The 72,089-nt window shown below is 42.8% G+C and overlaps 3 protein-coding genes across 4 annotated transcripts; all 3 read right to left on the reverse strand.

Annotated features, from left to right (window-relative positions):
* Nucleotides 1-720: 720 nt before the first annotated feature.
* Nucleotides 721-16,120, reverse strand: LOC120066436 (eukaryotic translation initiation factor 3 subunit J-A-like). 2 transcript variants are annotated; one of them, XM_039017799.1, is made up of 8 exons: nt 16,076-16,120; nt 15,860-15,957; nt 9,215-9,269; nt 9,016-9,110; nt 8,377-8,488; nt 5,446-5,607; nt 5,236-5,309; nt 721-2,423 (listed from the first exon to the last, which is right to left on the reverse strand). In XM_039017799.1, the coding sequence occupies exons 1-8, from the start codon at nt 16,116-16,118 to the stop codon at nt 2,289-2,291; spliced, it is 774 nt and encodes a 257-aa protein (XP_038873727.1). In that variant the 5' UTR covers nt 16,119-16,120; the 3' UTR covers nt 721-2,288. The 2 variants fall into 2 exon arrangements, with proteins under 2 accessions (XP_038873727.1, XP_038873728.1); XM_039017800.1 differs by lacking the exon at nt 721-2,423 and adding an exon at nt 2,456-5,003.
* Nucleotides 16,121-20,284: 4,164 nt separating this feature from the next.
* Nucleotides 20,285-39,208, reverse strand: LOC120066438 (CTD small phosphatase-like protein 2-A). Its single transcript, XM_039017801.1, has 13 exons — nt 39,064-39,208; nt 32,060-32,280; nt 28,121-28,253; nt 27,666-27,812; nt 27,033-27,272; nt 26,676-26,769; nt 26,231-26,342; nt 24,972-25,058; nt 23,586-23,648; nt 23,188-23,267; nt 22,806-22,932; nt 22,469-22,564; nt 20,285-21,379 (listed from the first exon to the last, which is right to left on the reverse strand). The coding sequence occupies exons 2-13, from the start codon at nt 32,258-32,260 to the stop codon at nt 21,314-21,316; spliced, it is 1,446 nt and encodes a 481-aa protein (XP_038873729.1). The 5' UTR covers nt 32,261-32,280; nt 39,064-39,208; the 3' UTR covers nt 20,285-21,313.
* Nucleotides 39,209-40,986: 1,778 nt separating this feature from the next.
* LOC120066765 (sulfide:quinone oxidoreductase, mitochondrial-like) lies at nt 40,987-52,453 on the reverse strand. The gene is made up of 10 exons (XM_039018233.1): nt 52,346-52,453; nt 48,542-48,784; nt 46,456-46,626; nt 46,077-46,130; nt 45,446-45,646; nt 44,975-45,184; nt 44,414-44,597; nt 41,841-41,908; nt 41,530-41,708; nt 40,987-41,268 (listed from the first exon to the last, which is right to left on the reverse strand). The coding sequence occupies exons 2-10, from the start codon at nt 48,764-48,766 to the stop codon at nt 41,211-41,213; spliced, it is 1,350 nt and encodes a 449-aa protein (XP_038874161.1). The 5' UTR covers nt 48,767-48,784; nt 52,346-52,453; the 3' UTR covers nt 40,987-41,210.
* Nucleotides 52,454-72,089: the final 19,636 nt, after the last annotated feature.

Below are 72,089 nucleotides of genomic sequence, written 5' to 3' on the forward strand. Positions count from 1 at the left end.
CAGGCCGAAATAGTGATCAAGTATGGTGATTTGCTCTGTTAAATCTACCCTTCAGAATGACTTCGATAGCAACAGTGAATCTATTTAGCTTTTAAGTGGAGACCTTTTGACAATCTTTCTCACGACAGCACATTGGTAATAGTCAGTGACAAATAGCATAGCTAAGCTGGGCTAAGTTTTTCTAAAACTCTGAATGGGTGACCAATGGGAGACCAATGGGGAGCTGTAATTAGATCAACCCTCCAGTAGGAGGTGCTGCCAAGCCTATTTTCTTTCTTCTGATAGTGGATATAACGTTGATGATCTGACATTGTTTTAAAGGAACATGTACAACCTGCATTGCAAGGTTTGTCTACGTTCAAATTACCACGATGACATAATATGGTGGTAATATTGTGGTTGAAATTTCACCCTCAAAACAAGTTAAGACTTTTTTTAAAATCCAATGTATTTTCCACATCGATTCCATGTCACAATATGTTGACAAAAACATTGATTCAACTCGTCTGATGAAGGAGATTAATTCCCCCAATAGAGACTGTTTGTTGAAGGTAGTTATTTATTTTGACGTAAGGTAAGTTGGTAACTCGTTCACCACTCTTCCCGTTATGCTCTGGGCACAATTAACAGATCAACCCATAAATAACATTAAAATACTTCATATTTGTTAAGCCAAAATGATCCAAATTCTAAAATGCATTCCAAAAAATATATATATAATAATTTTAAACAATGATTTTATTAAATTAGGTGGATAAAAAAAAAACTATTCTTTAATAATATGTTTCTATTTCCATTTCCAATCCTGAAAATGTGTTGTGAAAAAAAATAAAACGTGTGATATTATCCCAGTACAACCTTCTTTCCTAATACATTTGGTCTGTTTCTCACCTCACTTGATACAAGCCGTGCAAAGTTATGCCAAGGAGACCTAGAATGATTGTTGCTTCAACTCAGTGGAAGTGATTATACTGGGTTCTCAGCGTAGCAGTGCTGCTCTAGGATCAGTTGAGCCTTTTCTGATCATAATGAATAAGAAGGTGGGCACCTGATCCTAGATCAGCATATCTACTCAGACGCTTTGTGAACACAGGCCCAGGATGAAATGGTCAGCGCCGTGTTTTCTAATTGACACGGAGTACCCTACGGCTATTCGTTGAAATGCTACATAACAGATTATTTTCAGCGCCATCATTTCTCCATTAAAATACACTAACAGTTAAGACTATGGTTACATCATATTCATTTCAGCAGTATATGGGCCTATGTTCACACATTGACCTGTGTGGCTTCAATACTTCCTAGCCTTAAATTACTTTATAGTAACATGTTGTATTATTTTCCTAGAAAATTAAAATAATGTAGGGGGGGAAGGATGTTCAGGGCAATATTACCCTCCTTCCAACTAGAAGTAATCAATCTTTAACTATTCTATAAAACACAGAATTTAGGAATTCACCGCCAAAAAATATTTGAAGACTATGTAACCATGCAAACCGAGTCCTGGATGTATCTAACATGTTTATCTCAATGTTGCTTTTCTCAACTAAACTCCTTGACTTATTTGGACATTTTCTCCTGAAATATACTATATGATGTCAAGGATCAATATATTCCCAAGTGTAATATGCGATGAGCACCGAACTGACATTTGGAGAACTATATTCGTTACATAACAATGTAGTATTATATTTCCGAATGCCAATAGCCATCCTTTTGAATAAAAATAATATTTAATTTATGTTTGAGAAAAATAGTAATAATCTGATTCGCATGGAACACAAAATGTATTTTCCTTCATCAAACAGTAACAATTAATTTTGTTGACAGATCATTTCTTTTAAAAAGATAAAATTAAATTCATTCTAGGATTGGGAGAGAAAAAAAAATAACTTTGCCTTCTGTGTTTTTGCATCTCATTATGGGAGGTGAAACATTTTGGTATCCAGAACACAGTCTTATTGGTCAGTCGGTTTTCGAGGAATCGTTGAAGGAATTTCTAACGTGGAGAAACAACCCTGTTGAAATCAGACGTTTCTCGTCAAACCATTCAACACTTCTTTCAGAATCAAGTTTCTGTGCGGCTGGCGGTGGGCGACATAAGGGTGGTTTTCATTGGATGGCTCTAGGCAGTAGAATAGGTCATAGGTCATGCTTTGAGGGGGCTGGGTGGAGCAGAGCGGAGGGGGAATGGGGACAGCCTACTAAATGCCACCCTATCCCCTATATAAGGGTTCTACATAGGGAACAGGGTGTCGTTTGAGACACAGCACTCGGTTGATGTCACGTCACATGAAGTCCTCGTAGTCTTGTACGTAACCTCCATCGAACTCGCCGTAGTCCGCTAGGTCATCCTTCATCTTGGACTTCATCCCTCCGGCAGGAACCACGCCTTTCTTTTTCTTCTTTCCTTTATTCAGCTGCTGTTGGAAACAAAGAGGGATGATTAGTATTGTCCTTTATTCAGCTGCTGTTGGAAACAAAGAGGGATGATTAGTATTGTCCTTTATTCAGCTGCTGTTGGAAACAAAGAGGGATGATTAGTATTGTCCTTTATTCAGCTGCTGTTGGAAACAAAGAGGGATGATTAGTATTGTCCTTTATTCAACTGCTGTTGGAAACAAAGAGGGATGATTAGTATTGTCCTTTATTCAGCTGCTGTTGGAAACAAAGAGGGATGATTAGTATTGTCCTTTATTCAACTGCTGTTGGAAACAAAGAGGGATGATTAGTATTGTCCTTTATTCAGCTGCTGTTGGAAACAAAGAGGGATGATTAGTATTGTCCTTTATTCAGCTGCTGTTGGAAACAAAGAGGGATGATTAGTATTGTCCTTTATTCAACTGCTGTTGGAAACAAAGAGGGATGATTAGTATTGTCCTTTATTCAGCTGCTGTTGGAAACAAAGAGGGATGATTAGTATTGTCCTTTATTCAACTGCTGTTGGAAACAAAGAGGGATGATTAGTATTGTCCTTTATTCAGCTGCTGTTGGAAACAAAGAGGGATGATTAGTATTGTCCTTTATTCAGCTGCTGTTGGAAACAAAGAGGGATGATTAGTATTGTCCTTTATTCAGCTGCTGTTGGAAACAAAGAGGGATGATTAGTATTGTCCTTTATTCAACTGCTGTTGGAAACAAAGAGGGATGATTAGTATTGTCCTTTATTCAGCTGCTGTTGGAAACAAAGAGGGATGATTAGTATTGTCCTTTATTCAGCTGCTGTTGGAAACAAAGAGGGATGATTAGTATTGTCCTTTATTCAGCTGCTGTTGGAAACAAAGAGGGATGATTAGTATTGTCCTTTATTCAGCTGCTGTTGGAAACAAAGAGGGATGATTAGTATTGTCCTTTATTCAGCTGCTGTTGGAAACAAAGAGGGATAATTAGTATTGTCCTTTATACAGCTGCTGTTGGAAACAAAGAGGGATGATTAGTATTGTCCTTTATTCAGCTGCTGGTGGAAACAAAGAGGGATGATTAGTATTGTCCTTTATTCAGCTGCTGTTGGAAACAAAGAGGGATGATTAGTATTGTCCTTTATTCAGCTGTTGTTGGAAACAAAGAGGGGATGATTAGTATTGTCCTTTATTCAGCTGCTGGTGGAAACAAAGAGGGATGATTAGTATTGTCCTTTATTCAGCTGCTGTTGGAAACAAAGAGGGATGATTAGTATTGACCTTTATTCAGCTGCTGTTGGAAACAAAGAGGGATGATTAGTATTGTCCTTTATTCAGCTGCTGGTGGAAACAAAGAGGGATAATTAGTATTGTCCTTTATTCAGCTGCTGTTGGAAACAAAGAGGGATGATTAGTATTGTCCTTTATTCAGCTGCTGGTGGAAACAAAGAGGGATGATTAGTATTGTCCTTTATTCAGCTGCTGGTGGAAACAAAGAGGGATGATTAGTATTGTCCTTTATTCAGCTGCTGGTGGAAACAGAGGGATGATTAGTATTGTCCTTTATTCAGCTGCTGTTGGAAACAAAGAGGGATGATTAGTATTGTCCTTTATTCAGCTGCTGTTGGAAACAAAGAGGGATGATTAGTATTGTCCTTTATTCAGCTGCTGGTGGAAACAAAGAGGGATGATTAGTATTGTCCTTTATTCAGCTGCTGGTGGAAACAGAGGGATGATTAGTATTGTCCTTTATTCAGCTGCTGTTGGAAACAAAGAGGGATGATTAGTATTGTCCTTTATTCAGCTGCTGTTGGAAACAAAGAGGGATGATTAGTATTGTCCTTTATTCAGCTGCTGGTGGAAACAAAGAGGGATGATTAGTATTGTCCTTTATTCAGCTGCTGGTGGAAACAGAGGGATGATTAGTATTGTCCTTTATTCAGCTGCTGTTGGAAACAAAGAGGGATGATTAGTATTGTCCTTTATTCAGCTGCTGGTGGAAACAAAGAGGGATGATTAGTATTGTCCTTTATTCAGCTGCTGTTGGAAACAAAGAGGGATGATTAGTATTGTCCTTTATTCAGCTGTTGTTGGAAACAAAGAGGGATGATTAGTATTGTCCTTTATTCAGCTGCTGTTGGAAACAAAGAGGGATGATTAGTATTGTCCTTTATTCAGCTGCTGTTGGAAACAAAGAGGGATGATTAGTATTGTCCTTTATTCAGCTGCTGTTGGAAACAAAGAGGGATGATTAGTATTGTCCTTTATTCAGCTGCTGTTGGAAACAAAGAGGGATGATTAGTATTGTCCTTTATTCAGCTGCTGTTGGAAACAAAGAGGGATGATTCGTATTGTCCTTTATTCAGCTGCTGTTGGAAACAAAGAGGGATGATTCGTATTGTCCTTTATTCAGCTGCTGTTGGAAACAAAGAGGGATGATTAGTATTGTCCTTTATTCAGCTGCTGTTGGAAACAAAGAGGGATGATTAGTATTGTCCTTTATTCAGCTGCTGTTGGAAACAAAGAGGGATGATTCGTATTGTCCTTTATTCAGCTGCTGTTGGAAACAAAGAGGGATGATTAGTATTGACCTTTATTCAGCTGCTGTTGGAAATAAAGAGGATTAGTATTGTCTTAATTTATTTTTATTTTTTGTTGTTGCGTAATTTCCATTAGGGCACGCAACTCCAGGTAGTACTGTTCCAGTCTGTTTTCTTCCGTTTGATGCCTAATGAACATGACCCGGACAAGACTGAATAGCAGTCTAAGTAGACCATGTGTACTGGTGATAAATGTCAATACTTGTCGGTCATTTAAATAAAATGAAAAAACAAACCTTTTCCTGTTTCTGTTTTTCACTTAGTAAGACTGTGAGGGAGTTGCTGACTTTTTTCAAGTCCTCCACCTCCACTGTAACATAAGAGGTGCACAGTTAAAACATTATTTCATACAATACAGGGACATAACAGGCCCCACTGACCGTTGAGATGCATGGCCAATAACATTGGTTACTTTTCAAACGGTATATTATTAAATCAATACTTACGTGAGAGACAGAGGTCTCGAAACAAGGACTCTAGGAAGCCGGAATAGTGTATGGAACTCTCAAAAGGTGATATCTTGTCTTTTAACAACTTTTCAAACGCTGTGAACTCATCTTTAGAAGACGGGCTTATAGCATCAATTCCTTTGACGTTGTTGACGACACCTGATTTGAGAAGGAAAAATGATTGGAGCACCATGATATGAAGCTTTCCACAGGTAACTGGTGTTGACAATGTCTAAAACTCTTGATTCTTAAACCAGACATTTTGCAATATAAATCTCAGATTCTCTGTAAAGCTTTCTATTTATCTGTAATACGTGTAGACTGTCAGCCTTAAATATTTATCATTCAACATACACTACACGACCAAAATGATGTGGATACCTGCTCGTTGAACATCTCATTCCAAAATCATGGGCATTAATATGGAGTTGGTCCCCCCTTTGCTGCTATAACAGCCTCCACTCTTCTGGGAAGGCATTAATATGGAGTTGGTCCCCCCTTTGCTGCTATAACAGCCTCCACTTTTCTGGGAAGGCATTAATATGGAGTTGGTCCCCCCTTTGCTGCTATAACAGCCTCCACTCTTCTGGGAAGGCTTTCCACTAGATGTTGGAACATTGCTGTGGGGGACTTCCATTCAGCCGCAAGAGCATTAGTGAGGTCGGGCACTGATGTTGGGCGATAAGGCCTGGCTCGCAGTCAGCGTTCCAATTTATCCCAAAGGTGTTCGATGGGATTGAGGTCAGGTCTCTGTACAGGCAGTTAAGTTCTTCCACACTGATCGACAAACCATTTCTGTATGGACCTCGCTTTGTGCACGGGGGTAGTCATGCTGAAACAGGAAAGAGCCTTCCCCAAACTGTTTCCACAAATTTGAAAGCACAGAATCATCTAGAAAGTCATTGTATGCTGTAGTGTTGAGATTTCCCTTCACTGGAACTAAGGGGCCCGAACTATGAAAAACAGCCCCAGACCATTATTCTTCCTCCACCAAACTTTACAGTTGGCACTATGCAGTCGGGCAGGTAGCGTTCTCCTGGCATCCGCCAAACCCAGATTATTTTTGTTGGCCTGCCAGATGGTGAAGTGTGATTCAACACTTCAGAGAATTCGTTTCCACTTCTCCAGAGTTCAACAGTGGCGAGCTTTACCCCACTCCAGCCGACACTTGGCATTATGCATGGTGATCTTAGGCTTGTGTGCGGCTGCTCGGCCATGGAAACCCATTTCATGAAGCTCCCGACTAACAGTTCTTGTGCTGACGTTGCTCCCAGAGGAAGTTTGGAACTCGGTAGTGGAGTGTTGCAACCAAGGATGTTCCTGTGACTACCTCATGAAGCTGGTTGAGAGAATGCCAAGACTGTGCAAAGCTGTCATCAAGGCAAAGGGTGGCTACTTTGAAGAATCTAAAATATATTGATTTGTTTAACACTTTTTTGGTTACTACACGATTCCATATGTGTTATTTCATAGTTTTGATGTCTTCACTAGTATTCTACAATGTAGAAAATATATTTTTTTTAAATGAAGAAAAACCCTTGAATGAGTAGGTGTCCAAACTTTTGACTGGTACTTTATTTGTGGCTCTATGCATAAGCAAATTGAACTACCGTAATTTCTGGACTATTAAGCGCACCTGAATATAAGCCGCACCCACTGAATTAAAAAAAAATAATGTATTTTGTACATAAATAAGCCGCAGGTGCCTACCGGTACATTGAAACAAATGAACTTTACACAGCCTTTAAACGAAACACGGCTTGTAACAAAAATAAATAGGCTTTTTAAACGAAACACGGCTTGTAACAAAATTTTTAAAAAATAGCAGTAAACAGTAGCCTACCAAGAAAGTCATTGGTCACTATCTTCCTCCTGTGCACTAAAACCACTGAAGTCATCTCCTTCGGTGTCGGAGTTGAATAGCCTCAGAATTGTTTCATCCGATGTTGGATCGTTTTCATTGTCGCTCTCGTCACTTTCATCCGGAGGCAAATTCCCCGCTGAGCTCATGCTGCCCTCTTCAATACGCAGCAGTCCAGCCTTTCGAAACCCGTTGATGATAGTGGATTTTTGTTTTGTTTTGACAATGCTCCACGCTGTCAGGACCCACTGGCAGACTTGACCATAAATTGCTCTTCGCATGCGGCCCGTTTTAGTGAAGGATTTCTCCCCACTTGTCATCCAAGCCTCATTTTCTAGTTCGGGCCATCTGCTTTTCTTTCCTCTGAAAGCTTTTGTTGTCTTTTTGCACTGAGTCAGTTGCTCATGCTGCTGTTTCCAACGTCTTATCATCGACTCATTAAGGCCAAGCTCCCGTGCAGCAGCTCTATTTCCTTTTCCAACAGCCAGATCGATCGCCTTCAACTTGAAAGCTGCATCATATGCATTTCTCCGTGTCTTTGCCATGATGAGGTTGACAAAATGACTACCGTAATCAGAATGATGGGAAGTTTGAGCGCGCTCGATTTACGTCACATTATGTGACGGTGCTCAGTTTTTTGGCGGCATGAATCTTGTGAAAGCGGGAAAAATCCATAAATTAGCCACGTCATTGTATAAGCCGCAAGGTTCAAAGCGTGGGAAAAAGTAGCGGCTTATAGTCCGGAAATTACCCTGGTCCCGTGTGGCTCAGTTGGTAGAGCATGGCGCTTGCAACGCCAGGGTTGTGGGTTCAATTCCCACGGGGGGACCAGGGTTCAATTCCCACGGGGGGACCAGGATGAATATGTATGAACTTTCCAATTTGTAAGTCGCTCTGGATAAGAGCGTCTGCTAAATGACTTAAATGTAAATGTAAAAATGTAATTACGGTATGTACTTATTTTCTTACTGACCATAAGCAAGAGTTCCTTTTTCTGTACATTGAGTCATTTAGCAGACGCTCTTATTCAGAGACTTACACCTCCTCCTGTAATACAGGTCTCTTACCGAAAGCCTCCTGAGCCAATAGAAGATCAGCTTCCTCCTGTAGCTTCTTCACTCTGAGTTTCTCTGCTAGCTCATCCTCCGGTGAGAGTTCTGTTTCCTGTGATTCCTCTAACTAACAAACAAACAAAGAAATACACTTTCAGATGCAGCAGCCAATGACTTGTTATTCATGGACACTGTGTGAAACCCTTTAGGGCTGATTTAGAGGCTTAATCTGGGTCTGGAAAACCAGATGAAATACAGTACAGTTAGTTTCCTAATATGGGCCCAAATCAAAATGTAAAGTCTCTTCTAGAGATTTAAAATTAAACTTTAAAATTTGATAAATACAACTCCAATAATCAGGGAAATTGGCTGAAAGCAAAAAGGTCAAGTTTCGGCTGAATTTTAATAAGCAAACTAGTAGTCACTGTTGCAGTAGCTGGGTTGGTTATGGTGACGAACACCTACCTTAAAAAACACCTACTTAAATTTTTTTTTTTTTAATGACTTTAAAAAACATCTACCTCAAACACCTACTTTAAAAACACCTACTTTATAAACACCTACATTATAAACACCTACTTTATAAACACCTACTTTATAAACACCTACTTTATAAACACCTACTTTATAAACACCTACTTTGAAAACACTTACCCGCTTTCTCAGCTCTTCTTGTTTTTTCATTTGTAAACTTTCCTTTTCTTTGATTTTTTCAGCTAATTTCTTCTTCTCAGAAAGTTTGGTCTCTGCTACAAAGACAAAATGGGAAGAAAAATAAATAACTGTTGAGCTTCTATTCAATTAACATAGTCAGATCTCACTGGTTCAATTCATGCGGTTTAAAAAAAAATACCTGCTTTTTTCTCTTCTGCTTTTTTACATTCCTCCTCGTCATCATCCCAGTTGTCCTGCAAAACAGGAAACGGGAGAAAATAAGGTTAGGATGGAGGCTTCAGAATGTGGCATCCATTCATGTGTTTTTAGCTCACTAGTTACCACTAGGGCCATATCACACACTGTATTCATTCGTTGTCCATCGTTGAATTCCACTAGCTAGGCCTGTCTGATATGACAGCTGGCATTATCTAGCTCCACCATTGGTAATGCTGTCCTTCCAAGTCCCATTTGGGACAAATACTGATGTTATCACCGGGTGTTATTTGTTTTAAGATGTTATTTGTTTACTAATGTGATCACTAGTAAACAAAAGTCAACGTGCCTAATAAACATCCCATATGATAGCTAAGTTGATAGAATAGCTAGCTAATGGGGCTAGTAGTACAATGCCTTTAATGTTTTGCTGCAAGGTGGATCCAGCAAACGGTGGATACAAGCATGAAATTTGGTACAAATATTTCTCAGGCGATATGAAAACATCCCAGTTGGGGTACCTTTTTCAAACTTAACCAGGAAGCAAGTTATTGCAAAAAAAAAATCAAAATGGCTGCCATAATAGCTGGTATTTGACCATGAAATGTTATGCAACAGATAAAAGCATGACATTTGTTAAACATTCTTCAGATGATATGAAATACATCTTAGAAGGGGTACTCATTGCAAACTTAAATTAGGAAGCGGAATTCAAAATGGCTGCCAATGTAGATGGTAATGAAGCCGCAGTCGTGTTTCAAAATAGCTTAAGTAAAATGTTCATAACATAAAATTAAGTAATAATACAAAATGTATTCCTTAAAGCGGCAATCTGCAATGGAAACAATAACAATCCCCGCCCTTGTTTTGGTAAAAAAGTGGGATCGGGCCGGAGAAATTAATTACTTAAATGTATAGAGCTATGGATGCAAGGACTGATCAATCCTGAAATCAACCTGTGGAAGCCTGACAAAGCTCTCAGATGGTGTTGATGTCCTGGTCGGTTTTACCCATTCCAAAAAAGCAAACCACAGATCTATCGTTGGATAATCCTTGGTAAGATGGAACATCCCAGCGAGGAGGACAATGACGTCTGTATCCACTGTTTGAATTATAAATGGTAGGTGAACTAGGGATGTGACAAATGGAAAACATTTAAACTCCACATAAAAAATAAATCCTGTTTAGAATAAGAAAAACTAAAAATTCCATGTGAATTCACAATGCAACTGCTACCAACAATGGTTTGGGCCTCACGGTGTGTCCTGTTCAGATGGTTAAGCATTGCACCTGTTCTACCACTACTGACCTGTATTACCATTACTGACCTGTACTACTGACCTGTACTACCACTACTGACCTGTACTACCACTACTGACCTGTACTACCACTACTGACCTGTACTACCATTACTGACCTGTACTACTGACCTGTACTACTGACCTGTACTACTGACCTGTACTACCATTACTGACCTGTACTACTGACCTGTACTACCATTACTGACCTGTACTACCATTACTGACCTGTACTACCACTACTGACCTGTACTACCATTACTGACCTGTACTACCACTACTGACCTGTACTACCACTACTGACCTGTACTACCACTACTGACCTGTACTACCACTACTGACCTGTACTACTGACCTGTACTACCACTACTGACCTGTACTACCACTACTGACCTGTACTACCACTACTGACCTGTACTACTGACCTGTACTATTGACCTGTACTACCATTACTGACCTGTACTACCACTACTGACCTGTACTACCACTACTGACCTGTACTACCACTACTGACCTGTACTACCACTACTGACCTGTACTACCACTACTGACCTGTACTATTGACCTGTACTACCACTACTGACCTGTACTACCATTACTGACCTGTACTACCACTACTGACCTGTACTACCACTACTGACCTGTACTACCACTACTGACCTGTACTACCACTACTGACCTGTACTACCATTACTGACCTGTACTACTGACCTGTACTACCATTACTGACCTGTACTACCACTACTGACCTGTACTACCACTACTGACCTGTACTACCACTACTGACCTGTACTACCACTACTGACCTGTACTACCATTACTGACCTGTACTACCATTACTGACCTGTACTACCATTACTGACCTGTACTACCACTACTGACCTGTACTACTGACCTGTACTACCACTACTGACCTGTACTACTGACCTGTACTACCACTACTGACCTGTACTACCACTACTGACCTGTACTACCACTACTGACCTGTACTACCACTACTGACCTGTACTACTGACCTGTACTACCACTACTGACCTGTACTACCACTACTGACCTGTACTACCACTACTGACCTGTACTACCACTACTGACCTGTACTACCACTACTGACCTGTACTACTGACCTGTACTATTGACCTGTACTACCATTACTGACCTGTACTACCATTACTGACCTGTACTACCACTACTGACCTGTACTACCACTACTGACCTGTACTACTGACCTGTACTACCACTACTGACCTGTACTACCACTACTGACCTGTACTACCACTACTGACCTGTACTACTGACCTGTACTACCACTACTGACCTGTACTACCATTACTGACCTGTACTACTGACCTGTACTACCACTACTGACCTGTACTACCACTACTGACCTGTACTACTGACCTGTACTACCATTACTGACCTGTACTACCACTACTGACCTGTACTACCACTACTGACCTGTACTACTGACCTGTACTATCACTACTGACCTGTACTACCACTACTGACCTGTACTACTGACCTGTACTACCACTACTGACCTGTACTACCACTACTGACCTGTACTACCACTACTGACCTGTACTACCACTACTGACCTGTACTACCACTACTGACCTGTACTACTGACCTGTACTACTGACCTGTACTACCATTACTGACCTGTACTACCATTACTGACCTGTACTACTGACCTGTACTACTGACCTGTACTACCACTACTGACCTGTACTACTGACCTGTACTACCATTACTGACCTGTACTACTGACCTGTACTACCATTACTGACCTGTACTACCACTACTGACCTGTACTACCACTACTGACCTGTACTACTGACCTGTACTACCACTACTGACCTGTACTACCATTACTGACCTGTACTACTGACCTGTACTACCACTACTGACCTGTACTACTGACCTGTACTACCACTACTGACCTGTATTACCATTACTGACCTGTACTACCACTACTGACCTGTATTACCATTATAATACCTCAATTCCACTGTGCAAAGCTTGCATTTCCTTCTCAAAGTATCTCTGCCATTTTTCCAACTCTTAAAGGAAACTCCACCCAAAAGCAAGATGCATCATACCGGCTGTACTTACGTGTTTTGAAAGTTAAATTTCAAATCAAATGTATTTATATAGCCCTTCGTACATCAGCTGATATCTCAAAGTGCTGTACAGAAACCCAGCCTAAAACCCCAAACAGCAAGCAATGCAGGTGTAGAAGCACGGTGGCTAGGAAAAACTCCCTAGAAAGGCCAAAACCTAGGAAGAAACCTAGAGAGGAACCAGGCTATGAGGGGTGGCCAGTCCTCTTCTATCGATCTGACACCACACTTCAAAAAGCAAGTCCTGCAGGCTCTAGTTTTGTCTTATCTTGATTATTATCCAGTTGTGTGGTCGAATGCTGCAAGGAAAGACCTAGTTAAGCTGCAGCTGGCCCAGAACAGAGCGACACGTCTTGCTCTTCAGTGTAACCAGAGGGCTAATATATGCATGTCAGTCTAACTTGGCTAAGAGTTAAGGAGAGACTGACTGCATCACTTCTTTTTATAAGAAACATTGTGTTAAATTCCAAATTGTTTGTCTAGACAACTTACACACAGCTCTGACACGCACACTTACCCCACCAGACATGCCACCAGGGGTCTTTTCACAGTCTTTTTTTTTTGTTGTCTTTATCAAATTAACCAGTTTCATTTTAAATCACTAGAAGATACTTTCATTTTGATTTGGGTCCATATTAGGAAACTAACTGTACTGTAATTCATTGTGAATTCACATGGATTTTTTTATTTTATTTTTCCAAATAGGCAAGTCAGTTAAGAACTAATTCTTATTTACAATGAAGGCCTATTTAGAATTGAAGGCACACGTAATCAGCATGGCTACCACAGCATTCTGCAGCGATACGCCATCCCATCTGGTTTGCGCTTAGTGGATCTATAATTTGTTTTTCAACAGGAAAATGACCCGAAACACCTCCAGGCTGTGTAAGGGCTATTTGACCAAGAAGGAGAGTGATAGAGTGTTGCATCAGATGACCTGGCCTCCACAATCACCCAACCTCAACCCAATTAAGATGGCATGGGATGAGTTGGACCACAGAGTGAATGAAAAGCCGCCAACAAGTACTCAGCACATGTGGGAACTCCTTCAAAACTGTTGGAAAAGCATTCCAGGCGGAGCTAGATTGAGAGAATGACAAGAGTGTGTAAAGCTGTCATCGAGTCAAAGGGTGGCTACTTTGAAGAATCTAAAATATATTTTGATTTGTGTATAACACTTTATTTGGTTATTACATGATTCCATATGTGTTATTTCATAGTTGTGATGTCTTCACCATTATTCTACAATGTAGAAAATAGTAAAAGTACATTTAAAAAAACTTAAGTGGAGTAGGTGTGTCCAAACTGTTGACTGGTACTGTATAGCAACAACAAAGAAAATCTACAGTCATATGACAGGGTATCTAAACCCAGAAACTCAACATTACAAGACTTCGGGGAAAGCTTGTGAAATAGACCAAACACACCATACCGGGGTATGAGAAGAAGTCAATGAGAGAAGATAAATTATTCCTTTAGTTGTTAATTATCTTGATTTGAGCCAATGTCTTCAAGTGACTGAACTGTTATTTCTCCAACCTTGTGAAACTGACACGCTTTCATTTTTCTTCTTCTATAAAAAAAAATGTTTTTAAACTTCATAAAAACGAAGGAGTGCCTTTGATTTGACGGCCTGTACATGTGCAGTTCGGTGCGAGATGACCGTTAGAAACATGTCATTGGGTCTACGCTTGAGTTCAGCTAGCCAACGGCTCCATAGCATGGCCTACAAATGTGATCAGGGATTTCTATTGGAGAAGCAGTTTGAGCCTGTCTTCGGGTTGGTACACTGCACCGCCCGCAATCGCAAGGCTCTCCAGAGGGTGGCGCGGTCTGCCCAACGCATCACCGGGGGCACACTGCAGGCCCTCCAGGACACCCTACACCACCCGATGGCACAGGAAGGCCAAAGAGATCATCAAGGACGTCAACCACCCGAGCTACGGACTGTTCACCCCGCTAGGTCAGTACAGGTGCATCAAAGCTGGGACCGAGAGACTGAAAAACAACTTCTATCTCAAGGCCATCAGACTGTTAAATAGTCACCACTAGCCGGACAGTACACTGCCCTGAACTTAGTCACGGTCACTTATCGGCTACCACCCTGTTACTCAACCCTGCACCTTAGAGGCTGCTGCTCTATATACATATAATTACTGGTCACTTTAATAAATGGAACACTAGTCACTTTAATGCTTACATACTGTTTTACTCATCTCATATGTATATACTGTATTCTATTCTACTGTATTTTAGTCAATGCCACTCCGACATTGCTCGTCCTAATATTTATATATCTCCATTCCATTATTTTACTTTAGATTGTGTGTATTGTTAGATACTACTGCACTATCGGAGCTAGGAACACAAGCATTTCGCTACAGTCGCAATAACATCTGCTAAATGTGTGTATGTGACCAATAACATTTGATTTGGTAATAACACCTTTCCAAAATCAGATTGAGTATAGACGGTCATATTGGATTATGTTACAAAAAAATAGGGGTGCCATGCCCCAATTGTTGTCTACACCTAATATCAAGTAATACATCCCAAAGAGCAGATCTACCGAATTTGACGCTTTAATACGCTCATTAGTGGCAAGGCCCCGCATTATTGCAGCTTTCACATGCTGGGAAACTCTTGAAATGTCCAACTTGCTGACTCGTTTAACGTGGCACGTGTATAACTACAACCAGTTAGCAAGTTGGGAATGTCAGTTTCCTAGTTCCGACTATCACATGAACGCAGCATAAAGGGCCGGGTCTGACCCCCCCCCCCCCATCAAAGTTGCTCATCTCTAGCTAGCTAACACCCAATGAGATATATATATATATATAAAAAGCTAACAACTGTCATCCTATGGTGGCTAGCTAACGCTGTGTGACCACTAGCTAAACATCACCGTTGGTTAGCGGGTCGAATGCAGTGGACACTTGATCGAGCCTGTCCCCCTGAGTCCCGACTTGTCACCGCTAGACTGGGGACCACTCGGCTAACTTTAGCTAGCTAGCTAACACTGTTGACATCATCTGGATTCTGGGTGATCTAACGTTAGCTAGCTAGGATGCAAAGAGATGACCTCGAAATCAACTAGGGTTCAGGTCATATTCAGAGTAAAATACACGTTCTCGATAAATTATCTAGTGTTGTTTTGGTTGTCATCTCGTCAACTGTGATGTTAGCCAGCTAATTAAGTTAGCTGGCTACCTTGATATTGTCATCCTCGTCCTCGCCTTCCCATTTGTCCGCCACAACAGCCTTCTTTGTTCCGATAACCAGCTCGTCCGGATCGAAAGTGTCAGCATCTAAGACCAACAATACACACATTTTACAAACTTAAACTATCATCTCTGATACGTGTAATTGTCAACGATTAGGTATAACTTGAATAATACGCCATTCCACACACAGGTGGATTCTTACCCCATGAATCTCCCTCCGCCATCTTGCCTGTGTGTCTGATCATAATGAATTCCGTGTGTGTACAATCGGTAACTGGCTCTTTGGTTCCGAGAGAAAATGACGTACATATAGGTCTGTGCTGTCAAGTGTATATTCCCATTATTCTTGTCTGTCCACTCATTGCTGCTCCCTATTTAGTGACAACATAGAATTAGATCAAGGCAAAAAATACTGTCAGTTACACAAGTACAGAATATCTAAAATTATGAAAAATAAAAATGAATATCTTTCTTAATTTCACTGAATATAAGGTGATGTCATAGTTATTTTTGTGACTGGGTCACTAAAATAGACTATTGTGGGGTGCGGCTTCAACAGTCAATTATATTGGTGTACCCGATCTACACTGAACAAAAATATAAACGCAACATGTAAAGTGTTGGTACCATGTTTCATGAGCTGAAATAAAAGATCCCAGAAATCTTCCATAAGCACAAAAGCTTATTTCTCTCAAATTTTGTGCACACATTTATTTACATATTGTGACAATCTCTGAAACTCACTTAGATAATAACTTTAATGATACAGTGGTAGCAATACAAGGTTATAACATTTACAGAAAAGACAGAAATGCTAGTGGTGGAGGTGTGGCTGTTTTATATTCAGAACCATATTTCTGTAAAGATTAGAGAGGATCTCATGTTAAATACTGTTGAAGTAATATGGCTACAGGTTCATCTGCCTCACCTAAAGCCCATTCTGGTGGGAAGCTGCTATAGACCACCAAGTGCTAACCGTCAGTATCTGGATAACATGTGTGAAATGCTTGATAATGTATGTGATATCAACAGAAAGGTCTATTTTCTGGGTGATTTAAATATTGACTGGCTTTCATCAGGCTACCCACTCAAGAGAAAGCTTCAAACTGTAACTAGTGCCTGCAACCTGGTTCAGGTTATCAATCAACCTATCAGGGTAGCTACAAACAGCACAGGAATCTAATTGTCAACATGCATTGATCACATCTTTACTAAAGCTGCAGAAAACTGCTTTAAAGCAGTATCAAAATCCATCGGATGTAGTGATCGCAATATAGAAGCCATATCTAGGAAAACCAAAGTTCCAAAGGCTGGGCCTAATATAGTGTATAAGAGGTCATACAAGAAGTTTTGTAGTGATTCCTAAGTTGATGTAAAGAATATCTGCTGGTCTGTGGTGTGTAATGAGGAGCAACCAGACGCTGCATTTGACACATTTATGAAATTGCTTATTCCAGTTACTAATAAGCATGCTCCCATTAAGAAAATGACTGTAGGCACTGTTAAATCCCCATGGATTGATGTGGAATTGAAAAATGATATGGTTGAGAGAGATGAGGCAAAATAAATGGCAAATAGGTCTGGCTGCACAACCGATTGGCAAAAGCAACCGCCAATTGAGAATTCAGGTGACTAAACTGAATTTAAAAAAGAAGAAACCACACTATGAAACAAAGATAAATGACAAAGAATGATAGTAAAAAGCTTTGGAGCACCTTAAATTAAATTTTGGGCAAAAAGGCAAACTCAGCTCCATCATTCATTGAATCAGATGGCTCAGTCATCACAAAACCCATTGATATGGCCAACTTCTTTAATGATTTTTTCATTGGTAAGATTAGAAAATTTAGGCATAACATGCAAACAACCAACGCTGACACTACAAATCCAAGTATATGTGACCAAATTATGAAAGACAAACATTGTAATTTTGAATTCCGAACGGTAAGTGTGGAAGAGGTGAAAACATTATTGTTGTCTAACTAAAAGCATTGTATTTGGGACAAATATTTCACTAAACCTCAACTAAATCTAGTAATGAATAATGTGAAAATTGAGCAAGTTGAGGAGACTAAACTTCTTGGAGTAACCCTGGATTATAAACTGCCATGGTCAAAACATATTGATACCACAGTAGCTAAGACAGGGAGAAGTCTGTCCATAATAAAGTGTTGCTCTGCCTTCTTAACAACACTATCAACAAGGCAGGACCTACAGGCCCTAGTTTTGTCGCACCTGAACTACTGTTCAGTCGTGTGATCAGGTGCCACAAAGAGGGACGTAGGAAAATTACAATTGGCTCAGAACAGGGCAGCACGGCTGGCCCTTGGATGTACACAGAGAGCTAACATTAATAATATGTATGTACATCTCTCCTGGCTTAAAGTGGAGGAGAGATTGACTTCATCACTACTTGTATTTATGAGAGGTATTGACATGTTGAATGCACCAAGCTGTCTGAACTGCTGGCGCACAGCTCGGACACCCATGAATTCCCCACAAGACATGCCACCAGAGGTCTCTTCACAGTCCGCAAAGACAGAATAGACTTTGGGAAGCTCACAGTACTACATCGAGCCATGACTACATGGAACTCTATTCCACATCAAGTAACTGATGCAAGCAGTAAAATTAGATTTAAAAAACAGATTCAAAAACATCTTATGGAACAGTACAATAATAAATGCAATACAAATACCGGGCAGATGACAACGAACATAATTGCATTTTATCGATGGCAATTTGAATGCGGACAGATAACGTGACGAGTTCCTGAGGCCCATTGTTGTTCGATTCATCCACCGCCATCGTGTTTCAGTATGATAATGTTCGGCCCCAAGTCGCAAGGAAGCTGAAAATGTCCCAGTTCTTCCATTGCCTGCACTCAACAGACATGTCACCTGTTTGAGATGCTCTGGATCGACGGCGTGTTCCAGTTCCCGCCAATATCCAGCAATTTTGTACAGCCACTGACGGAGTGGGACAACAGTCCACATGCGGCAATCAACAGCCTGATCAACACGATGTGAAGGAGATGCCACGCTGCATGAGGCAAATGATCACACCAGATACTGACTGGTTTTCTGATTGAAGGCCCTACCTTTTTATTAATGGTATCTGTGACCAACAGACCCATATCTGTATTCCCAGTCATGTGAAATCCATAGATTAGGGCCTAATGAATGTATTTAAATTGACTGATTTCCTTATATTAACTGTCAATCAGTAAAATCTTTGAAATTGTTGCATGTTGCATTTATTTTTGGTTAGTGTAGTTTATCATTCCTTTTATGGTCAAAAAGTGTCAAAAACACATTCAAAGTGTACATTCTTTACCATTGAATATAGATGTAAGATAGCATGCTTTGTAGTTTGTGGGTTCAGTTTAGCATTTCCGGATGACATGCCAAGTTCATTTAATTTAAATGGTGTGTGTGTGAGACTAGTCACTCTGGATAAGAGCATTGTGATAAATAAATGTATACTGTCATGCCTACCTGGCGTATACGTTACACACGCATTAATGTAGCTCAATTTATGCAGTTCAGTAAAAATCCCAAATCACACATTTTTTATTAATTGTATAAAAATGTATTTATGATCAAGAAAACCATGAAGTAACACTGAGTACAACAGGAGCGACCGTCCAGGACGGTCAATGACAACACGGAGTCTTTTTTATTTATTTCTTTAAAAATGGGCCAGACTGAGTGACTCCTACATAAAAGATAGTTCACACACAAGACTAAGAACAGCATTGAAAACAAGATTTAAAGTTAAAACAAAATGTTGGCCATTTTGCTGGTGCTACAATTTCAAAATTGTACAGGCATTAACAATTTAGAGGTGATAACTTGTGTACAAAATTGACAAGATTTTACATAGATGCTAAAGTTTTTTTTGTTTTTTGTTTTAAACAAAAAGTGCAGGAGCTCTGAAGCCTTCCTCCCTTCCCATCACCACCCAGAAACAGAGCAGCTAAGTGTCATTTCAACATCTTTCAGGGGTGAAATCTCAAATATACATGATCTAAATTAATATCCAGGCCATCTTTACAGCTTGTTGAAGGGTCTTCCAAGTTAAAACACTATAATACATTTACATAACCTTAAAAAAACCATCATGATTTCATAAACATTTCCTCCCAAAGATATATTTTTTAAAAACCTGTCACAGAGACCACATAACAGCAGTTAATGGGACTAAAAAGCAGACTAGAAAATAAAGCACCCTATTCCCTTTGTAGTGCACTACTTTTGACCAGTGGCCATAGGGTAGTAGTGCACTACTTTTGACCAGTGGCCATAGGGTAGTAGTGCACTACTTTTGACCAGTGGCCATAGGGTAGTAGTGCACTACTTTTGACCAGTGGCCATAGGGTAGTAGTGCACTACTTTTGACCAGTGGCCATAGGGTAGTAGTGCACTACTTTTGACCAGTGGCCATAGGGCTCTGCTCAAAAGGAGGGCACTATATACAGTAGGGAATAAGGTGCCATTTGGGATACATGAATTGCAGGAAGACAACAGCAGCTGTGTAGCATCAACTTCAAAACAACAAAAACATCTTTTTTTTTTTAAAGGTAAAAACATTTTTTTTTTTACTAAAATAGTAAAATAAAGTCAGCTAAAAGAAAATCAGAAGCACAAAAAAAAAGTTTTTAAAAACCATGAAAAAAAAGAAGAAAAGATATATACATGTCATATATACATGTAATTACGTGTGTATATTATACAGGTTTGACTGCCCGTCCCTGTTAAAATTAGTCTTGAGCAGTCAGGTCCTCACACAATCAGATACCGCATGACATTCAGTTCCGTCAGTCCAAAACTGAAGCTGCAGATGAGAAAACATCTCACAGAAAGTCGCCAGGATCGTGTTCATTAGGCACCAAACCCAAGAAAACGTTCCTGAAATGGAGGATGTTCTACCTGGAGTTGTCCAATGAGAAAGCACATTTTCGTTCGCCGTTGCTAAAATGTTTTGTAACATTCGCACCCTAATGAACACAACCCTGCTATTGAGCATAGACTTGAGGTCTGTCCAGACAGATGCCTTTCGTAATACAAGGGGACTGCTATACTCTGGGGGGGGGGGGGTACAGTTTAGTTGGAATATAACAGTTTAGTTTGAGTATACAAAACATATACATAGCTTCAAAATATTTGTTTTGTGGTTGTTTAGTACAAATTTCCCTCTGTAAAATGTTATTTTGTTGTTGTTTTTTTGTTGAACAAATTCTCATTGGTATGCTGTAGACAGATATCCACTTGAACAACATCCTCAGAATCAGTTGAAGTTGATTCTCGTCATCTCAAAACGTGTTGAACGGAAGGCATCCCTCTCAGTGTGCTGGGGAGGTTTAGCCCGTAGAATCAGAATGAATAATGTATACATTCTACTTCTATGGGTTAGCCTGCTGGGTTCAGCCAATCACAGATCAGTCAGGAGGAAGTAGGTCGTGAAGACGAAACTGCTGTCTGACGTAAGGCCTTACGTCCTCATTCTGTGGAGGAGAGAGAGAACAGTAAACAAAGACAAAATGACTGAGGTGACTTGAAAAAGCAGAAGACAGGTATGTCTCTATAGCATTAAAAATTTTTACAGGCTCCCCAGAGACCCATCCTACAGGCTCCCCAGAGACCCATCCTACAGGCTCTACAGAAACTCCTCCTACAGGCTCTCCAGAGACCCATCCTACAGGCTCTACAGAGACCCATCCTACAGGCTCCACAGAGACCCACCCTACAGGCTCTACAGAGACCCATCCTACAGGCTCTACAGAAACTCCTCCTACAGGCTCTCCAGAGACCCATCCTACAGGCTCCACAGAGACCCACCCTACAGGCTCTACAGAAACTCCTCCTACAGGCTCTCCAGAGACCCATCCTACAGGCTCCCCAGAGACCCATCCTACAGGCTCTACAGAAACTCCTCCTACAGGCTCTCCAGAGACCCATCCTACAGGCTCTACAGAAACTCCTCCTACAGGCTCTCCAGAGACCCATCCTACAGGCTCTACAGAAACTCCTCCTACAGGCTCTCCAGAGACCCATCCTACAGGCTCTACAGAGACCCATCCTACAGGCTCCACAGAGACCCACCCTACAGGCTCTACAGAAACTCCTCCTACAGGCTCTCCAGAGACCCATCCTACAGGCTCCCCAGAGACCCATCCTACAGGCTCTACAGAAACTCCTCCTACAGGCTCTCCAGAGACCCATCCTACAGGCTCTACAGAAACTCCTCCTACAGGCTCTCCAGAGACCCCTCCTACAGGCTCTACAGAGACCCATCCTACAGGCTCCACAGAGACCCACCCTACAGGCTCCCCAGAGACCCATTACAGAGACCCATCCTACAGGCTCTCCAGCGACCCATCCTACAGGCTCTCCAGCGACCCATCCTACAGGCTCTCCAGCGACCCATCCTACAGGCTCTCCAGCGACCCATCCTACAGGCTCTCCAGAGACCCATCCTACAGGCTCTCCAGAGACCCATCCCACTCTAAATTCACTCCTCTAAAACGTTTTAGAGTGAATATATAAAGGTAGGAGGTTGAGTTTGGACACATGTTTTCAGAATGACTACATACCATCTCCACCAGCTTCTCTAAGAAAGGAACCAGCTTGAGGAGCTCGTTATCATTCCTGTCCATGAACCAGCTCTCGATGGGAATCCCATTGGAAAGCTATGATTGAGAACAAAAGGAGGTTTTTGAATTGCGATATCATACTAAAATGTGATTATGAGAGACTTTGCAGACACTTTTATCCAACAACTTACTGTGTATATACACAAACATATATATATATATATATATATATATATACACACACACACATATACACACATACATATATACATAGTGTGTGTGCGATTCCTGTGGGATATATGAAGTAGCTGTACTGTGAAAGGTATGACCGGCGTACCTGATAGGCGAAGGCTTGAGGTGAATTATCTATTATTACGGTCTTAGAAAGATCTCTTCCAAGAATGTTTAAGTCCTTGATGTAGTTTCCTTGAACACATACGCAGTGCTCACGGAACAACCGATGTCTGTAGGAGAGGCAGAGAAAAATATAAATAAACCAACGATTAAAAGTTTAGTGTAGCCCGGTTAATTGGAAATTAGCACAACCTTTCTCTCTACCACTGTGTTCCCGAAATGGCACCTTATTCCCTTACATTAGGGCTCCGATCTAAAAAGTAGTGCACTACGTAGGGTTCCGTTTGGGACGTAAATCCATGGTGCAACTTAGCACTGGTCGGTTGTAATCATTCAATAAGCGATAAGTTTGTTCCTTTACTGACCTGACCAACTGTTTCTTGGGGTCCAGGATGTTGAGCAGCTTGTCTGCATACACCTTCTTAGAGGCAGTGAACAGAATGATCTGTGAACGAATAGAAGAAGGAAACTGAAATTAAAAACACCAGCATAACACTTATGATCTAAAATGGGATTTCCCGATTCTCTGTCCCAGTGAAGTCTACAGAGATCAGTGGTCCCGTGTGGTTCAGTTGGTAGAGGATGGTACTTGTAACGCCAGGGTTGTGGGTTCGATTCCCACAAGGGACCAGTACGAAAATGTATGCACTACTCACTACTGTAAAAAGGAATCACTCTGAATAAGAGAGTCTGCTAAATGACTAACATGGAAACGTAAATCTGGTGTGGTGTTACCTTTATAAAAAGACACGTAGAACCTCACCTCGTAAATTTGAGACATGCGCTCCAGGAACTCTCTGAAAAACGGCCTCAACCGCACATACACCTGCAGAGAAGAGGAAAATAACACGAATGGAAACATATCCAAGTCAAGAGAGCAACTCCTCTTTTACTGACTACGGATACACGCGCACACAATAAATGCATATATTGTGGATAGTCAGATTAATATAACAGTTTGATTAAAAACATTTACATGTCTTGCAAGAAGAACGATTTCTCTAATAATTCTGTTAAAATGAACACGTCTGAAAAAAAAAAAAATCAGGGCTACCTGATGGCACTCTGATAAATTGTACGTCAAAATAAAACGTTCCATCACAGCGACCATGTTTATTTTTTGGGACGCAGCATATTTGATTCTGAGTTTCGGACATATAAAAGTTCTGTGAAAACAATTTCCAAGACGTATTCATTCAGTTGATTCCGAACGGACTTCACCTCGCGCTATAGAGCGAGGCTCTCGGCTGGTGCTAGCACAAGTACAGATCAAATACACCGCTGGAACGCCGATTGTCCTAATAATTCAAAAAAAGGTTGCTCCAGGGACAAAATGCAGTCAAAAAAAAAAAATAATCCTCGTATGCTTACTTTGATTTTACGCCCGATTAAGAAAAACAAAGGTGTTTACATGACTGTTGTATCATCTGCCTACTGTCATAAACAGTTTAATATCTAATTATTCCTGTGCATGTAAACATACTCACTGAAAAGAGACATTTTCCATGACAAGCACATTTTTCTAAATGTCTTTTCTTGAGTCTTCATGTCTTCACACAAGAGCAAATCCATGGGAAAAGACTTTGGATATTCTCTTCCAATGAGGTTTGAGAAGAAAGTGAGGACAACAAGGAATCAAGAAAAAGACGTATTGAGAAAGAGCCCTTTTCTCAATCACCTTGATGATTACTAACTTCTGAACTTGAAATGGCCTTAAATCACGTCACTGAGGGAAAGAGAGAAATATAGATACTTCCCATTCTGTCAGAACATGTCAAGACATCCTATGGAAAGAAAGGGGCCGCAGTCTGGTTCAAGTCAACGAGACAGCCCGTGAGTTGGGGAGGAGTGAGGTATTTGGGCCCGAGGTCAGGTCAGATAAAGTGACAAAGAACAGGCGTCACTGAATTCTGCCTAGCAACAGAGATGTATTGGCTGTCCAGATGTGTAAAGATGAGACTCGGCATAGGAGGAAGGTTTAAATATATGAGCTAGGGTAAATATGTCTTACGTCGTATGCAGCGGTGTGTGACCCAGTGTGTGGATGAACTGGGTTTGAGCTTCACTAGTTCGGTCCGGTGAGTTTTAGTCTGTGAGAACCTAACAAAATAAAAAAACGTGTGTGTTTCTCACAGCCCGTCGTACCCACCTGATAGATGACGTCTTGGAACAGCACAGGAAAGGTGAGGGCTGCGTCGTCCAACTCATTCAGACTACAGTGCACCAACGTTTCGTCCTGATCAATACACAAAACACCTTCTGGTTTAGTGGTTGTTTTTTTAACTTTAGTTGAATGTTTCTGATTTGTACGTCGATCTGGACGAGAGAACGTTTAGAGCTAAATAAATTAAACACATTTTAGAACATTCTGTAGATATCGTAGACTCAAAATGCATCTTGGGTCTGGACATTCAGGACGACTACAGGTAACCCCCCAAAATAATAAAATAAATCTGTTGATGGCACTCGGTTGTTCAGGAACATATGGGACTGTAATCTCACCAGATCTAGAACCGGGGAGAACATATGGGACCGTAATCTCACCAGATCTAGAACCAGGGAGAACATATGGGACCGTAATCTCACCAGATCTAGAACCAGGGAGAACATATGGGACCGTACTCTCACCAGATCTAGAACCAGGGAGAACATATGGGACCGTACTCTCACCAGATCTAGAACCAGGGAGAACATATGGGACCGTAATCTCACCAGATCTAGAACCGGGGAGAACATATGGGACCGTAATCTCACCAGATCTAGAACCAGGGAGAACATATGGGACCGTAATCTCACCAGATCTAGAACCAGGGAGAACATATGGGACCGTAATCTCACCAGATCTAGAACCAGGGAGAACATATGGGACCGTAATCTCACCAGATCTAGAACCAGGGAGAACATATGGGACCGTAATCTCACCAGATCTAGAACCAGGGAGAACATATGGGACCGTAATCTCACCAGATCTAGAACCGGGGAGAACATATGGGACCGTAAACTCACTAGAACCGGGGAGAACATATGGGACCGTAATCTCACCAAATCTAGAACCAGGGAGAACATATGGGACCGTAATCTCACCAGATCTAGAACCGGGGAGAACATATGGGACCGTAATCTCACCAGATCTAAAACCAGGGAGAACATATGGGACCGTAATCTCACCAGATCTAGAACCAGGGAGAACATATGGGACTGTTGTCTCACTAGAACCAGGGAGAACATATGGGACTGTTGTCTCACTAGAACCAGGGAGAACATATGGGACTGTAAACTCTCCAGATCTAGAACCGGGGAGAACACATGGGACTGTAAACTCTCCAGGTCTAGAACCGGGGAGAACATATGGGACTGTCATCTCACCAGATCTAGAACCGGGGAGAACATATGGGACCGTAATCTCACCAGATCTAGAACCAGGGAGAACTCTGGTGTGCTGCGTGTTTTAAGGGGCAGTGCTGGTTTCCTGGCTATCTGCTCCTCTGTCAACGGAGGCACGTGCTTGATGAAGAAGTACCTGAAAACAGAGCAGGCACAGATATCTTAGTTGGTCCAAGTCGTTGGTCCTTGCGCACTATTACCAAGTAACTAAATCAAATCAAATGTTATTTGTCACATACACATGGTTAGCAGATGTTAATGTGAGTGTAGCGAAATGCTTGTAGGTTAGATGGTGTGATAAGACAGATGGGGTTTGTCTGTTTAAAATGGAATAAAAATGTTTCCTTTTTTAATTAAAAAAAAAAACTTCAAATTGCTAAGCTCTTTCTACTACCTATTATTTAAAGAGAGAGGCACTTATATTGTGTTTGGTTGGTGATTTTGATAAAATAAACTAAGCAGTACTCACGGATCAAAGACTTCCCAGTCTTCCTCGTAGGTGCCCTCTGCAGGGGCAGTGGGAGGGGCGTGGGGGTAACAGCTGACTGGAATGCACCCCGGAGCTAAATCAGGGAGAACGGCACATTCAAACATTTAGGATCTAATCTTTTTTTTTAAATAAATACAGAAATTCACATTTTATTTACTCACATTTACTTTCCCCCCCAGCGAATTCATCATGATATAAAACACAGCAAGTTAAAAAAAATCAAAAATATTCCATATCACGTCAAAAAGAATAATAAATCACACAATCTACAAGTCTCACTCGCAAGTTTTAAATGGACCCATAGCATAACCTAGGAGCAACCAACGTCATGGTTACCTGTTAGAGGGGGCATATCTGTAACCATCTCCCCTTCTTCGACGGGTGGTTCTGGGGTAGCCAGAGGAGCCTGTTGTGGTGGCGGTACTGATGGAGCTGGGGCAACAGAGGACAGGACGATGCCCTCTGTAGATGCGGGGGTACTGGTGGGTATCTCCTCCACCACCGTCTCCTTCTCCAGCTGCTTCATGATCTCCTCAGCCTCTGACCCCTGCCCAGGGGAGCCAGACTCAGGAGTGGCTGGACACAGAAGGGAACACAGGAGAGAAATTGAGCAAATCTCTCTCTCAAAAAAAAAAGTGTTTTCCTTGAATCTTATTTTGCCATGTGTGAGTCTCCGATATTTTTTTTGTCCTCCATTCGTGGCGTCCTCTCCTCTCCTTCTCAAAATGACAGAGGGAAGAGAAGAGCCCATTGGACAAGATCTCCTCGGATCTTCTGTCCAATGCTCTCCTCGCTTCTCTCTGACGTCTTGATAGGGAGGCGAGAGAAGAGGACGCGACAAATCAAGGAAAATACATTTCAGAATCAACAAGATTTTAACAAGGTTAAATAACCGATTTTCTTTAGGATAGTTAAAAAAAAAAATTTAAATGACTAAAATTATAAAACACTTGAGGCAGATTGTGTTACCTGTCTTGGTAGCAGGAGAGAAGAAGTTGAAGACGGGAGAGAAGATGGTCCCCAGGAGAGTGGTGCGAGGTGGACTGCTCGCTACCTCCACAGGGACCTCCAGTTTACCGTTGGGCTTCAGGGGCTTGCTGTTCAACGTCATTGGTTCTGAGAGAAAAGTAGTGACATATTTCAAACTGTTATTTCAACTGACACTACTTAAGACTGACATGATATTAAATAAATAAATAAAAATGAGCCCTACTGCGACATCTACGGTAAAATAAGACATTCTGAATACATAAATATTCCTAATTGACTTGCTGCAACGATTCCAATAAAGCAGATGTGGGTGTGGCTACAGTTTGACATCATCAAGCAGAACTATCAATGACGTCCCCTATTCCTCCACACTCTTATTATCATAATGTAGTTGACAGATTACCACCGTGTCACGTCTGGACTCTCTAACTCACCGGGTTTGTTAGCACCTCTCCTGCAGCCCCTGGCGATGGCTCTGGTTGGTGGGTGAGGAGAAGACGTGATCAGGTTGCTGTTGTCCACTTTACAATCAATACGACTCCTCTTCGCTGGGATGTCCTGCTCTACCTGGGAGAGAAGAAGAGAGGGAGGGATGAGCTGGGATGTCCTGCTCTACCTGGGAGAGAAGAAGAGAGGGAGGGATGAGCTGGGATGTCCTGCTCTACCTGGGAGAGAAGAAGAGAGGGAGGGATGAGATGGGATGTCCTGCTCTACCTGGGAGAGAAGAAGAGAGGCAGGGATGAGCTGGGATGTCCTGCTCTACCTGGGAGAGAAGGAGAGGGAGGGATGAGCTGGGATGTCCTGCTCTACCTGGGAGAGAAGAAGAGAGGGAGGGATGAGATGGGATGTCCTGCTCTACCTGGGAGAGAAGAAGAGAGGGAGGGATGAGATGGGATGTCCTGCTCTACCTGGGAGAGAAGACGAGAGGGAGGGATGAGCTGGGATGTCCTGCTCTACCTGGGAGAGAAGAAGAGAGGGAGGGATGAGCTGGGATGTCCTGCTCTACCTGGGAGAGAAGAAGAGAGTGAGGGATGAGCTGGGATGTCCTGCTCTACCTGGGAGAGAAGAAGAGAGGGAGGGATGAGCTGGGATGTCCTGCTCTACCTGGGAGAGAAGAAGAGAGGGAGGGATGAGCTGGGATGTCCTGCTCTACCTGGGAGAGAAGAAGAGAGGGATGAGATGGGATGTCCTGCTCTACCTGGGAGAGAAGAAGAGAGGGATGAGATGGGATGTCCTGCTCTACCTGGGAGAGAAGAAGAGAGGTAGGGGATGAGATGGGATGTCCTGCTCTACCTGGGAGAGAAGAAGAGAGGTAGGGGATGAGATGGGATGTCCTGCTCTACCTGGGAGAGAAGATGAGAGGGAGGGATGAGCTGGGATGTCCTGCTCTACCTGGGAGAGAAGAAGAGAGGGAGGGATGAGCTGGGATGTCCTGCTCTACCTGGGAGAGAAGAAGAGAGGGAGGGATGAGCTGGGATGTCCTGCTCTACCTGGGAGAGAAGAAGAGAGGGATGAGATGGGATGTCCTGCTCTACCTGGGAGAGAAGAAGAGAGGGAGGGATGAGCTGGGATGTCCTGCTCTACCTGGGAGAGAAGAAGAGAGGGATGAGATGGGCTGTCCTGCTCTACCTGGGAGAGAAGAAGAGAGGGATGAGATGGGATGTCCTGCTCTACCTGGGAGAGAAGAAGAGAGGTAGGGGATGAGATGGGATGTCCTGCTCTACCTGGGAGAGAATAAGAGAGGGAGGGATGAGATTGGATGCCCTGCTCTACCTGGGAGAGAAGAAGAAGAATGGTAGAGATTCATCTCATGTGAAATGTTATGATTTCATGTAAGAGAAAAATATTTTATAAAATTTGTGAAAAATCCAGTGTGGTCTTAACGGGAATCGAGTGTTCCATTTAAGCCCAAGGGTGTTCACAATAAGCCCACCTCTTAAATAATATACATTAATTTCCTAATGTTGAAAATCTACAATCTGACATATTTTATGTACAACTTAAGTCTTCCTAAAGCCTGTCTGAAGAGTTCCAAATCTCCCTCTACGGTCTTCCTAAAGCCTGTCTGAAGAGTTTAAAATATTTTTTTTACCCAAAGATGGACATGGGTTTAAATGGGAAACACTTCCCCTAAAAAAAAGTAAAAGGTGTTCCAGCCAGAAGCCAGAAGCAGCAGAGAAACAGGGCTCCCCGGCAAAGCCAGAAGCAGCAGAGAAACAGGGCTCCCCGGCAAAGCCAGAAGCAGCAGAGAAACAGGGCTCCCCGGCAAAGCCAGAAGCAGCAGAGAAACAGGGACCCCGGCAAAGCCAGAAGCAGCAGAGAAACAGGGCTCCCCGGCAAAGCTACAATTATATATTTATCGCCATGTCCTGCTTTAGAATTGTGAATGAGAGTACTCAGCAGATTGCCACCATTAGCAGGTCTATATCGGCGGCAGGTAGCCTAGTGGTTAGAGTGGAGGGGCGGCAGGTAGCCCAGTGGTTAGAGTGGAGGGGCGGCAGGTAGCCCAGTGGTTAGAGTGGAGGGGCGGCAGGTAGCCCAGTGGTTAGAGTGGAGGGGCGGCAGGTAGCCCAGTGGTTAGAGTGGAGGGGCGGCAGGTAGCCCAGTGGTTAGAGTGGAGGGGCGGCAGGTAGCCCAGTGGTTAGAGTGGAGGGGCGGCAGGTAGCCCAGTGGTTAGAGTGGAGGGGCGGCAGGTAGCCCAGTGGTTAGAGTGGAGGGGCGGCAGGTAGCCCAGTGGTTAGAGTGGAGGGGCGGCAGGTAGCCCAGTGGTTAGAGTGGAGGGGCGGCAGGTAGCCCAGTGGTTAGAGTGGAGGGGCGGCAGGTAGCCCAGTGGTTAGTGTGTAGGGGCGGCAGGTAGCCCAGTGGTTAGAGTGGAGGGGCGGCAGGTAGCCCAGTGGTTAGAGTGTAGGGGCGGCAGGTAGCCCAGTGGTTAGAGTGGAGGGGCGGCAGGGTAGCCTAGTGGTTAGAGTGTAGGGGCGGCAGGTAGTCTAGTGGTTAGAGTGGAGGGGCGGCTGGTAGCCTAGTGGCTAGAGTGGAGGGGCGGCAGGTAGCCTAGTGGTTAGAGTGGAGGGGCGGCAGGTAGCCTAGTGGTTAGAGTGGAGGGGCGGCAGGTAGCCTAGTGGTTAGAGTGGAGGGGCGGCAGGTAGCCCAGTGGTTAGAGTGGAGGGGCGGCAGGTAGCCCAGTGGTTAGAGTGGAGGGGCGGCAGGTAGCCCAGTGGTTAGAGTGGAGGGGCGGCAGGGTAGCCTAGTGGTTAGAGTGTAGGGGCGGCAGGTAGTCTAGTGGTTAGAGTGGAGGGGCAGCTGGTAGCCTAGTGGCTAGAGTGGAGGGGCGGCAGGTAGCCTAGTGGTTAGAGTGGAGGGGCGGCAGGTAGCCTAGTGGTTAGAGTGGAGGGGCGGCAGGTAGCCTAGTGGTTAGAGTGGAGGGGCGGCAGGTAGCCTAGTGGTTAGAGTGTAGGGACGGCAGGTAGCCTAGCGGTTAGAGTGGAGGGGCGGCAGGTAGCCTAGCGGTTAGAGTGGAGGGGCGGCAGGTAGCCTAGTGGTTAGAGTGGAGGGGCGGCAGGTAGCCTAGTGGTTAGTGTTGGACTTGTAACCGAAAGGTTGCAAGATCAAATCCCCAGAGCTGACAAGGTAAAAATATGTCCTTCTGCCCCTGAACAAGGCAGTTAACACACTGTTCCTAGGCCGTCATCAAAAATAGGAATTTGTTCTTAACTGACTTGCCTAGTTAAATAAAGGTAAAATAAAAATCTTTATTTAAATCACTCCCTACCCAAGGGCCTCCCGGGTGGCGCAGTGGTCTAGGGCACTGCATCGCAGTGCTAGCTGCGCCACCAGAGTCTCTGGGTTCGCGCCCAGGCTCTGTCGCAGCCGGCCGCGACCGGGAGGTCCGTGGGGCGACGCACAATTGGCATAGCGTCGTCCGGGTTAGGGAGGGTTTGGCCGGTAGGGATATCCTTGTCTCATCGCGCTCCAGCGACTCCTGTGGCGGGCCGGGCGCAGTGCGCGCTAACCAAGGGGGCCAGGTACACGGTGTTTCCTCCGACACATTGGTGCGGCTGGCTTCCGGGTTGGAGGCGCGTTGTGTTAAGAAGCAGTGCGGCTTGGTTGGGTTGTGCTTCGGAGGACGCATGGCTTTCGACCTTCGTCTCTCCCGAGCCCGTACGGGAGTTGTAGCGATGAGACAAGATAGTAATTACTAGCGATTGGGTACCACGAAAATTGGGGAGAAAATGGGATAAAATTTTAAGAAAATAAAAAGATTTTTTTTTTTTTTTTTTTTAAATTACTCCCTACCCCTTCCCCTTGGCCCAAACACTGATGTTTGTAGAGGGGTAGGGTGTACTGGGCCAGTTATATGAAGATGGCTCACCCACCTTGACAGCATTTCCCCTGATGAACTTCTTGATGGTGGAGAACAGGCCAGTCTCATTCTTCTGCATCCTGAGGCCTCTCCTGGGCGGGGGCTCCACCTCGCAGTGTTTTCTCTTGGCCTGAGCTGGGCGGGGTTCTGAGGCTGGACGGCCGGGGCTGGGTTTGGGCTGCTGAGAAGCCTTCCGTACTCTCAGCCTCATCATCCTACACGTTACATGGAAGACTGGTGTGGCAGCACGGCAAGCAGGCAGGGCAATATATATATATTACAGGTACAACACAAAGAGAGAACACAGGAAACCAGTGAGATGCCATGTAGCTCCACTAATAAATATATATATATGTAAACGTCTGAGACGTTGGAGTCATTAAAACTCATTTTTCAACCACTCCACAAATGTCTTGTTCACAAACTAGTTTTGGCAAGTCGGTTAGGACATCTACTTTGTGCATGACACAAGTACTTTTTCCAACAATTGTTTACAGACAGATTATTTCACTGTATCACAATTCCAGTGGGTCAGAAGTTTACATACACTAAGTTGACTGTGCCTTTAAACAGCTTCTGATAGGCTAATTGACATCATTTGAGTCAATTGGAGGTGTACCTGTGGATGTATTTCAAGGCCTACCTTCAACCACAGTGCCTCTTTGCTTGACATCATGGGAAAAATCAAGAAATCAGCCAAGACCTCAGAAAGAAAATTCTAGACCTCCACAAGTCTGGTTCATCCTTGGGAGCAATTTCCAAATGCCTGAAGGTACCATGTTCATCTGTACAAACAATAGTACGCAAGTATTAACACCATGGGACCACGCAGCCGTCATACCGCTCAGGAGGGAGACTCGTTCTGTCTCCCAGAGATGAACGTACTTTGATGCGAAAAGTGCAAATAAATCCCAGAACAACAGCAAAGGACCTTGTGAAGATGCTGGAGGAAACAGGTACAAAAGTATCTATATCCACAGTAAAACGGGTCCTATATTGACATAACCTGAAAGGCCGCTCAGCGAGGAAGAAGCCACTGCTCCAAAACCGCCATAAAAAAGCCAGACTACGGTTTGCAACTGCACATGAGGACAAAGATTGTGCTTTTTGGAGAAATGTCCTCTGGTCTGATGAAACAAAAACAGAACTGTTTGGACATAATGACCATCGTTATGTTTGGAGGAAAAAGGGGGAGGCTTGCAAGCCGAAGAACACCATCCCAACCGTGAAGCACGGGGGTGGCAGCGTCATGTTGTGGGGGTGCTTTGCTGCAGGAGGGACTGGTGCACTTCTCAAAATAGATGGCATCATGAGGCAGGAAAATTATGTGGATATATTGAAGCAACATCTCAAAACATCAGTCAGGAAGTTAAAGCTTGGTCGCAAATGGGTCTTCCAAATGGAAGCATACTTCCAAAGTTGTGGCAAAATGGCTTAAGGACAACAAAGTCAAGGTATTGGAGTGGCCATCACAAAGCCCTGACCTCAATCCCATTGAAAATTTGTGGGCAGAACTGAAAAAGCATGTGCGAGCAAGGAGGCCTATACAAACCTGACTCAGTTACACCAGCTCTGTCAGGAGGAATGGGCCAAAATTCACCCAACTTATTGTGGGAAGCGTGTGGAAGGTTACCCAAAACATTTGACCCAAGTTAAACAATTTAAAGGCAATGCTACCAAATACTAATTGAGTGTATGTAAACTTCTGACCCACTGGGAATGTGATGAAGGAAATAAAAGCTGAAATAAATAATTCTCTACTAATATTCTGACATTTCACATTCTTAAAATAAAGTGGTGATCCTAACTAACCTAAGACAGGGAATTTTTACTAGGATTAAATGTCAGGAATTGTGAAAAACTGAGTTTAAATGTATTTGGCTAAGGTGTATGTAAACTTCCGACTTCAACTGTATGTATGTATATATACACACACACACATACATACACACAAAAGTATGTGGACACCCCTTCAAATTAGTGGATTCGGCTATTTCAGCCACAGGTGTATAAAATCGAGCACACAGCCATGCAATCTCCATAGACAAACAGTGGCAGTAGAACTGCCATTACTGAAGAGCTCAGTGACCGTCATTCATTGGATGACACCTTTTTAACCAGTCAGTTTGTCCAATTTCTGCCCTGCTAGAGCTGCCCCCGGTCAACTGTAAGAGCTGTTATTGGAAATGTCTAAGAGCATCAACGGCTCAGCCGCAAAGCGGTATGGCCACACAAGCTCACAGAACGGGTCTGTGATGAAGAGCGTAAAAATCGTCTGTCTTCGGTTGCAACACTCACTACCGAGTTCCAAACTGCCTCTGGAAGCAACGTCAGCACAGTGACTGTCCGTCAGAAGCTTCATGAAATCGGTTTCCATGGCCGAGCAGCCGCACACAAGCCTAAGAGCACCATGCACAATTACACCCGTCGGCTGGAGTGGGGTAAAGCTTGCCACTAATGGACTCTGGAACAGTGTTTACACGTTCTCTGGAGTGATAAATCACCATTTCAGTATCTGCCAGTATGACGGACAAATCTGGGCTTGACAGATGCCAGGGGATGCCTCAATGACATTCTAATCAGTTCTGCGCTTCCAACTTTGTGGCATCAGTTTGGGAAGGCCCAAAACGAGAAATGGTTTGTCGAGATCGGTGTGGAAGAACTTGAATGGCCTGAACAGAGCCCTGACCTCAACCCCATCGAACACCTTTGGGATGAATTAGAACGCCAACTGCGAGCCAGGCCTAATTGCACAACATCAGTGCCCGAGCTCACTAATACGCCCGTGGCTGAAAGGACGCAAGTCCCCGGAGCAAATGTTCAAACATCTAGCAGAATGCCTTCCCAAAAGAGTGGAGGTTGTTTCGCAGCAAAGAGGGAACCAACTCCATATTAATGCCCATGATTTTGGAATGAGATGTTCAACGAGCAAGTGTCCACATACTTTTGATCATGCAGTATATATCTCAGAGCCACAATACAGGAAACCAGTGAGGTGCTATGTAGCTACAGTGTCTTGGGAAAATATTCAGACCCCTTGACTTTTTCCACTTTGTTACGTTACAGCCGTATTCTAAAGTGAATTAAATAAAAACAATTCCTCAGCAATCTAAACACACAATGCCACATAATGATCAAGCGAAAACCGGTTTTTAGAAACTCTTGCAAATGTATAAAAAACAGAATACCTTATTTACATAAATATTCAGACCCTTTGCTATGAGACTCAAAATTGAGCTCAGGTGCATCCTGTTTCCATTGATCATCCTTGAGATGTTTTTACAACTTGATTTGGAAAGGCACACCTGTCTATATAAGGTCCCACATTTAAAAGTGCATGTCAGAGCAAAAACCAAGCTACGAGGTTGAAGGAATTGTCTGTAGAGCTCCGAGACAGGATTGTGTCGAAGCAGGGACTGGGAGACAAGCAAGGATAGAGGGAAAGACGAACGGAGCAAAGTACAGAAAGATCCTTTATGAAAACCGGCTCCAGAGCACTCAGGACCTCAGACTGGGGCGAAGGTTCACCTTCCAACAGGACAACGACCCTAAGCACAGCTAAGACAACGCAGGAGAGGCTTCGTGACAAGTCTCTGAATGTCCTTGAGTGGCCGACCCAGAGCCCGGACTAAAACCCGGTCAAACATTGCTGGAGAAACTACCCAAATACTGGTGTGCCAAGCTTGTAGGGTCAGATCCAAGTAAGACTTGATGCTGTAATCGCTGCCAAAGGCACATCAACAAAGTACAGAGTAAAGCGTCTGAATATTTATGTAAATGTAATATTTCACAGGAAACCAGTGAGGTGCCATGTAGCTCTCAGAGCTTCACAGCCACAATTGATTTTTTTCATAATAAAAAAATAAATAGCCCTAACAATACTTGACATTTATATCCCAAAAAGTATTATATCTACAAATGAGTAGAGAGGTGCTTGTTTCAACCTGATTGGCTGAAAGCGATAAACAACATCCGAGATCAGCATTTAGCCACTAGCATGGTGGTGGAAAGTTTCATAAGGAAAGTAAACTTTTTCCCCACCTTATCGCCATTATTGTTTGTACCATGTTTTGTGCTGCTACCATGTCGTGTTGCTGTCTTTGGTCTCTTGTCGTGATGCGTGTTTTGTCCTGTTTATTTATATATAAAATGTAATCCCAGCCCCCATCCCCGCAGGAGGCCTTCTGCTAGGTCTTCATTGTAAATAAGATTTTGTTCTTAACTGACTTGCCTAGTTAAATAAAAGGTCAAGTTGAGGAGGAAATCAAAGACTATGCAGCCTGATGGAGAATGTTTTTGGTAGTGGCCGAACCGATTAATCGGAATGGCCGATTTGTTATGAAAACTTGAAATCGGCCCTAATTATCGGTAATCTGCATTTTTGGATGCCGATTATGGCCGATTATATTGCAATCCGCAAGGAGACTGCGTGGCAGGCTGACCACTTGTTACGCGAGTGCAGGCAGCAAGGAGCCATGGTAAGTTGCTAGCTAGCATTAAACTTATCTTATAAAAAAACAATCAATCTTAACATAATCACTAGTTAACTACACATGGTTGATGATATTACTAGTTTAACTAGCTTGTCCTGCGTCTCATATAATCAATGCGGTGCCTGAAATTGTCACTTCTCTTGCGTTCAGTGTAAGCAAAGTCAGGGTATATGCAGCAGTTTGGGTCCCCTGGCTCATTGCAAACTGTGTGAAGACCATTTCTTCCTATAAAAAAAAGACCGTAATTATTTTGCCAGAATTTTACATAATTATGACATAACATTGAAGGTTGTGCAATGTAACAGCAATATTTAGACTTAGGGTTGCCAACCGTTTGATAAAATACGGAACGGCTCTGTATTTCACTGAAAGAATAAAAGTTTTGTTTTCAAAATGATAGTTTTTGGATTTGACCATATTAATGACCCAAGGCTCGTATTTCTGTGTGTTTATTATATTATAATTAAGTCTATGATTTGATATTTGATAGAGCAGTCTGACTGAGCGGCGGTAGGCAGCAGAATGCTCGTAAGCATTCATTCAAACTGCACTTCCCTCCGTTTGCCAGCAGCTTTTCGCAATGCTTGAAGCACAGCGCTGTTTATGACTTCAAGCCTATCAACTCCCGAGATTAGGCTGGCAATACTAAAGTGCCTATAAGAACATCCAATAGTCAAAGGTCTATGAAATACAAATGGTAGAGAGAGAAATAGTCCTATAATTCCTACAACCTAAAACTTCTTACCTGGGAATATTGAATACTTATGTTAAAAGCAACCACCAGCTTTCACATGTTCTCATGTTCTGAGCAAGGAACTTAAACGTTTTCTTTTTTTACATGGCACATATTGCACTTTTACTTTCTTCTCCAACAGTGTTTTAGCATTATTTAAACCAAATTGAACATGTTTCATTATTTATTTGAGACTAAATATATTTTATTTATGTATTATATTAAGTTAAAATAAAATTGTTCATTCAGTATTGTTGTAATTGTCATTATTACAAATATATATAAAAATCGGCATCGGCTTTTTTTGGGTCCTCCAATAAATCGATATTGAAAAAGCATAATCGGTCCTCTAAACCTCTAGTTTTTGGTACGAACCGGTCCATGAGGGATACTAATGTATCGAATGTGCCGGCCTCATAGACGGTAAGATGATACGGCTCAATATCGCCATCTGTTGGCCCTTGGACAACATCACTGGCGGCTGTTGCCCTCTGTGTGAAGGCATTAGCTGCTTTGACTAGACGCCTACTTCTAGAACTTCTCTTAAACCAATTTAGGTAAGGTTTAAAAATAGATTTTATCTAACTTTATGCCTAACCTTAAATTAAGACAAAAGCAAATGTTTATTTTCATAAATATTTTTTCCAGTTATAGCCAATTGAGTTTGTGGCTGTGGTAACTAGTGAAAACCGATGTGTAGAACAACTTCCATTATGTTACATGTCAAACTCATTCAACGGACTGCCGCTCCTCTCTTGTACTTGATTGATGAATTAAGGTCACTACATAGCAAGGAACTTCCCTCACTTGGTTGTCTAGGGCAACCTGTGGAATCAGTTTGACACCCCTACATTATGTGGATACTGAAAAATATGAATTGCTATTATGATCATTTAAAAATTCTGATTTAAATTCAGCTCGTTAATAGACATAGATAACTACCCATCGTGCACAAAAAAAAACCTATAGAGTGGGATCTAATATACTACAGTACCTATGGAGTGATGATCCATTTTATGAACAGTACTAACTGGGAAAAGTGGGCGGTGTTCGTTCTGCTAACTTGGTTAGGTAGCTGAAGTTGTTGGCTAACTTGGCTACCTAGCTGCTATTAGTGGGAGAGGCCTCACTAGCTACCTAACTTAGTAAGAATACAAAGATAATTCCCTGACACACACCAGAAGTAATTTTGACGTTAACTAGCCAAATATATTTGTTTTATCTAGCATTTGCTAGTAAAAGTACAAGACAGTAAACAGCACAGAAGCATGAGCCTTGTATTAGCTAGCTAGTTGTGTTATGTAACCGCTAGCTAGCTAACTAATGATTTAATTACGGCCGTTATAAACGATCTAGTTAGCTGTTCACGATATAACTAGATAGTACATAGTTAGCCAAATAAATATGGACTAGATAACAATAACAAAAGTAACAGAGAATAGCTGTCTGGCTATCGAACTAACGTTAGCTAACTACGTTACGTTACAGAGCTAGTTAGCTAAAGTTAGCCAGCTAACATTAGCGAGCTAGCTATGTTGATTTCACGATTGCCACCAAACAAGGAACATGGAAAGAGGCCGTTAACCTATGAAATAAAACAAATGGCTAGTAACTATTATTGCAAAACATGTCGCTAGTTAATTCCTTTGATAACCAGTTAGCTGGCTGATAACTAACATTAGCTACACCAAGTTGGCCATCTAGCTAGCTAGCTCACAGCTAACTAGCGATATGGCAGTCGTTTGAATCAAAAACATGTTGACACAGCCATAACCAATTAACGTTACTTACCAATGGTCCAAGAAACTCGTAACTAAACTCGCTGCTGGCCTGTCCACTGGTAGCCGCAACTGTGCGGCCACCGAGAGAGCGGTCTGGCTGTCAGCTGTGTTTAGGACCACATACCACCGACGGGCTCTGTGGACGCCATTTCCCGCCTCATCACAAACACAGTGGATGCATTCGATTTAACTACACTGAATATAGCGCTACTAGTGTGATGTCTAGGAATGTGGATTACATTGCCAGAAGACGCCGACCCTACAATTACCCTTGTTTACACAAAACTGCACTGGGGTCAGAACGTTATATTCAAACACCATGGAGCCAGCACTGAGATATCAGAAAACATGCCTCAATGCAGGGATGGAATATGACACTGTACTCCACATTTTACCTTTATCCACATGGCATATCCCATCCCTACATTGAGGTATGTTTTCCGACCCATATCTCGCTCCAGCTCAATGGTGTCTTAACGTAACCATGATTAGTACCACAGTGCAGTTCAGTGTAAACAAGCGTAATGGTAGGTTAGATATCTTCTGCCAAGTGGATTACAGTACATGCAATGAATTTACAGTGTACCACCACTGAAAAAAACAGCTGAAAGCAACCACTGAATAACATCATAGGTATGCAGTAAAAAATGTCATTTTTTTCTCACATCTGTTTCAATACGGAGCACATGTGGCTGCACTGGAGTAAAACGAGTGCACCCACTGTAATTAGAAACCTACGTCATCACAATCCCTGGATAATTCATACATTTGACCTATACAAGTGCACATAAGGTGTATCCAAAACAGTCCAGCAGTTTTCAAAAAAAGGTTTTGGAAAGCAAAGTCTGATCACATTCTTCCTTAGTCATAGGCTGCATCTACACAGGTAGCCCAATTCAAATATTTTTTTCACTAATTGGTATTTTGACTAATCAAATCAGCTCTGAAAAAAATATCTAATTTGAAATATCTCATGCGATTGGTCAAAAGACCAATTAGTGGAAAAATATCAGATTTTGGCTGACTGTGTAAACGCAGCCATATGCTTCTTTCATAACCAAGTAGTAGGAGGTGGGAATTTACCAGTTGGATACATTCATGTGCTTTGAACTCGTTGAAAAACGCTGATGAGCTAATGGCCAACAAGCTGCGTAAACAAAACTAAAACTTAAGCTATCATGCTTGTAAACAAATTAGTGTTAAACCCCCCCCCCCCCCAAAAAAAATGTTTTTAATAAATAATGTTTTGTTGTTGGATTGCTGTTATATAGGTCATTTCCTTAGTAGGTGAGGTCAGAGGTCAGCATGTGGGAGAAGTGGGTTACTCAGGATAATAGACGAGTTTCGCACTAGTAATTACCAGTTGGAAGGCCGTTCAAGAGGATTGTTCCCTGTCGTAATGTGGTAAATTCCCACTTGGTTAGGAACGCAGCATTAGTCTACTAAGCAGAGTACTAGTATGTGTGGATGTCTTGTATGGTATGGTCATTGTAAGCAGAGAAGGCTGTTATAGTACAGTATTTGTCCAACAACAAGGGGTAGTCATAGGTTACCAGCAAAATAGAACACTGGAAGAAATGCAAGGACAAACTATGACATATTTGTTATTTATTAAAATTACACATCTTTATAATATAGCACATATTCTTTATGAAATGACAGGACTGAAACCATATCACGACCAAGACTTGGCATCTATAAGGTCTTATTTATGCATACATTTAAGCAATGAGATGAGATAAATATATATATATTAGATACACACACAAAACGACGCAACGTGGAGTGCCTGAACACAGCCCTTAGCCGTGGTATATTGCCCATATACCACAAACCCCCGAGGTGCCTCATTGCTATTATAAACTGGTTACAAACATAATTAGAGCACTAAAAATAAATGTTTTGTCATACCCGTGGTATACGGTCTGATATACCATGGCTTTCAGCCAATCAGCATTCAGGGCTCGAACCACCCAGTTTATAATGAACGATATAGTATGTCATGGAATGCTGCAATATTACTTTTGTCATCGATTTACTTTGAGATTTCAATTGATTGTCAATGACTTGTTTAATTGTATTATAAAATGATCATGGTTATTGTAATGATTACTCGTGTAGCAGTCTGGAACAGCACATCTTAATAGGTTATAACTTCTATTTCATCCCAAGGTGCATGATTTTCCTGATTGGTCCTGGTCCACCCCAGAATCCCCTTTGGGAAAAAGATCAGATTTACGTTTAAGACTAATATTCCCCACCAAAAACATCCATTTAGACTTTCTTTCCTGCCACTTTAATCTACATACAGGGTTGTGTTTATTAGGGCACACAACAGAAAACATTTGAAAACGTTTTTGCAACAGAAAATGAAAATAAGGGTGTCTTATTGGTTAAATGCTCCATGTTTCAGTCAGTTTTTCCATTTTGGTGCCTAATGAACACAACCCAGGAATTCTCTTTGACAGCTACTTACTTGAGAAGACCATGCCAATACAGAGGAGGCATCACGTCAGCTTTCATGTGGTACATGGTCCATCTCTCCTTGCTTTGGTCAATGGGGAATGTCTCCAATGGCTGACCACTATAGTCAAACTCAGCCAGAATGACTGTACTGTAACTCGTCACCAAAGGGCAGGAAGTGTAGCCGTCGTACTGTAAACACAAGTATTTTAGCACTGTGTTATCTTGTAGATTATGAAAAAACTAAATACACAACGTATTTGTAATAAAAAATTTAAAAAAGAGGTTAGGTTTAGTTTAATTCGTGTTAGTTAGGTAACGTACCTTTGTATCTGGCTTTTCATTCTTCAAGACTTTTGAAATAGTTCTGTCCAGAATACTAGACTGGGCAGCTGGAAATAAAATACACCATGTTATCTTTCCCATGCTCAATAGAAAATATACTACATGTAGCCAGGTCCATAATTATTGGCACCCTTGATAAAAAATAGTCAACAAAAAAAACGGTATAATATAAATAATTCAAATACTGAGCTATATTGTTTGCTTAAAACAATTGGGAAATTATATTATTTTATACCAATACAATTGTTCAGAGAAGTAGTACAAAAAATCTGAGGAAGATTGGGGTCAAAATGATTGGGACCTCTGTTTTCAAAACAGGCAAATTCAATGAAACGTGTCAGTGTTTATGCAGAATCTTTTTTTTATAAAACAGGGGAGGGTTCTAGAGTAAAACAGGGGAGGGAGGGTTCTAGAGTAAAACAGGGGAGGGAGGGTTCTAGAGTAAAACAGGGGAGGGTTCTGGAGTAAGACAGGGGAGGGGGGGTTCTAGGTTAAAACAGGGGAGGGTTCTGGAGTAAAACAGGGGAGGGTGCTGGAGTAAAACAGGGGAGGGTTCTGGAGTAAAACAGGGGAGGGTTCTGGAGTAAAACAGGGGAGGGTTCTGGAGTAAAACAGGGGAGGGTTCTGGAGTAAAACAGGGGAGGGTTCTAGAGTAAAACAGGGGAGGGTTCTAGAGTAAGACAGGGGAGGGGGGGTTCTAGGTTAAAACAGGGGAGGGTTCTGGAGTAAAACAGGGGAGGGTGCTGGAGTAAAACAGGGGAGGGTTCTGGAGTAAAACAGGGGAGGGTTCTGGAGTAAAACAGGGGAGGGTTCTGGAGTAAAACAGGGGAGGGAGGGTTCTGGAGTAAAACAGGGGAGGGAGGGTTCTGGAGTAAAACAGGGGAGGGTTCTGGAGTAAAACAGGGGAGGGTTCTAGAGTAAAACAGGGGAGGGTTCTGGAGTAAAACAGGGGAGGGTTCTGGAGTAAAACAGGGGAGGGTTCTGGAGTAAAACAGGGGAGGGTTCAGGAGTAAAACAGAGGAGGGTTCTAGAGTAAAACAGGGGAGGGTTCTGGAGTAAAACAGGGGAGGGTTCTGGAGTAAAACACGGGTGGGTTCTGGAGTAAAACACGGGTGGGTTCTGGAGTAAAACAGGGGAGGGAGGGTTCTAGAGTAAAACAGGGGAGGGAGGGTTCTAGAGTAAAACACGGGAGGGTTCTGGAGTAAAACAGGGGAGGGTTCTGGAGTAAAACAGGGGAGGGTTCTGGAGTAAAACAGAGGAGGGTTCTAGAGTAAAACAGGGGAGGGTTCTGGAGTAAAACAGGGGAGGGTTCTGGAGTAAAACAGGGGAGGGTTCTGGAGTAAAACAGGGGAGGGTGCTGGAGTAAAACAGGGGAGGGTTCTAGAGTAAAACAGGGGAGGGTTCTAGAGTAAAACAGGGGAGGGTGCTGGAGTAAAACAGGGGAGGGTTCTAGAGTAAAACAGAGGAGGGTTCTAGAGTAAAACAGGGGAGGGTTCTGGAGTAAAACAGAGGAGGGTTCTAGAGTAAAACAGGGGAGGGTGCTGGAGTAAAACAGGGGAGGGTGCTGGAGTAAAACAGGGGAGGGTTCTAGAGTAAAACAGGGGAGGGTTCTGGAGTAAAACAGAGGAGGGTTCTGGAGTAAAACAGAGGAGGGTTCTGGAGTAAAACAGGGGAGGGTTCTAGAGTAAAACAGGGGAGGGTTCTAGAGTAAAACAGGGGAGGGTTCTGGAGTAAAACAGGGGAGGGTTCTGGAGTAAAACAGGGGAGGGTTCTGGAGTAAAACAGGGGAGGGTTCTGGAGTAAAACAGGGGAGGGTTCTGGAGTAAAACAGGGGAGGGTTCTGGAGTAAAACAGGGGAGGGTTCTGGAGTAAAACAGGGGAGGGTTCTAGAGTAAAACAGGGGAGGGTTCTAGAGTAAAACAGGGGAGGGTTCTAGAGTAAAACAGGGGAGGGTTCTAGAGTAAAACAGGGGAGGGTTCTAGAGTAAAACAGGGGAGGGTTCTGGAGTAAAACAGGGGAGGGTTCTGGAGTAAAACAGGGGAGGGTTCTAGAGTAAAACAGGGGAGGGTTCTGGAGTAAAACAGGGGAGGGTTCTAGAGTAAAACAGGGGAGGGTTCTGGAGTAAAACAGGGGAGGGTTCTGGAGTAAAACAGGGGAGGGAGGGTTCTAGAGTAAAACAGGGGAGGGTTCTGGAGTAAAACAATTTTAAACCCTATCTTTTTTTAGATGTATTTTATGTATAACTTGTTAAACAAAATCTCTTTCTCTGAGCAATTGTATTGGTATAAAATAATAGAATTCCCCAACTGTTTAAAGCAAACAATATAGCTCAGTATTTGAATTATTTCTTTTATACAGTCTTTTTCACTCATCTTTATCAAGGGTGCCAATAATTATGGGCCTGACTGTAGGTACAGGTTTTCAACCTGGCAAGTGGGCAGGCAAATACCTTTTTTTTTTTTTTAGTTTTGCAAGAGTCGTTTCCCCCTAACTTGGTGTTTTGTTGTGTTCTTTTTTTGTAGTGGGAAAATAGAAGAACTGAAATCACATACCCACCGCAGCAGCTGTTTTGGCTGTGGGCAGGTTGGTGCAGTCTCCGATCCCAAACACGTTGGGATACTCGTTATGTTGAAGGGTCTCTTTGTTGACGTCCAGCCAGCCACCCTCATCAGCCAATGAGGATCCTTTAACCACCGGGTTGGGTCCCATTGGAGGAGTGACATGAAGCATCTCATACTGACAGAAAGAAAAAAAAAGATTGATTCATTGACTGAAAATGAGCAAAAAACAAATGAAATTATACAACTATGACTGTCTTGTTGTTGCCCAGTGAATGTTCCGATATGAATCATTCTGGATTGTTTGTTTCTTAGCATCAAGCTTCTATGTCATCTTAGATAATCTATTGCAGATGTGTAAACAAACCCCTCTGAACTACCATTCTGTGTTCTCCATTTGTACATCATAGCTGCCTGGAACTTAGCCTGGTCCCAGATATGTCTGTGTTGTCTTGCCAACTCCTACGGTCTTTGTGACACATGATAATGACCATAGGCATAGGAGTTGGCAACATAACACAAAATAGATCTGGGGCCAGGCTACCTGGAACTTACCTCAAACACTTCAGTTTCTCCAGGATTGTCAAGGTTTTCAAACACGGCCTCCTGCTTGTTGGCCCGGACCTCGATGAGGTTGTGTCTGAGATTCACCTGGATGTCGCGATTCTTCACTATCTCCCACAATGCATCTGCATATTTCTTGATGCCAAACAGCACTGGCAGTGACGTGTTGTACATGACGTTGGCAGTTGCTCTTTTTCCTGTCTTCGAGAGGGATCAGATCAGAATAACCTTTTATGCTGGGTTGTGTTCAGTAGGTATGAAATGGAAGAAAATACTTTGAACGGAGTGAAACAGGAAGATATTATTTGAACACGTCAAATAAGAAACACTTCCGTTACAAAAATGTTTTGGTAAAATGTCCACTAACACGACCCAGATAATTTGACAAAAAATGGAGATTCATCATAATACTTGTTAATAAAGCTTTATCTGATGCATTTTGTATCATTAGTATTACAATACCTTTCTGAGATAAGCATCGGTCAGGTACATGATCTTCTGTGGTGCTCCTGCACACTTCACCGGAGTGTTGGGGAAAGAGAATATAGCATTTCCCTCTTTGAAGTTCTGTAGTGCACTCCAAGTCTTCTCCACGGTTTGCACAGAGTAGTTTGAACCAATCTTAAATTTCACCCAATCATCAATCTCAGGCAGGCCTTTGATCTAGAAAGTCATTGTAAGAAGACCAAAAGATTGTATCATTGGCAGAGACTGACGCATACAATTGTAACAACCTCGATATATCATAAATAAAAGAATGTCCACAACAGAGGAACGAATTCTCTAATTGAACGGTTTATTAAAACAGAAATCACACAGGCTACTGTTTCGCCATAGCCTACGCCAAATAACTAACCGATAACAACTAACTGATAACAACTAACTGATAAATGTGCCTTGACAACAACAGAACATCAGAACACAGGCAACAGAACATCAGAACACAGGCAACAGAACATCAGAACACAGGCAACAGAACATCAGAACATAGACACATGTAACTGTCCAAACTTGTTGCTACACAATTATACAGTAAGTCAGTATGTTGAAACAATATTGAGGAAGTGAAACTAACAATCTATGGTATTATCACCTTTTCATAGTGTAGTTGTAGACCTAGAGCCACTATCAGATACTGGTAGGAGATCTGTTACAGGGAAGACAATACAATTCAGTCAGTTGTAGGGCGGAAAATGATTGTACGCCCACTTCCTTGGATAGGACATGTAAAGCTGAAATTGACTTCATTGACATTTGGTTAGTTGCATATCAAGACCCGTTTCATATTAAGAGGATCTTTTATAGCATCTGATGTTGCCAGGAAAGGTGGGAAAAATAGATTATGACAACGCTCGACTGACCCTTTTTGCCTTGCTCACGTTAATACCAAGCCCAATAATGACTGTTTGATCAAGTCAATCAACATGTATTAAATCAAATTAACGATATGAAAGTAAAACAGCCCTTCCTACCTCCATGCCATTGTCTGTGCGCACAGTGTTTGTGTCTGGGTCGATCTCCTGTACATTGGATTTCACCCACTTGACCCCAGGAGGTATGACACTGGCTGTAGGGCGACCAGAGGAGGCCACACTTTTAGCCCCAGCTCCAACCAATGTCCAGATGGGCTGATAGTAATGCATCTATAAAACACAGGGAAGAATGCTGCTCACTAATGTTGTCCCATGCACTAGACTACATGTTCATCCCAAACGGCACCCTTATTCCCTATATAATGCACTATGGGCTCTGGTCTAGTAGTGGACTACAGTGCCTTCAGAAAGTATTCACACCATGGACGACTTTTTCCACATTTTTGTTGTGTTACAGCCTTAATTTAAAATTGATTAAATTTAGATTTTTTTTTGTCACTAGCCTACACTTAATATCCCATAATGTCAAAGTGTAATTGTGTTTAGAATTATTATTAATTTTTTTACAAATTCATAAAAAAATGAAAAGCTTAAATGTCTTGAGTCAATAAGTATTCAACCCCTTTGTTAGGGTAAGCCTAAATAAGTTCAGGAGAAAAACTTTGCTTAACAAGTTACATGGAATAGTGTTCAATATGATTTTTGAATGACTACCTCATCTCTGTACCCCACACACACACAATTATCAGTAAGGTCGAGCAGTGCATTTGAAACACAAAGACCAGGGAGGTTTTCCAATTCCTCACAAAGAAGGGAACCTATTGTTAGATGGTGAAAATAAAATAAATAGCAGACATTGAATATCCCTTTGACCATGGTGAAGTTATTAATTACACTTTGGCAGGTGTATCAATACACCCAGTCACTACAAAGATACAGGCGTCCTTCCTAACTCAGTTGCCGGAGAGGAAGGAAACCGCTCAGGGATTTCACCATAAGGCCAATGGAGACTTTAAAACAGTTACAGAGTTTAATAGCTGTGATAGGAGAAAACAGAGGATGGATCAACAACATTGTAGTTACTCCTCAATACTAATCTAAATGACAGAGTGAAAAGAAGGAAGCCTATACAGAATATAAAAATTCCAAAACATGCATCCTGTTTGCAACAAGGCACTAAAGTAAAACTGCAAAAAATGTGACAAAGCAATTGACTTTTTGTCCTGAATACAAATTGTTATGTTTGGGGCAAATCCAATACAACACATTACTGAGAACCATTCTCCATATTTTCAAGCGTAGTGGTGGCTGCACCATGTTATGGGTATGCTTGTAATCATTAAGGACTGGGGAGTTTTTTAGGATAAAAAAGAAACAGAATGGAGCTAAGCATTGGCAAAATCCTAAAGGAAAACCTGGTTCAGTCTGCTTTCCACCAGACACTGGGAGAATAATTCACCTTCCAGCAGAACAATAACCTAATTTTACAAGGCCAAATCTACTCTGGAGTTGCTTGCCAAGAAGACAGTGAATGTTCCTGAGTGGCCGTATTACAGTTTTGACTTAAATCTACGGCAAGACCCGAAAATGGTTGTCTAGCAATGAGAACCAATTTGACAGATCTTAAAGAATTTTTAAAAGAATAATGGACAAATGTTGCACAATCCAGGTGTGGAAAGCTCTTAGAGACTTACCCAGAAAGACTTGCAGCTGTAATCTAAAAAGTATTGACTCAAGGATGTGAATACTTATGTAAATGAATACTGTATTCCATTCTCAAATAAATAAATTGTGTGTAGATGGGTAAGAATTATTATTTTTTTAAATCTATTTTGAATAAATGCTGTATTAACAAAATGTGGAATAAGTCAAGGGGTATGAATACTTTCTGAAGGCACATTGGATTGACTGTAGGCCTCTCTGATTCAGAGGGGTTGGGTTAAATGCGGTAGACACATTTCAGTTGAAGGCATTCAGTTGTACAACTGACTAGGTATCCCCCTTTCCTTTCATACAGACTGGGGAGTATTACAGTACAGTACCGTCCCCCCCTTTCCCTGTTCAACTGACTAGGTATCCCCCCCTTTCCCTATACAACTGACTAGGTATCCCCCTTTCCCTTTCCCTAGCACCGATGCTATAGTGAATAGGGTACCCTTTAGTAGTCAACAACTGTCTTTAATACCTCACTGGGTTCCACTACGGCCACGTTTTCCGCCCCTAGCTTCCTCTTCATCCGAGCACTCATTGCGATGCCCCCAGTTCCTCCTCCCAGCACTAGGACCTTGTAATGCTCTTTGGAGGAGGCATTGCTGCTGCTGGTGTGGAGACGACAGATGCCAATACCAGCAGTCCTATGGCACTGCCTCCACAGGGCTGGCTGCCGATGCATGACTGTCACTGTAGCCATGTATTCCCTTCTGTATCTCTAGAATGTATTAAAAGTCAGAATTCAGTTACAATGATTACATAGGCTTAAAGGGACAGATTATTGACAGGCAGTGTAGTCAAATGAATGAACAGCAGAAGGCGCATGTCTGCAAACATAAAAACAAGCCCCTTTAAAATAAAAAGTGTTTACTTTATTTAGTAAATATGTTCTTAACTCTATTTTCTGAACTGCATTGTTGGTTACGGGCTCGTAAGTAAGAACTTCACCTTAAGGTCGTATTCGGTGCAAGTGACAAATGCTGTTTTATTTTATTCGATAGTAGGCTTTCCTAGTAAGTTAAATGATGTTAAAAAATACTTTTCTGGGCGTTAAAATCAGGTAAATTTTCCAGATGTTGAAAATACGTATTTTCTGGACCTTGAATATACGTATTTTCCAGACGTTAAAAATAGGTACATTTTCGGGTTCTGAATGAAAGTTAAAAAGAGCTCATTAGAGACATTGGCCAAATGTCACCTGCCACATACATTCTTAATGAAGTAAACATTATAACACAATAATTATTTGTTTATCCAGTTAATATAGGGAAGAGGAGCCAAATGAAGACTACAACATATAATATGTATTATTGCTCCCATCGGGCACATGCTCTTATGCAAGCTTCTTCAAAAGCTTTACAACTGGCAGCCATGATGTTCAGAATATACCAACAGACCAGTTAAACTACAATAACATTGACTGTAAGTCGCTCTGGATGAGATAGTCTGAAGAATGACCAAAATGTAAATGTATACTACCGTTCAAAAGTTTGGGGGTCACTTAGAAATGTCCTTGTTTTTGAAAGAAAAGCACATTTTTTGTCCATTAAAATAACATCAAATTGATCAGAAATACAGTGTAGACATTGTTAATGTTGTAAATGACTATTGTAGCTGGAAACGGCTGATTTTTAATGGAATATCTACATAGGCGTACAGAGGCCATTTATCAGCAACCATCACTCCTGTGTTCCTATGGCACGTTGTGTTAGCTAATCCAAGTTTATAATTTTAAAAGGCTAATTGATCATTAGAAAACCCTTCTTGCAATTATGTTAGCACAGCTGAAAACTATTGTTCTGATTAAAGAAGCAATAAAACTGGCCTTCTTTAGACTAGGTGAGTATCTGGAGCATCAGCATTTGTGGGTTCGATTACAGGCTCAAAATGGACAGAAACAAATAACTTTCTTCTGAAACTTGTCAGTCTTCTTGTTCTGAGAAATGAAGGCTATTCCATGAGAGAAATTGCCAAGAAACTGAAGATCTCGTACAACGCTGTGTACTACTCCATTCACAGAACAACGCAAACTGGCTCTAACCAGAATAGAAAGAGGGGTGGGAGTGTAACGGATGTGAAATGGCTAGCTAGTTAGCGGGTACGCGCTAGTAGCGTTTCAATCAGTTACGTCACTTGCTCTGAAACCTAGATGTAGTGTTTCCCCTTGCTCTGCAAGGGCCGCGGCTTTTGTGGAGCGATGGGTAACGACGCTTCGTGGGTGACTGTTGTTGATGTGTGCAGAGGGTCCCTGGTTCGCGCCGGTGTCGGGGCGAGGGGACGGTTTAAAGTTATACTGTTACAGGAGGCCCAGGTGCACAACTGAGCAAGAGGACTACATTAGAGTGTCTAGTTGGGAAACAGACGCCTCAAGTCCTCAACTGGCAGCTTCATTAAATAATACTAGCAAAACACCAGTCTCAACATCAACAGTGAAGAGGCGACTCCGGGATGCTGGCCTTCTAGACAGAGTTCCTCTGTCCAGTGTCTGTTCTTTTGCCCATCTTAATATTTTATTTTTATTTGACAATCTGAGATGTGGCTTTATCTTTGCAACTCTGCCTAGAAGGCCAGCATCCCGGAGTCGCCTCTTCACTGTTGACGTTGAGACTGGTGTTTTGCGGGTACTATTTAATTTAGGCTTGCGTGGGCTAACATTTTCCCCGCCTAATTGTAACCAAATATCCGAACGGAGATTCTATGAAAACTAAAATCAGACATTGATTGATAATCAAGACGAGTCCCCACGCTTGTCTCAAAGCAGCGCGATAACTACTGTCCCATTCATGGTGCTGTTAAGCAACAATATTGTAACGAAGTGTAACGATCCTGGGTTTATAATATGATAAAATGCCTTCAGTGGGACTAGCCTACTTTATTCCAAATATTTTCGTAATTCAGTGATATCCATCCACTTGTGGTTAAGAAAACGTGCATACATAGTGGTGGGATTTGCGAAGTAATGAGGACAAGCCTCGCAACGTTTATTACTGCCGTGAGGACCGTAACAGCCTAGTAAAGCGGCGCTGCCTAGCAACCATCCTTATGAAGCATCAAATCTCATGAACGCATATTGCTTACGCCGGATTTAGCTAAAACTAGTCTTATTTTTGGTTGGTGCAACAAGTTTAAATTCTGATCCCAAAGTCGGACGTATCTACGCGTATCTACATAAATTTGTATGTGAAAACTAATTATAAGATGCATACTTTCAGTTTTTCCTGAACTCACTTCAATCGCGTATTAAAGAGGGAGGTTGAGTTGACAGGTTCTGGCCCATGTTCAGATCAAATACACCGCTGGAACGCTGATTAAGCGAGCAGACGTTTTAATCGGCGCATTCTTACTTTGAATATGACCTTACACCGATCAATATAAGCAGAATAGGGTGCATGTTTACATGACTAATGCCATACTCGGCCTTCTGTCATAATCAGTTTAATATCAAATTAGTAGTGTACATGTAAACGCATGTAAACGTACTCTATGATTGGTTCAGATTTGGTCCGGACCCCAATCAGATGTCTATGTTTTGGCCTGGGCCAAATCATGGCTGGTCTGACCCGGACCAAATCTGAACCAAACGTAGACTTCTACATTTGGGCCAAATCCGGACCAACAATCTATATCCGTGGAAGTTGAAATTATTGGTGGTCCAAAAGGCGTCGGTCCATGCTTATAGTGGATTGAGGCTACGGTATATTGTCCTGACATCAAATTGTGTTGTCGCATAGTGCGTAGCTGTCTCACGACCAATTTTACTTATTCAACATACTTTATTGCCGATCCACATAGTAGACTACATCTATGTGTTTAATTGAAAAATAATAGTGTAGAGAAAAGTTATTTGAAGTCAACAACAGTTTATTCTCAGAAGAATATTATCAATCAAAGTTATCCAGGCCGTATCACAACCGGCCGTAATTGGAAGTGCCAAAGGGCGGCGCACAATCGGCCCAACGTCGTCCGGGTTTGGCCGTGGTAGGCCGTCATTGTAAATACGAATTTGTTCTGACTTGCCAAGTTAAATAAATAAAAAGAAGGTATAACTCATGCAGAGAAGCCCTATTCATGTTGCCGCGTTCAAGAAAATCGGAACTCGGAAACTCCGACATTTTCTACTTGTAAACTCGTTGTAGAAAGATAAACTCGGTTTCCCACTTGGAAAGTATCAGAATCAACAAAAAGGAAGCTCACCGCAAAAAAAACGTATTCAAATTTTAACTCGGAATTTCCAAGTTGTCTTGAAAACACCAACAATTCTGTCAAGGTAGAAACCTACCTTATTTAATGAAGGAAATTGCGAAAACGGGATATGATCCTTGCAGGCTGGCGATCTACCCACAGGCTTCTATTAAAAACTGGTCTATCTTTTTGAACACACGTCTCGAGAGTGTCACCGATTGCATAATACCCAGAATGACCTGGGTCGCGTTCAGTATGGTACATCGTTTTAAAACGTACTGGACACGAATTCTTCCACCATTACCCTGTTGACTTTCCACACCACCTTATCTTGCCGGTTTCAAAAAGGTTCCAGGTAAAAGTCACACGGAAAAGAAAAAGAGATAACTTTCTATAGTTTTCAAACGCACCACTTTTCGCTGCAGAGCAAATTAGGGCAGTCTAGGCTACAGTAACCTCGCCCCCAGGCTATTGCGCACAGCGGAGGCTGGAGGAAGTGTCTGGGGACTAGATTAAGGCTACGGTAAATACAAATTGGCCTCATTTCACAAAACCCAGACTCAAACCAGTTCAAACAGTAGCTGGGTCCTTCCATTAAACCTGTATTTTTTTATTTCCTCAGACCTTTTTAAGTTTATTGGGTCACCGACATCTAATTTAAAAAGATTAATTCATATACATTGAAATGTCCCCTGTAATTGAAGTGTAAGAAACATGACATTTATTTAACAAGCATTTCCCTACACTACAAGCATTTCACTACACTGGCAATAACATCTGCTGACCATGTGTATGTGACCAATACAATTTGATTTGATTTGATCTGAAATATCAGAAAATATCTTGTTTTTAACTGAGACAATTCATTTTGTCATGTCATCTGTGGCCTTCACTGAATTTGTACTTAGGATATGACTAATACAATTTGCACATATTTTTTTTGCCATCGATTTTTGCCATCGATGTAAACATCTATTTGTGCACTTTGTTGAGTATGTATTTTTCCAAAATAAATGCACGTATGCGCGTAATGATGGTGACAGGTGTGCGTAATGAATGGCAGCCTGGAGCACTCGAGTGCCAGAGAGCGGGATCAGGCGTGACAACGTTGTTCGCGGCACGCATTACCAGAATGACACATCGATGAACCACACCCCATTTCAGTTTAAAAATTGAGAAAGAGGCAGAGTTGGACCATTTTCCGTGTACAAAGTCGACTTTGAAGAATATATGCAATAGTCTGTAGGCCATCTGCCACTGGAGAGAGTCAATCAACATTTCTGCTTAGATGTTCACAGTCTAAATATGATATATGGCATAGACTGTGAAGATCTATGTGTCATTCTGGTCATGCACACCTCGACCAACGTCGCTAATTCATTAGCTAAGCTAGTTCATTATCGTGATGTCAGTTGCATGTGCTCAACACAGAAGAACCTCAACAGTAAGTGCTTCAACACACAGCATTTCAGTTTCAGCAAAAAGGTGCCAACTGCTGTGATTCAGCCAGCTAGTGAGGCGGCAGGTTAAGAGCATTGGGCCAGTAACCGAAATGTCGCTGGTTCAAATCCCCAAGATGATTAGGTGAAAAATCTCAAATGTGCCCTTGAGCAGGGCACTTAACCCTAATTTGTTCCTGTAACTCACTCTGGATAAGAGTGTCTGCTAAATTATGTAAATGTGAGGAGATCCAGTGGGGAAGCCCAGAGCTGATTGGGCAGTTGAGGCTCAGACACGTTGAAGACCTACACTGAGTGTACAAAACAGTTGGAACATCAATTCGTCACAAATTGAGGCTGTTATGAAACCTAAAAGGGGGTGCAGCTAAGATAATGTAGGAAGGTGTTCGACATCTTATGTACACTCAGGATCTGTGCCTACGCCACTGCCTCTGCAAGGTGTGGAAAGCGTTCCACGGGGATGCTTGACTTCAATGCTTACCACAGTTGTGTCCAGTTGGCTGAATGTCCTATTGGGTGGTGGACCATTCTTGATACACACAGGAAACTGTTGAGCGTAAAAAAACTCAGCAGCGTTGCAGTTCTTGACACACTCAAACTGGTGCGCCTGGTACCTACTAGCATACCCCGTTCAAATGCACTTCAATATTTTGTCTTGCACCCTCTGAATGACACACATACACAGTCCATGTCTCAATTGTCTCTAGGCTTAACAACTATTCTTTAAACGGTCTGTGATTGATGTGGATTCAACAGGTGACATCAATAAGAGATTATAGTTTCACCTGGTCAGTTTCTGTCATGGAAGGAACATGTTTTGTCCTAACACAGATCAAATCAAATCAAATTTATTTATAAAGCCCTTCTTACATCAGCTGATATCTCAAAGTGCTGTACAGAAACCCAGCCTAAAATCCCAAACAGCAAGGAATGCAGATGTAGAAGCACGGTGGCTATGAAAAAACTCCCTAGAAAGGCCAGAACCTAGGAAGAAACCTAGAGAGGAACCAGGCTACGAGAGGTGGCCAGTCCTCTTCTGGCTGTGCCGGGTGGAAATTATATCAGGCCAAGATGTTCAAATGTTCATAGATGACCAGCAGGGACAATTCATAATAATCACAGTGGTTGTCGAGGGTGCAACAGGTCAGCACCTCAGGAGTAAATGTCAGTTGGCTTTTCATAGCCGATCATTCAGAGTATCTCTACCGCTCCTGCTGTCTCTAGAGAGTTGAAAACAGCAGGTCTGGGACAGGTAGCACGTCCGGTGAACAGGTCAGGGTTCCATAGCTGCAGGCAGAACAGTTGAAACTGGAGCAGCAGCACGGCCAGGTGGACTGGGGACAGCAAGGAGTCATCATGCCAGGTAGTCCTGAGGCATGGTCCTAGGGCTCAGGTCCACCGAGAGAGAGAAAGAAAGAAAGAAAGAGAGAGAGAAAGAGAGAATTAGAGAGAGCATACTAAAATTCACACAGGACACCGGATAAGACAGGATAAATACTCCAGACATAACAGACTGACCCTAGCCCCCCGACACATAAACTACTGCAGCATAAATACTGGAGGCTGAGACAGGAGGGGTCAGGAGACACTGTGGCCCCATCCGATGATACCCCCGTACAGGGCCAAACATGCAGGATATAACCCCACCCACTTTGCCAAAGCACAGCCCCCACACCACTAGAGGGATATCTTCAGCCACCAACTTACCATCCTGAGACAAGGCCGAGTATAGCCCACAAAGATCTCCGCCACGGCACAACCCAAGGGGGGGGGGGGCGCCAACCCAGACAGGAAGATCACGTCAGTGACTCAACCCACTCAAGTGACGCACCCCTCCTAGGGACGGCATGGAAGAGCACCAGTAAGCCAGTGACTCAGCCCCTGTGATAGGGTTTGAGGCAGAGAATCCCAGTGGAGAGAGGGGAACCGGCCAGGCAGAGACAGCAAGGGCGGTTCGTTGCTCCAGAGCCTTTCCGTTCACCTTCACACTCCTGGGCCAGACTACACTCAATCATAGGACCTACTGAAGAGATGAGTCTTCAATAAAGACTTAAAGGTTGAGACCGAGTCTGCGTCTCTCACATGGGTAGACAGACCATTCCATAAAAATGGAGCTCTATAGGAGAAAGCCCTGCCTCCAGCTGTTTGCTTAGAAATTCTAGGGACAGTTAGGAGGCCTGCGTCTTGTGACCGTAGTATACGTGTAGGTATGTACGGCAGGACCAAATCGGAAAGATAGGTAGGAGCAAGCCCATGTAATGCTTTGTAGGTTAGCAGTAAAACCTTGAAATCAGCCCTTGCCTTAACAGGAAGCCAGTGTAGAGAGGCTAGCACTGGAGTAATATGATCACATTTTTTGGTTCTCGTCAAGATTCTAGCAGCCGTGTTTAGCACTAACTGAAGTTTATTTAGTGCTTTATTTGGGTAGCCGGAAAGTAGAGCATTGCAGTAGTCTAACCTAGAAGTGACAAAAGCATGGATACATTTTTCTGCATCATGTTTGGACAGAAAGTTTCTGATTTGTTACGTAGATGGAAAAAAGCTGTCCTTGAACCAATCTTGATATGTTTGTCAAAAGAGAGATCAGGGTCCAGAGTAACGCCGAGGTCCTTCAGTTTTATTTGAGACGACTGTACAACCATCAAGATTAATTGTCAGATTCAACAGAAAATCTCTTTGTTTCTTGAGACCTAGAATAAGCATCTCTGTTTTGTCCAAGTTTAAAAGTAGAACATTTGCAGCCATCCACTTCCTTATGTCTGAAACACAGGCTTCCAGCGAGGGCAATTTTGAGGTTTCACCATGTTTCATCAAAATGTACAGCTGTGTGTCATCTGCATAGCAGTGAAAGTTAACATTATGTTTCCGAATGACATCACCAAGAGGTAAAATAATAGTGAAAACAATAGTGATCCTAAAACGGAACCTTGAGGAACACCGACATTTACAGTTGATTTGTCAGAGGACAAACCATCCACAGAGACAAACTGATATCTTTCCGACAGATAAGATCTAAACCAGGCCAGAACTTGTCCGTGTAGACCAATTTGGGTTTCCAATCTCTCCAAAAGAATGTGGTGATCGATGGTATCAAAGGCAGCACTAAGGTCTATGAGCACGAGGACAGATGCAGAGCCTCGGTCTGACGCCATTAAAAGGTAATTTACCACCTTCACAAGTGCAGTCTCAGTGCTATGATGGGGTCTAAAACCAGACTGAAGCGTTTCGTATACATTGTTTGTCTTCAGGAAGGCAGTGAGTTGCCGCGCAACAGCTTTTTCAAAAAAAATTGAGAGGAATGGGAGATTCGATATAGGCCGGTCGTTTTTTATATTTTCTGGGTCAAGGTTTGGCTTTTTCAAGAGAGGCTTTATTACTGCCACTTTTAGTGAGTTTGGTACACATCCGGTGGATAGAGAGCCGTTTATTGTGTTCAACATAGGAGGGCCAAGCACAGGAAGCAGCTCTTTCAGTAGTTTAGTTGGAATAGGGTCCAGTATGCAGCTTGAAGGTTTAGAGGCCATGATTATTTTCATCATTGTGTCAAGAGTACTAAATATATATACTAAAACACTTGAGTGTCTCCCTTGATCCTAGGTCCTGGCAGAGTTGTGCAGACTCAGGACAACTGAGCTTTGGAGGAATACGCAGATTTGAAGAGGAGTCCGTAATTTGCTTTCTAATGATCATGATCTTTTCCTCAAAGAAGTTCATGAATTTATCACTGCTGAAGTGAAAGCCATCCGCTCTTGGGGAATGCTACTTTATTTATTTTTTTATTTTTATTTTTATTTTTTTAAATTTATCCCCTTTTCTCCCCAATTTTCGTGGTATCCAATCGCTAGTAATTACTATCTTGTCTCATCGCTACAACTCCCGTACGAGCTCGGGAGAGACGAAGGTCGAAAGCCATGCGTCCTCCGAAGCACAACCCAACCAAGCCGCACTGCTTCTTAACACAGCGCCCCTCCAACCCGGAAGCCAGCCGCACCAATGTGTCGGAGGAAACACCGTGTACCTGGCCCCCTTGGTTAGCGCGCACTGCGCCCGGCCCGCCACAGGAGTCGCTGGAGCGCGATGAGACAAGGATATCCCTACCGGCCAAACCCTCCCTAACCCGGACGACGCTATGCCAATTGTGCGTCGCCCCACGGACCTCCCGGTCGCGGCCGGCTGCGACAGAGCCTGGGCGCGAACCCAGAGACTCGGGTGGCGCAGCTAGCACTGCGATGCAGTGCCCTAGACCACTGCGCCACCCGGGAGGCCCGGAATGCTACTTTTTAGTTAGCTTTGCGTCAGTATCAAAAATAAATGTTGGATTGTTCTTATTTTCCTCAGTTAAGTTGGAAAAATAGGATGATCGAGCAGCAGTGAGGGCTCTTCGATACTGCACGGTACCGTCTTTCCAAGCTAGTCGGAAGACTTCCAGTTTGGTGTGGCGCCATTTCCGTTCCACTTTTCTGGAAGCTTGCTTCAGAGCTCGGGTATTTTCTGTATACCAGGGAGCTAGTTTCTTATGACAAATGTTTTTTTTGTTTTTAGGGGTGCGACTGCATCTAGGGTATTGCGCAAGGTGAAATTGAGTTCCTCAGTTAGGTGGTTAATTGATGTTTGTACTCTGACGTCCTTGGGTAGGCCTTTGGGTTGTCCGAGAATTTATAGCACGGCTTTTGATGAATGAAAATACATGTCCACGTAAAGTGTTTACATCACGTTGGATCAAACAGATTCTTCTGGTCTGCTCGTGATGACGTCCACTGGTACCTGTTTGATGATGTCCTTCCAGCCCCACAGACTTATTCATAATCAAGATATTCCTTGTGTTCTGTGGTCATGATTGTAACATACTGCCGAAGCCTCAGCCTGCCAACAGGAAGTGTATCCAGTGGGAAGCCAGCCTGTGATGTTTCAACAGACAGGCTCAGGTCTCTTCAGGTCTTTCGATTCGTCCAGTAGCTGTTGAGGAGTGTAGAGGATGGTCTCGCTGACATTTCTGTAGTAACTGTGAGCCTTCATACAGGGATTTATGATTCTGATGACCGGTTCAGTAAGATGACACGGTTCTGACCTGTTGACTTATTCTGATGACCTGTTGGCCTGTTGACATTTTCTGACCTGTTGACCTGTTGACCTGTTCTGATGACCTGTTCAGTAAGATGATCTGTTCTGACCTGTTGACCTGTTAACCTGTTCTGAAGACCTGTTCAGTAAGATGACCTGTTGACATGTTCTGATGACCTGTTCTATGTTGTTAATGTCTGCTATGGTTTGTTTAGTTTAGATACTGCATTTGGGTTTATACAATTTAATTCAAATTTATATAAATTGTCCTCATCACATGGTTATATATTTATGAAATACAATGTTTATAGAAAATCTCGGAGTGAATTTGAGAATAAACTAAACCAATTTATATGGAAGCCGTATTTGTGTCATGCCTGCTCCCTCTCCCCCTCTCTGGCGCTCGAGGGCACCAGGCTGGCCTTCATTACGCACACCTGTCACCATCATTACGTGCATCAGCGCTCATTGGACTCACCTGGACTCCTTCACGTTGTTGATTGCCCCCTCTATATCTGTCTGTTCCTCAGTTTTGTTCCCCGTGTCAGCATTATTGTCGTAATGTAGTTTTATTCCCCCCGTCCAGACGGCTGTTCTTGTTTTGTTTGATTTCCGTTTTCCGTTAAATGTTTACTCCCTGTACTTGCTTCTCGTCTCCCAGTGTCGGTCCTTACAGTTCGTCTCTTCAACCCTGTTACATGACCATTTTTGTGATACAATTTTGGAAGGGTTATGAAATATGAATTTAATGTTTGTTGAGCTCAGTCTGAAATATTTAGAGCAATCATGAGAATATAGATGTTATTTCAAATTCTGAAGTGAAACCATACTTTTTTATCAAAAATGATGAGGCCGATGACACACAAAGTGTCCATTTCAGGCTTTAATTTAGCAAAAGTGTGCGATTTTATATAAATGTTGTATTTGCAATTATTGAATTAGTTTGAGGGACATATGATTCATAGGGAAATATTGATTTTATTACAAGTATTTTTTATAATCATATTCAGACGACTTCCATATTGTCCATAATGCGGTTGAAGACAAATTGTGTCCATATCAGAAGAAAATGGACGATAATAATAGGGCTTTGATGCCTGAGATAGGAAAATATGTTTCTTGGAGGTTAAATATGTCCTTCATGTCATGGGGTATTAAGAAGAAGAAAATAAATTGGGTAAAAAGTTTTAAAAAATCTAAAAGTCCAAATAATTTGGTGGAATGACACAGCTGTGCAGAAAGATTTTGTTATGACAGAAAATAAAATACAGGCTCATCAGCACAATAACGCACATCAGCTGGGTAGTACACAGGACGGCACCATTGTCAAAGGAAATCCCTGGAAATGGGTCACTACTATCAAAGGTCACTACATTCACACAGTATACTGCTGCTATGCAACCTGCAGCCTAAATGATGCTTGCACAAACAACAGCTGAGCTGTTTGCCTCAGAGGTACTTACATCGCACGGGATTATCTCACCTTCATTGATCTGTTCCGGCTTTGTATCTGGAGACTCGGTCCATCAACAAGGTGAGGGACACTACGTCCAGCCAGTACTTTGGTTCATTAGGCGAAGGTGAGGAGGGCGAGGATTAAAATCAAATCAAACTTTATTTGTCACATGCACCTAATACAACAAGTGTAGACTTTATACCGTGAAATTATTTTCCCCTCCACAGATCCTGCTGAAAATGGTCCGATGGGTGTTCCCAGACGTTGCCGGCATGGTGATGCAGGCAGCCTAATGTCATCCCCGCAAAGGAGAAGGTGGACGTCAAACAAATCAACCAGGAGAAGTGCCAGACCAGTATGGAGAAATTCGTAGTACGTACCTGGACCATCCTAACCACTAGCCCACCACTGCTGTCAAATACTGTACATGTCTGAACAACGTAGTGTCAGGGCAAATTCATATAAAATCTGTGACACTCCGTTTAGTATGATATGTTACGTTACATGAATGGAACAGCGGTCGTACAATATCATACGAATTGGACGATGTAAATGATCCTACATCTTGTAGCACGTGTAGTATTATACGTCTTTCTCTCTGACCAGGTTAACTGATGCGTCACAACAACAAAGGACAAATTACAGGGAGAGTTTACGTTTGGTGGTTAGGTGAACTAAAGACAAAAGGTTAGGATAATTTACGTGGAAGGTTAGGTGATTTAAAGACAAAGGTTAGGATAATTTACGTAGGTTAGGTGAATTAAAGACAAAGGTTAGGATAATTTACGTAGAAGGTTAGGTGAATTAAAGACAAAGGTTAGGATCATTTACGTAGAAGGTTAGATGAATTAGGTTAAGTTCAGAATAAGGTTGAGGGACACACTGCTAGAACTGCTGCTGCAGTGGGTGAGTGTTTGAGCACTAGCCTGGTTGCTAGTCTGTTTCTGCTCTCTCGTTGTCACGTTCCTGACCTTATTTTCCTTTGTTTAACTTTGTTTAGTTGGTCAGGACGTGAGCTGGGTGGGTAGTCTATGTTATGTGTTTCTATGTTGGGTTAAATGTGTTGCCTGATATGGTTCTCAATTAGGGGCAGGTGTTTGACGTTTCCTCTGATTGAGAACCATATTAAGGTAGGCTGTTCACACCGTTTGTTTGTGGGTGATTGTCTTCCGTGTCTGTGTTTGTACCACACGGGACTGTATCGTGCTAGTCTGTGCTAGTCTGTACCTGTTCGTGCGTTCTTCGTGTTTATGTAAGTTCTTATGTTCAGGTCGGTCTACGTCGTTTTTTGTTTTGTAATTTTCCAAGTGTTTTTCGTGTTCGTCTTTATTTAAATAAATTAATTCATGTATTCCACCTACGCTGCATTTTGGTCCGATCCTTCTCGCCTCTCCTCATCCGAGGAGGAGGAAGAATTAGACGAACGTTACACTCGTCAACTCCTTGTGGAATTTTCATGCTAAACAGGGCTTGACAATGAGTGATAAGGAGTTGGCAAGATGGCAGAAACCAATTGGGGAAACAAGGCTAGGTGAGCACGGATGAATTATTATAAGTAAAACATATAAAGGGTTTATTTTATTAACCATCAATTAAATACATTTTGAAGACATTATCTTATTGGGTCAAACAAATCTAGTTATTTCAACTAATTGTTATTAAGTAACTGATTCCTACAGTCTTTTTTAGTTTACTCGACTTTTCGGTCAAAGTGTTTACCTGAACGTAGCATTTTTAGTCGGCCCAAACTTCAGCTCCAACTGGAGAAAACAAAGGCAAAAATTGCTGTATACTTAAAATGATGTGTTTACTCAAGTCTCATATGTTCATTCAACCAGAAATTCTTAACAAAAAAAATGTCTGGTTACACACACAAACAGTGCTTTTAACATACAATGTTTTCAACATACATATTTGACACAAATTGACATACATGACATACATGACATAGTGTACATCGTTTTATACACTCATTATTATTCAACATGTCCTCACCTGGGATTAGAACACACAACCTCTTGGTTCATGGCGTTCACACTATATAAATACAATAGAAATTATCTTCACAAAAGATATGTTGAATACTTCAATATAAATCTCTTCCTAGAAAGTCCAGACCGTTTATGAAATCTAGGTAAGAGGGCCAGCACATTACAACTATCGTATTTATATTTATATATTTATATTTGTATTTATAGTATCAAGTACAATTCAGCTATATATATCAAGCTGTTCACACTGTGTGTGAATTCAACAGGGTGTGGTTGCCCAGTAAAAAGTAACAACACAATTCAATTGGAAGCTACAGTGCATTCAGAATGTATTCAGACCCCTTGACTTTTTCCACATTTTGTTACATTACAGCCTTATTCTAAAATGGATTAAATTGTCCCCCCCCCCCCCATCAATCTACACACAATACCCCATAATGAATTTTATTTTACTTTTTTATACAGAAATATCACATTTACATAAGTATTCAGACCTTTTACTCAGTACTTTGTTGAAGCACCTTTGGCAGCGATTACAGCCTCAAGTCTTCTTGGGTATGACGCTACAAGCTTGGCACACCTGTATTTGGGGAGTTTCTCCCATTCTTCTCTGCAGATCCTTTCAAGCTCTGTCAGGTTGGATGGGGAGCGTCGCTGTTTTCAGGTCTCTTCAGAGATGTTCGATCGGGTTCAAGTCCGGGCTCTGGCTGGGCCACTTAAGGACATTCAGAGACTTGTCCCGAAGCCACTCCTGCGTTGTCTCGGCTGTGTGCTTAGGTTCGTTGTCCTATTGGAAGGTGAACTTTCGCCCCAGTCTGAGTCCTGAGCGCTCTGGAGCAGGCTTTGATCAAGGATCTCTCTGTACTTTGCTCCATTCATCTTACCATTAATCCTGACTAGTCTCCCAGTCCCCGCCGCTGAAAAACATCCCCACCGCATGATGCTGCCACCACCATGCTTCACCGTAGGGAGGGTGCCAGTTTTCCTCCAGACGTGCTGCTTGGCATTCAGGCCAAAGAGTTCAATCTTGGTTTCATCAGACCAGAGAATCTTGTTTCTCGTGGTCTGGGAGTCTTTAGGTGCCTTTTGGCAAACTCCAAGCGAGCTGTTATGTGCCTTTTACTGAAGAGTGTGTCTGGCCACTCCACCATAAAGGCCTGATTGGTGGAGTGCTGCAGAGATGTTTTTCCTTATGGAAGATTCTCCCATCTCCACAGAGGAACTCTGGAGTTCTGTCAGAGTGACCATCGGGTTGTTGGTCACCTCCCTGACCAAGGCCCCTTTCCCTCGATTGATCAGTTTGGCCGTGCAGCCAGCTGTAGGAAGAATCTTGGTGGTTCCAAACTTCTTCCATTTAAGAATGATGGAGGCCACTGATGGAGGCCACTGATGGAGGCCACTGATGGAGGCCACTGATGGAGGCCACTGCGTCCAAGATCATTAGCCCCTCTGCTGTTCGTCCTCTGTTGCCCTGTACCGTCCGTATTTTTCCTACCTTTTTTGTGTCTTGTGTCAAAACCATGTCTGACTGCCCCTTGTCTTCTGTTTCTAGGCCCATCCCTCCCCCCGTATCATCGAGGGCTAGCCAGCATACACGGTGAGACACCTCCTGAGGGTTCAGGGGTTTCCAGTACCTGGTTGACTGGGAGGGTTATGGCCCGGAGGAGAGGTGCTAGGTTCCTGCTAAAGACATCTTGGACCTGGGCCTCATCGACAATTTTATCTGGTTGACCGGCACCCCAGAGGGGGGGGGGGGGGGGGGGTACTGTCACGCCCTGATCTGGTTCACCTGTCCTTGTGCTTGTCTCCACCCCCTCCAGGTGTCGCCCATCTTCCCAATTATCCCCTGTGTATTTCTACCTGTGTTCTCTGTCTGTTTCTTGCCAGTTTGTCTTGTTCGTTCAAGCTTACCAGCGTTTTTCCGGTCAGCTCCTATCGTTTCCCAACCTCTCTTTGCTAGTCCTCCCGGTTTTGACCTTTGCCTGTCCTGACCCTGTATCCACCCGCCTGACCTCTCTGCCTGTCCCTGACCCTGAGTCTGACTCGTGGAGTGGTCATGACAAACAATCAGCAGCGGACAGTCCTGGAGGACGTTGGCCATGGTGCCTCATGTAGTTGTCATGGAAATAGGTAATCACAGCCAGGGGAGGACCCAGTAGCAAGCACAGCCACACCAGCCCATTGCCATAGTTACCTTTGAAATAGATCATCATGAGGAAGATCAACAGAGAGGTACAGTATAGTTTCTGGGTGACCTTAATATTGGCTGGCCTTCATCAAGCTGCCCACTCAAGAAACATCTAATCAATATGTATTGATCACATCTTTACTAATGATGCAGAGAACTGCTCTAAAGCAGTATCCAAATCCATTAGATGTAGTGATCAATATATATTAGCCATATCTAGGAAAACCAAAGTTCCAAAGGCTGGGCCTAATATAGTGTATAAGAGGTCATACAATACATTTTTTTTGGTGATTCCTATGTTGTTGATGTAAAGAATATTTGTTGTTCTGTGGTGTGTAATGAGGAGCAACCAGACGCTGCACTTGACACATTTATGAAATTGCTTATTCCAGTTACTAATAAGCACGCTCCCATTAAGAAAATGACTGTAAAAACTGGTAAATCCCCATGGATTGATGTGGAATTGAAAAATTGTATGGTTAAAAGGGATGAGGCAAAAAGAATGGCAAATGCTGTAAGTCTGGCTGCACAACCGATTGACAAACGTGCTACATATTGAGAAATCATGTGACTAAACTGAATTAAAAAAGAAGAAGAAACTACACAATGAAACAGATACATGATATGAAGAATGATAGTAAAACGCTTTGGAGTACCACATGAAATTATGGGCAAGAAAGCAAACACAGCTCCATCATTCATTCAATCGGATTGCTCGTTCATTACAAAACCCTTTGATATTGCCAAGTACTTAAATCATTTTTTCATCTGCAAGATTAGCAAATTTAGGCATGACATGCCAGCAACAAACGCGGGCACTACCCATCCAAGTATATGTGACCAAATTATAAAAGACAAGCATTGTAATTTTGAATTTTGAATTCCGAAAAGTGAGTGTGGAAGAGGCGAAAACATTATTGTTGTCTATCAACAATTACAAGTCACCTGCGTCTGACAACTTGGATGGAAAATTACTGAGGATAATAGCGGACAATATTGCCACTTCTATTGGCCATCTCTTCAATCTAAGCCAACAAATAAAGTGTGTGTGTCCTCAGGCCTGGAGGGAAACAAAAGTAATTCCGCTACCCAAGAATAGTTAAAGCCCCCTTTACTGGCTCAAACAGCTGACCAATCAGCCTGTTACCAACCCTTAGTAAACTTCTGGAAAAAATGGTGTTTGACCAGATACAATGTTACAGTGGCAAGAAAAGGTATGTGAACACTTTGGAAATGCCTGTATTTCTGCATAAATTGGTAATAAAATTTGATCTGATCTTCATCTAGGTCACAACAATAGACAAACACAGTCTGCTTAAACTAATAACACACAAACAATTATGTTTTCATGCCTTTATTGAACACACAGTGTAAACATTCACAGTGCAGGGTGGAAAAAGTATGTGAACCCATGGATTTAATCAATAAATCAATCAATCAAATATATTTATATAGCCCTTCGTACATCAGCTGATATCTCGAAGTGCTGTACAGAAACCCAGCCTAAAACCCCAAACCTCTCTAGGTTTCTTCCTAGGTTTTGGCCTTTCTAGGGAGTTTTTCCTAGCCACCGTGCTTCTACACCTGCATTGCTTGCTGTTTGGGGTTTTAGGCTGGGTTTCTGTACAGCACTTCGAGATATCAGCTGATGTACGAAGGGCTATATAAAATAAACTTGATTGATTGATTGATAGAGAGCGAGGGTCGAAAACAGCAGGTCCGGGACAAGGTAGCACGTCCAGTGAACAGGTCAGAGTTCCATAGCCGCAGGCAGAATAGTTGAAACTGGAGCAGCAGCACGACCAGGTGGACTGGGGACAGCAAGGGGTCATCAGGCCAGGTAGTCCTGAGGCATGGTCCTAGGGCTCAGGTCCTCTCAGGAGTTAATAACTGGTTGACCCTCCTTTGGCAGCAATAACCTCAACCAAACGTTTTCTGTAGTTGCAGATCAGACCTGCACAACGGTCAGGAGGAATTTTAGACCATTCCTCTTTACAAAACTGTTTCAGTTCAGCAATATTCTTGGGATGTCTGGTGTGAACTGGTCTCTTGAGGTCATGCCACAGCATCTCAATCTCACTCCAGAAGGCGTATTTTCTTCTGTGGTTGATTTACTTCTGTGTTTTGGGTCGTTGTCATGTTGCATCACCCAACTTCTGAGCTTCATTTGTCGGACAGACAGCCTAACATTCTCCTGCAAAATGTCTTGATATACTTGAATTCATTTTTCCGTCGATAATAGCAAGCTGTCCAGGCCCTGAGGCAGCAAAGCAGCCCCAAACCATGATGCTCCCTCCACCATACTTTACAGTTGGGATGAGGTTTTGATGTTGGTGTGCTGTGGCTTTTTTTCTCCACACAGTGCTGTGTTCCTTCCAAACAACTCAACTTTAGTTTCATCTGTCCACAGAATATTTTCCAGTAGCGCTGTGGGACATCCAGGTGCACTTTTGCAAACTTCAGACGTGCAGCAATCTTTTTTTTGGACAGCAGTGGCTTCTTCCGTGGTGTCCTCCCATGAACACCATTCTTGTTTAGTGTTTTACGTATCGTAGACTCGTCAGCATAGATGTTAGCATGTTCCAGAGATTTATGTAAGTCTTTAGCTGACACTCTAGGATTCTTCTTAACCTCATTGAGCATTCTGCACTGTGCTCTTCTAGTCATCTTTGCAGGACGGCCACTCCTAGAGAGAGTAGCAACAGTGCTGAACTTTCTCCATTTATAGACAATTTATCTTACTGTGGACTGATTTACAGCAAGGCTTTTAGAGATACTTTTGTAACCCTTTCCAGCTTTATGCAAGTCAACAATTCTTAATCTTAGGTCTTCTGAGATCACTTTTGTTCGAGGCATGGTTCACATCAGGCAATGCTTCTTTTGAATAGCAAACTCAAATTTTGTGAGTATTTTTCAGATGGCAAGGCAGCTCTAACCAACATTTTCTCACATGATTTGTAAATGGATTCTCCTGGAGTCAGTAGAGCCATGAATAAATATGTAAACTGCGATATCACTAGAGAATTAATCAGGGTAAACTTTGCATAAATGGATAGATGTTTCATCTGGAGACCACATGTCCTTTTAAAGTTTACGTCTTTTAGAGAACCAATCTATAATATATTACACTTATCATAGTTGGGTTTTAGTCCAGAGAAACTGGAGAAATTATCCAGGTCCTCATTTAGGCCCTTCAACTTTGAAGATTGAGGAGTTAAGAGAACTTGAATCATTGGCGTGCATCGATACGTTTGTCCCTGATCCATACATTTTTAGCCCCTTAATGTTATCATTAGATCAGATGTTTATAGCAATTCAATGGCCATAATAAATAGATATGGTGACAGAGGGCAACCTTGTTTTAAGTCTCTTGACATTTCAAAGTTCTCAGAGAAGTAACCGTTATTTATTGTTTTACATAAAGGATTGTTGTACATGATGTTACCTACATTTACTCCTGAGGTGCTGACCTGTTGCATCTGTTGCACCCTTGACAACCACTGTGATTATTATTATTTGACCCTGCTGGGCATCTATGAACATTTGAACATCTTGGCCATGTTCTGTTATAATCTCCACCCGGCACAGCCAGAAGAGGCCACCCCTCATAGCCTGGTTCCTCTCTAGGTTTCTTCCTAGGTTTTGGCCTTTCTAGGGAGTTTTTCCTAGCCACCGTGCTTCTACACCTGCATTGCTTGCTGTTTGGGGTTTTAGGCTTGGTTTCTGTACAGCACTTTGAGATATCAGCTGATGTAAGAAGGGCTATATAAATCAATTTGATTTGATTTGATTTGAATGGCCCTTTCAGTAGTTCATAAAGAGTTTGATATATCTCTATTGAAATGCCATTGAGAACAGGGGTTTTCCCCATCTGAAAATAATCAATTGCCAAAGTTTGTCATATGCAATTAGGCCTTCAAAAGATTTATCTTAAATATACTTTTAACAGAGCTGAGATTTACTTAGAAGTCCGAAGTGTAGCAATACAGGTGAAATCAGTCATTGACACAGTCATGGTGGCATAGCAAGAAGCTCGGTATACTGTGGACCAATAGATTGTGAGTTCAAATCCCAGGTGAGGACAAGTTGAATAATAATGACTGTATAAAAGAACAATGTAAACATATACTGTAGGTGTACATGTGTCAAATATGTAAGTTGAAAGCACTGTGTAACCTGTTGCACATCCTTTTTTAGTTTCATACTTTCTAGTTGAAAGAACACATGAGACAACTTGAGCAAACACATCATTTTATGTTGACAGAATTTTTGCCTAAGGTTTTGAAGGTGGAGGTAAGCTTGCTGCTCTGTATTTGCCTACGGAGCAGAAAGAGGAATTGCCCCTCCCTACCTTCAGGCTATGCTCAAACCCTACACCCCAACCTAAGCACTCCGTTCTGCCACCTCCGTTCTCTTGGCCCTCCCACCTCAGCTCCTGCTCAGCCCATTCAAAGCTATATTCTGTCCCGGCATCCCAATGGTGGAACCAGCTTCCCCCTGAAGTTAGGACAGCAGAGTCCCTGCCCATCTTCCAAAAACATTTGAAACCCCACCTCTTCAAACAATATTTTAAATAATCCCACAGCACCCCCCCCACAGCACCCCCCCCCCCCCCCCCCCCCCCAAATATATATATTTTTAAAGACTTCCATGAACTAACACTCACACTTGACTTTTTCTCCCCCCTTACTAGCTCTGACCTTGCTGATAGCTACTTTACTGAACAACATTGTACTTACTACGACTGTGATATGTGATTGTCTCTCCTAGCTATTTTAAGATGAATGCAACTGTAAGTCGCTCTGGATAAAAGTCTCTGATAAATGACTTAAACGTAAATGTAAAACTAAAAATGTTAAGTTCATGTAACACTTTGAGTAAACTTAAAAAGTCTGTGGAACTAGTTACTTAATAATAATTAGTTGAAACCACTACTTTTGAGTTTTAAACTTTACTGTGTAGGTCTAAAGTTAGTGTAACAGTATAACTTTACGTCTGTCCCCTCGCCACGACACGGGCGCAAACCAGGGACCTTCTGCACACATCAACAACGGTCGCCCACGAAGCATCGTTACCCATCGCTCCACAAAGGCCACAGCCCTTGCAGAGCAAGGGGAAACCCTACTTCAGGTCTCAGAGCAAGTGACGTAACCGATTGAAATGCTATTGGCGCGTACCCGCTAACTAGCTAGCCATTTCACATCCGTTACATTAGAATAAAATAAATAGTCTACTGTTGTAACACGTCAGTGAAATAAATACGTCTTCTGTTTACAGTACGACGGCTACACTTCCTGCCCTTTGGTGACGAGTTACAGTACAGTCATTCTGGCTGGGTTTGACTATAGTGGTCAGCCATTGGAGACATTCCCCATTGACCAAAGCAAGGAGAGATGGACCATGTACCACATGAAAGCTGACGTGATACCTCCTCTGTACTGGCATGGTCTTCTCAAGTAAGTAGCTGTCAAAGAGAATTCCTGGGTTGTGTTCATTAGGCACCAAAATGGAAAAACTGACTGAACCGCCGAAGTCGGTTCCTCTCCTTGTTCGGGCGGCGTTCGGCGGTCGACGTCACCGGCTTTCTAGCCATCGCCGATCCACCTTTCATTTTCCCATTTGTCTTGTTTTCCTACACACCTGGTTTCAATCCCCTCAGTATGAGACGTGTATATAACCCTCTGTTCCCTCCCCCCCATGTCTGTGTGTGGAATTGTTTGTTGTTTCGTGTATGTGCACGCTAGACTGGTTTGCGCTGGGTTATGTCAACCCATATTGTGTTTATTGTTCTTAGTGCCGTGTTTTTTGTTAATCGAAATAAAAGGCTCCTTTGGCTACCCAACTTCTGCTCTCCTGCGCCTGACTCCCTTACAGCCAGTTACGCATACCTAACAGAGAGATGGACCATGTACCATATGAAAGCTGACGTGATGCCTCATCTGTACTGGCATGATCTTCTCAAGTAAGTAGCTTTCTCAGTGAATGCATTTCAATATGCAGAGTGGGAGGCTGCTTCCAAATGGCACCCTATTCCCTATATAGTGCACTACTTTTGCCCAGAGCCCTATAGAACCCTAATCCCTATATAGTGTACTACTTTTGCCCAGAGCCCTATAGAACCCTAATCCCTATATAGTGTACTACTTTTGCCCAGAACCCTATAGAACCCAGTGGGCCCTGGTCAAAGGTAGTGCTCTATAAAAGGAATATGATGCTATATTTGGGAGACAGTAAACAAATATTCAAAGAATACAATAACATATGTTTTTCCCTCAGAGGTCTGTGGGGTGGAACAGGACCATACAGGGGGTGGAACAGGACCATAGAGGGGGCTGTGGGGTGGAACAGGACCATACAGGGGGTGGAACAGGACCATACAGGGGGTGGAACAGGACCATACAGGGGGCTGTGGGGTGGAACAGGACCATACAGGGGGCTGTGGGGTGGACCAGGACCATACAGGGGGTTGTGGGGTGGAACAGGACCATACAGGGGGCTGTGGGGTGGAACAGGACCATACAGGGGGCTGTGGGGTGGACCAGGACCATACAGGGCGTGGAACAGGACCATACAGGGGGCTGTGGGGTGGAACAGGACCATACAGGGGGCTGTGGGGTGGAACAGGACCATACAGGGGGTTGTGGGGTGGAACAGGACCATACAGGGGGTTGTGGGGTGGAACAGGACCATACAGGGGGCTGTGGGGTGGAACAGGACCATACAGGGGGTTGTGGGGTGGAACAGGACCATACAGGGGGCTGTGGGGTGGAACAGGACCATACAGGGGGTTGTGGGGTGGAACAGGACCATACAGGGGGCTGTGGGGTGGAACAGGACCATACAGGGGGTTGTGGGGTGGAACAGGACCATACAGGGGGCTGTGGGGTGGAACAGGACCATACAGGGGGCTGTGGGGTGGAACAGGACCATACAGGGGGTTGTGGGGTGGAACAGGACCATACAGGGGGCTGTGGGGTGGAACAGGACCATACAGGGGGTTGTGGGGTGGAACAGGACCATACAGGGGGTTGTGGGGTGGAACAGGACCATACAGGGGGTTGTGGGGTGGAACAGGACCATACAGGGGGTTGTGGGGTGGAACAGGACACTACAGGGGGCTGTGGGGTGGAACAGGACCATACAGGGGGTTGTGGGGTGGAACAGGACCATACAGGGGGTTGTGGGGTGGAACAGGACCATACAGGGGGCTGTGGGGTGGAACAGGACCATACAGGGGGTGGACCAGGACCATACAGGGGGCTGTGGGGTGGAACAGGACCATACAGGGGGTGGACCAGGACCATACAGGGGGCTGTGGGGTGGAACAGGACCATACAGGGGGTGGACCAGGACCATACAGGGGGCTGTGGGGTGGAACAGGACCATACAGGGGGCTGTGGGGTGGAACAGGACACTACAGGGGGCTGTGGGGTGGAACAGGACCATACAGGGGGTTGTGGGGTGGACCAGGACCATACAGGGGGTGGACCAGGACCATACAGGGGGCTGTGGGGTGGAACAGGACCATACAGGGGGTGGACCAGGACCATACAGGGGGCTGTGGGGTGGACCAGGACCATACAGGGGGTGGACCAGGACCATACAGGGGGGTGTGGGGTGGAACAGGACCATACAGGGGGCTGTGGGGTGGAACAGGACCATACAGGGGGTGGAACAGGACCATA

Source organism: Salvelinus namaycush, chromosome 21 (assembly GCF_016432855.1).
Source record: "Salvelinus namaycush isolate Seneca chromosome 21, SaNama_1.0, whole genome shotgun sequence".
NCBI classification, from domain to species: domain Eukaryota; kingdom Metazoa; phylum Chordata; class Actinopteri; order Salmoniformes; family Salmonidae; genus Salvelinus; species Salvelinus namaycush.

Excerpts from the sequence above, each read along its gene's own strand:
- LOC120066436 (XM_039017799.1), bottom strand. The coding sequence starts at position 16,118 with ATGATCAGACACACAGGCAAGATGGCGGAGGGAGATTCATGGG. Across the intron at positions 15,958-16,075 it reads GGCGGAGGGAGATTCATGGG|ATGCTGACACTTTCGATCCG; the intron begins GTAAGAATCCAC and ends TGTTGGTCTTAG. Across the intron at positions 2,424-5,235 it reads AAAAACAGAAACAGGAAAAG|CAGCTGAATAAAGGAAAGAA; the intron begins GTTTGTTTTTTC and ends TGTTTCCAACAG.
- LOC120066438 (XM_039017801.1), bottom strand. The coding sequence starts at position 32,260 with ATGATGAGGCTGAGAGTACGGAAGGCTTCTCAGCAGCCCAAACCCAGC. Across the intron at positions 28,254-32,059 it reads TCAGGGGAAATGCTGTCAAG|GTAGAGCAGGACATCCCAGC; the intron begins GTGGGTGAGCCA and ends CTTCTCTCCCAG. Across the intron at positions 23,268-23,585 it reads GCATGTCTCAAATTTACGAG|ATCATTCTGTTCACTGCCTC; the intron begins GTGAGGTTCTAC and ends ATTCGTTCACAG.
- LOC120066765 (XM_039018233.1), bottom strand. The coding sequence starts at position 48,766 with ATGGCTACAGTGACAGTCATGCATCGGCAGCCAGCCCTGTGGAGGCAG. Across the intron at positions 46,131-46,455 it reads GCACAGACAATGGCATGGAG|ATCTCCTACCAGTATCTGAT; the intron begins GTAGGAAGGGCT and ends TCCCTGTAACAG. Across the intron at positions 41,269-41,529 it reads TATTGGCATGGTCTTCTCAA|GGGATTCTGGGGTGGACCAG; the intron begins GTAAGTAGCTGT and ends TTTTTCCCAAAG.